This window comes from Lycium barbarum, chromosome 6, assembly GCF_019175385.1.
Source record: "Lycium barbarum isolate Lr01 chromosome 6, ASM1917538v2, whole genome shotgun sequence".
Lineage (NCBI taxonomy): Eukaryota > Viridiplantae > Streptophyta > Magnoliopsida > Solanales > Solanaceae > Lycium > Lycium barbarum.
The window spans coordinates 83,949,816-84,021,904 of record NC_083342.1 but is presented as its reverse complement, the minus strand read 5'-3'; the positions used below and the strand labels follow the sequence as shown (position 1 = coordinate 84,021,904).

Sequence of the window (72,089 nt, the reverse complement as noted above, 5' to 3'; positions counted from 1 at the left end):
TGAAATAATGCAAGCGACACAGATAACACAGGATAATCAGCACAGGAAATAACAGATAATAGCAGAAATCGGAGCAGATAACACAGGATAATCAAAGCACAGGAAATAACAGATAATAACAGAAATCGGAGCACAAGAAATTATATTGCAATAATGCGACTACTAATAAGAACGGATAACGAGACTATCTACTAGCCTTCTACCCTAATTTGGGTCCTCCAAACCCTCTTATCTAAGGTCATGTCCTCGGTAAGCTGTAGTTGCGCCATATCGTGTCTAATTACCTCTCCCCAATACTTCTTCGGCCTACCCCTACCTCGTCTGAAACCATCCATGGCCAACCTCTCACACCTCCGCACTGGGGCATCTGTGTCTCTCCTCTTCACATGCCCAAACCATCTCAATCTCGCTTCTCGCATCTTGTCTTCCACCGAGGCCACCCCTACCTTATCCCGAATATCCTCATTCCTAATCCTGTCACTCCTGGTGTGGCCACACATCCATCTCAACATTCTCATCTCGGCCACTTTCATCTTTTGAACGTGAGAGATCTTAACTGGCCAACACTCCGCCCCATACAGCATAGTCGGTCTAACCACCACTTTGTAAAACTTGCCCTTAAGTTTTGGTGGCACCTTCTTGTCACATAACACTCCGGAAGCAAGCCTCCACTTCATCCACCCTGCCCCAATACGATGTGTGACATTATCGTCAATCTCCCCGCTGCCTTGCACAATAGACCCAAGGTACTTGAAACTACTTTTCTTCTAGATGGCCTGGGTACCAAGCCTTACTTCCAAGTCAGCCTCCTGAGGTGCTTCACTGAACTTACACTCCAAGTACTCTGTCTTGGTCCTACTCAGCTTAAACCCTTTAGACTCCAGAGTATGTCTCCAACACTCCAGCTTAGCGTTAACTCCGCTACGAGTCTCGTCAATCAGGACTATGTCGTCTGCGAAAAGCATACACCATGGCACCTCACCTTGAATTTGCCGTGTCAATCCATCCATCACCAAGGCAAATAAAAACGGACTAAGAGCTGATCCTTGATGCAACCCCATCACAACTAGAAAGTGCTCTGAGTCTCCTCCTACTGTCCTCACCCTGGTTTTGGCTCCCTCATACATGTCCTTGATCACCCTAATGTACGCCACAGGTACACTTTTAGCCTCCAAGCATTTCCATAGGATCTGTCTTGGAACTTTATCATAAGCCTTTTCTAGGTCGATGAATACCATGTGTAAGTCCCTCTTCCTCTCCTTATACTGCTCCACCAACCTTCTCATAAGATGGATGGCTTCTGTAGTTGAACGTCCCGGCATGAATCCGAACTAGTTTTCTGAAATAGACACACCTCTCCTCACCCTCATCTCCACCACCCTTTCCCACACTTTCATAGTATGGCTTAGCAGCTTGATACCTCTATAATTGTTGCAACTCTGGATATCTCCCTTATTCTTGTATAGAGGGATCATTACACTCGCCCTCCATTCTTCGGGCATCAATGCCGTCTTAAAGATGACATTAAACAGCCTAGTCAGCCACTCCAAACCTGCCGGACCCGCGCTCTTCTAGAATTCCCCCGGAATCTCGTCAGGTCCAGTCGCTCTTCCCCTGCGCATTTACAGGAATTTGTTGGAACTTGGAAATGCCTTTCAATTTAACAGGAGACCCACCTGAGCAAGACTGAATCTGTATGTGTAGCACAGTATATCCATAGGTTTGCCCATTACATGTGCTGTAACTGCTAAGCAAGCAAGAACCTGGATTCTGATGCCACTATTTTGATATCATCATGCAGAAGTTGGAAAGAGGACAGGCAGCAAGTTGCAGGGAAGCAAAGATGCCCGAGAGGAAAAGACATTTTTAACATACATCTCAATTCTCAACTATATTGTGGTCAAAACAAGTGAAAAATATTGAATACAGAATTCGTACAATGCCAAACTCCAGCACATAAATCTGATGAAGCACATAATGAAGACGAAATACTAACTTGAGGAGTAACATATATGATGTTACTTTCCCCGGCTTAGACATCATTCTGTGGATTGTTTCAGCATTAGGCCACAAATCAAGAAATTAAATATCAAGATTCCACAAGAGAGCAAAAGCAAATGGTATTAGTACTACATATGACAACTACTATACCTGTTAAACAAAAGTTCTAGGATTCACAAAACTACATTTTGGACCTTTTTGTTAAAAATATTTTGATAATTTATTATATTGTTAAGTAACACTGACCACTATAGTTGAGCAAGCCAGACCAAAAATGCAGTGTGAGTTTAGTAATCTAAAGAATAATAGGGTGATCCACGCTGCAAGCATGGCCCTGACAAGGGAGTAAAAGCTTCTTCTTTTTTTCTTTTGTCAATATCATTCGACGAAGTCAAACAATTTTGTAGGTTGCACTCTTTAACATTTTCTCTTGGCTAGGCGAGCCACACGATTACTTGAAACATAAGGAGAGCCAACAAACTGATTCCACTTTTCTCTGCAGAAAATCCAAGAAAACTGATCGCCTATTTAAGCAACAAACAGTTACTAGAAAGTAAAGAGTCTTTCTAACATCTAAGACTATAACTAGTATAACTACCACATCCCTTTTTATAGTCATACATTCGCAAACTCAATCAACTCTAAGTTCAAATTTAATATAGTAAGACTCACAGGAGACAAGATGCCTGAAAGTAGATTGCTTCATCTCAAGTTAGAAACGAGAAAAGTAAAAAACTAAACATACCTTCTGATTACCAAGTGAATAAAGAGGCTGAACGCTTCTCATTCAACATAGCAAGGATTTTTATTGTCAATGTTGAATTAAGAGTAGAGATTCTCCATCTGAGCCTTATTTTCCTCCTGTAAGATCTGGCAAAGAATTAAAACGCTTCAGTTGCTCTCCTTATACCAGTATTCATGTCAGTGGTAAGAAGTAAATTAGAGAACAAAAGGGAAACCTTTATATTTTTAATGTACTGTCACTAAACACCTCCGTGTAGAAGAGCTGCACTCCTCGATGTCAACATGCTAAAGCTGTCTATTCATATTATATACAGAAAATAAAAGTTTCCTAATGTCAATCATCAATCAGGTTATTTACATCTTGTTTTACCTTACAACCATTGATATTTTTAAGTCGCAAGGGGGGATTGCTGGAAGAAGAAGAAAAAAAAGACAGGCAAGGTCGTGTTTAAGAAAATAGAAGTATTAGAAGCAAAAAAAACAGCTCAAAAAGAATAACTCAGTCTCAGTTTAAATGCTACAGCTGCAACACCATGTTTACAAAAGTTGGAGTTAAAACAGAAATTTCTTCAAGCATTGATGGGTTTAGGTAGAAAAAAGCAACATCAACCCAGGCCCCTACGACAAATATTATCTATGAATTAAAAAAAAAAATGACCAACAAAACAAAAATCAAGTTCAAGTTCATAAATGCATAAAGGATCTGCAGAGTTTTCTACAGTGCCAATGCTAAGAAATGAGGACTTTTAAGTCATTGTTGAAGTAAAAGTACCTCTAATATTATTCAAAAAAAGAAACAAACCCTACACCCAAAGAAATATACAAGGAAACACGACATACTCAAACATAATATGAGCAGCACCTTTAATTGAAACAAAATGAACTACAGATTTCATCATAGTACTAAACCAGAGGTATACATAGTAATTGGATTGAAACAAGTCATTTGATATACATCACCAACCCTAACATTCAACAAAAGACACAAATAAAACCCTAAGAAAGATAACACAAATAAAGCTTCTTCTCTAAGCCCTCTCTCCACGAATCCTCCTAGCAAGCTGAATGTCTTTCGGCATGATCGTAACCCTCTTAGCATGGATTGCACAGAGATTAGTATCTTCAAAGAGCCCAACGAGATAAGCCTCAGCAGCCTCTTGTAGAGCAGCAACAGCACTGCTCTGGAACCTCAGATCTGTCTTGAAATCCTGTGCAATTTCCCTGACCAGCCTCTGGAACGGAAGCTTCCTTATCAACAACTCAGTAGACTTCTGGTACTTCCTGATTTCTCTGAGAGCAACAGTTCCAGGCCTGAATCTGTGAGGCTTCTTCACTCCTCCAGTAGCCGGAGCTGACTTTCTGGCAGCCTTGGTGGCTAGCTGCTTCCTTGGTGCCTTTCCACCTGTCGATTTGCGGGCTGTTTGCTTAGTGCGAGCCATTTTGAATTTATGCTAATATGCAAAACAGATTGTAGACTAGGAAAAGCTTTTGAATTGGTGGATTTGAGACATGTGTAATGGGCTAGTTATATAAGAGTGAGGTAGCAGGCGGCAATCACATGAAAATTTGGGAGGGAGTTTGAAATTTTTGGGGGTGGAATTCCAAGTGAATAAAAGCCGTTGGATTAAGGAGATTTGGTATTGACGGTGTAGATCTCATAATGAATGTTTGCTAGGATACCTATCCGCATGCTACTTTATTAACAAATGGACATTTGCCACGTGGATTTTTGGGTAAAATTTTCACAAATAGCTACCTTTTAGCTGCTTCTAGCAAGCTATAACTACAAGTTCATTATTTACATTTCGTAGCTGGTTTTTCCTATATTTAGGTCCTGGACTGATCGCATAAATATAGCCAAAATACAGACTAAATACACGGAACTGTTGAGCAAATAATGCCTCTATTTAAGGAAAAAAAGTCTTTCAAAAAACTAAACAGAAATCTGTTTTTAATGTTCCATAAATCACGCAAATCTCATTCTCTTCTATATCTAATCACATATCTCATTCAACATCTAATCATTCACATAAAATTTGAATTCAAAAACCCTCTTCATATTTTTTCCCAAAATATAACTAAAAAAAAATCTCTTTTTAATGTTCCATAAATGACGCAAAGCTTGATTTGTTCATCAACTGAATTGCATAGTGACAAGTTGAGATTGTCCCCTGATGCTATGACCATCGGTTTTGTGTTCGTTATTAAAATTATTCAATGAAATTACATTATTAAAAATCAAAATGTTCTTTACAAAAAATATTAGTTATTGAGTGCAATAAGCTGATATTGAATATTATTTAGTAACTTTAATAAGATGGGAAAACTTGACTCCATAAAAAAAACTTTAATCCCTAAGGGTGACTTTTGATTCACTGTATTTTATCTGTATTATGATTGTATTTTTTAGTGTATTCTAATTGATCCGTAAGATTTGAATCGTAATGAATATATTTACAATATATTTCACTTGTATTTTGTATGTATTTTAGAAGTATTAAAATTATTTTTAAATTTTTGAAGTATATTGTACAGAACGATGGATTTTATGGTTCAATAATGAATTCAAGTGTACCATGAATATATAGAGAAAATGCATAGAACTCTTTCTGGTTCATCAATAAAATATAGTGAAAACATGTAGGAAATACAAACTTGATATTGAAATGCACTTTATAATTTTTTAGCAGTAACTATACAAGAAAAATATAAATGTAATAAAAACAGAATTCAAATCTACGATTAGACTATATAACAAGCGGGATCATTACCAAAATACATAAAACTTCTTCTAAAATCTTCATAAAAATAATGTCGCAACAGTGATGTTATACATAAAAAAAAAAGTTGGAGAAAAATAAAATAACTTAAAACATAAACTGTTCTGTCTACAAATCTACTCCTGAACATCTACTAAAATCACTGCATCATAATCAACGGTAGCCTTGACAGGGTATTGGTGGTTGCTCGTTATCAATAAATGCATTCAGGGTTGCCTTGTCGATTTGCGTCGTATCTCATACGGAGAAACTTTGCATCAATTTCAGCTGGAATGCGTCAAGATATACTGAAACTTTACATTAACAAAACATGAAAAAATAACAACATAACAAATTAACCACAATAAATAACAACACATTCAAGATATACTGAAAATATACTATAAATATAATGCAAATATATCAATGTCAAATGCACTGTGGTTGTCACTACAACAGTGTGTGACTGTGCTGTAAAAATACACTTCAAATACACTGAATATATACTACAAAATATACTTTGATAAAAAGTAAACACATATTCAAAATCGCATAAATTTACAAGTAACAAATTAGGTAGAAAAAATATATAACACACAATTAAAAACACAAACTAATTGAAATAATAAAAAATACGATAAAAATATACTTAAAATGTACGCAAAATACAGATCTGGTGAATTGAAAAAACAGGAATTAACTGAAGTTCAAAACACAAACTAATTGAAATAATAAAAAATACGACAAAAATATACTTCAAATGTATGCAAAATATAGATCTGGTGAATTGAAAAAACGGGAATTAACTGAAGTTCATCGAAAAATACGATAAAAATATACTTAAAATGCAAGGAAAATACATATCTGGTGAAGTGAAAATAGGGTCATTAATAAGAAAAAATACCTCTTGGAGAACATGAACATTTTTACTCTCGTCCAATAATAAAAACTTCATATCTGTATTCAAAAATTCCGATGGCCGGCGGCGGAGGGCATCTAGGAACAGTCATGGTGGTTAAATGATTTGGTCTTTAATATTTTCTGTTCAAATAGGCTGGTCTTTGTAATTGCTACAGATCTAACCATGCAATTGCTACAGATCTGATCGGAAAAGAGAAGACAACTAACGCCGGTCAGATCACGCCGGAGAAGGCGGTGGTCTAAAACGACATGAGAATGAATGATACATGGATCCCTCAAAACAAAGACAAAAAAACCTTTAAACTTCCACTGAATACAGGGAAAGATGAAATCTGTGGCTTAGTAAAGCCCAAAAAGAAACAAAGATGATGAAGGAGAACACAAAAATAACAGAGAATCTTACATATTTTAGGAAATAGAGTTGAATTTTGGCAGTAAAAGGTTGAAATTAATGAGTAGTTAATATAGAGTAAAAAAATGAAGTGAAAGAAATCAAAAACTGATTTGAAAAGCACGAAATTAGGGGAGATAGGAGTTAGAAACGTATATTTAGGAAAAGGGGAGAGAGAGAAAGTGTGCAGCTAAAAAATAGGGGTGTGGGGAGTGGTAAGTTAATTGGTAGAAAAGTGGGTAGCTATAAGTTGTAAAAATATAATATTATGGCTACTAAACTTAATTATTAAAAAGTATAGTTATGTTCCATAAATATGTAACATAGTAAGCTATGCCAAGTAAAATTTATGATTTTTTTTTCAAAGCTCCGACCCTTTTTGGCCTTGTATGTCTTGTTTTGGGCCAAGGCTACAAATGAAAGGCCAATATAGAATTCAACTTTTTCATTTATTCTCTTGTTTATCGGGAAAACGGTTAAATTGAATCTGTGTTCGTGATCAAGGACACGTGAATCAAAATGACCAGTAAATCAATATAATATACAAGTAAATCGAATGTAAACGAAATAAAGCAAAGTAAGGTTGAGAATAGTCTAAGCCTCGATTGTGCCCGGTGCTAGTTCCTCCGGCCAAGCTTGTGATTAACCACATAGTAAAATAATAAAGAACTTAAGAAATGAAGCAATTGCGTATCAGTGGTGTATATTCCTCTTGAATTTCGCGTCTTTACAATGAGAATGACAATCCCTATTTATACTAAGAGCTAGGGGCACACATTCCATGTATGACGCCCCTGCTCATAATGAGCATTAAGTGAGTAATAATAATGAGCAATAAAGAAGACCATTGAGCCTAATAACACCAGTATATAACGTTCAACTTGATCCGTAATGGTAGTCCGTTGAGCTCTCTTCCGGAGCTACTCCAACAGTCTTCCGGACCAAATGGCTCTTCCAGTGCAATGACAGTTTCCTCCGATGACACTCATCTTTGACTTATCCCTTAGCTACGTGACCCAACGATATAGCTCTTTGTTGTACGAGTTTAGCCCAATACATCTTTTTTTTTTTGTGAAGTGTGAATGTTAAAAGCCAGAAGTTTTTCAGATAAACTCTTTTCATTCATAAATTACACTACGTTTCATTCAATTAATCTTTCGATTGTGCTCTCTTTTTAGATAAGAATTTCATTTATTATTTTTTTGATTTTTTTCTCTCATTCTTTTGATGTTTATGTGCAATTTTACGACACTATATGATCTTCCACCATATTTTTTCTTCTATATCATTTTTTGAGCATTCATTTGATTGTGGTCGTATTAGAGTTGTGTTTGCTGAGATTGGCCGTCCAAAACCTTGTTGAGATTATCTGATAATTAGCTTATAATCATTAGTTAGCTTGTAATTAGTTAGAATAATGAGTGGTTAATTAGATAGTTGAAAGGTAGTGGTGGCAGTTTTGTAAATGATGAGTGAAAGGCTGTTAAGTTAGTTAGGTCAGCTTTATGCCAGTTGTGTATTTGTTTTCCTTCTTTATTTCACACGTGTATATATTTGCAACCTACCAGAAGAAATAAACTGATTTTTCATTTCCCAAATCAACTATAGTTCATTATTTCTCTCTCTAAGTTTCAACACTGTTTTCTTCTTCCTCCTTCTCAGAGCATGGTGAAGCTATTGCGTATTCATCAATGGAGGTCTCAAATACTCTATCTCAATTCTAACATGGTATCAGAGCCATAGAGGTTCGTGTTTTTCCGCATCAAAATCTTCATTTTCTCAGCTCATCTTTTAATCTCATATTTTTTCTCAATTCGTTGTTTCAATCTCCAAATTGAAGTAATTTGTTGTTTCTCCTTGTTCTGTTCTTCGACCATTCAATTTGTCTTTGTATCTCAACTGTGCGTTTCGTTTTAATCCTTCGATTGATCGATTCAGTGTTGTTCTTCGATTTTTTTGTCGCATTCTGGTTGACACAGTTGTTTGATAAATTGTTACTTTAGATCATTGATAACGTCCAAATACACTCCTCAAAGAGAAAGTGTACACGGTCGTATGCAATATATTTACCCAACTATGAGTCGGGGTCGATCCCACAGGGAACAATGTGCTAGGCGATTAAGAAAGTAAGAAATTTTTACTAACTAAGCTCTGCCAAACGATAAATGATATTTTGGGTTTTTGAGAAATTTATGACTAATGCGAAAATATATAAACTAACCTAGAAAGCAAGTACATTGATCAATGGCCACAAGCATGGATACAAAGGAAATTACACTCAAGTAACGATCCAATATATTTTATGATATTACAACTAAGAGCGGGTCTATGTTAATAGATAATGATTTCTAAAATCTCATTGAAAGTTTCTCAACCAAATCAATGAATTTCACTCTAAGCTTTCTCAAGCCTTAGAGTGTGATGTTAAACACAATCAATTCAACCTCAAGTTAACTATCCTATCTCTAGCTCAAGTTATTAGATGGGTTTAATGACCCAAATCCTTGCTATCAAACTCTTTTCCTAACTTTCACTTTCTTTCTCAAGCAAAGTAAAAGTGCTTAGGCACAAATAATGTTTGCAACCATTAGGAGATATTTAAGCATGAAGAGTTAATAGAAAAACAATAAACCCACTTCATTAGAAATAAAAATCATTCAATACATAAGCATAACAAGAGATTCAATCCAAACTTTAATCAAGAATATTTTCATAAACAAGATTCAAGTATTGAAATGAAATACTACACACTTAGATATACAATACAAAACAAGAGATTGAAGAAATGAATTAAAGGTTTAAGAAATGCTCAACCAAATCTTCAAATCTTCAACCCCAAAGTGTGGTGTAGATGAACCCTAGCCTCCAAGCTTGCAAAATGGCAAAAGATGAATAAAATTGCTCCCTTCTCTTTCTTTTGTAATTACCTCATTTTTTCAAGTTCCAAAAATGACAAAATATGCCCCAAATTTCAGTTTTTGCAGTTCTGCCCGTTTTTTGCAGTTCTGTCCCGTTTTTGCAAAACTGTCCACTTTTGACAGTTTTGCAAAACTGTGCAGTTTTTGTCCAATTTGGCCTCTTTTTGACTTGGTTTCTTCCGATCACTTCTAAATCACATAAACCTATAAAATGGAAGTAAACGACATTAAATGCACTATTTTTTCAATCAAAAAATAGCAACAATCTAAGATTAAAGAAGAAATAAGTTGGTAAAATACCAACTTATCAAACCCCCAAACTTAAACTATTGCTTGTCCTCAAGCAAATCAAATTATAATTTCCTTCAAAGGACTCCATTCAAAAGTGCACCAACATCATACCAAGTCAAAAAGGTCTACTTTAAGCACAAACACATGACTTTGATTGGTACCAACAATTAATCTAAAACATATGAATCACCAACTTCTTCTCAAAAACTAAATTTTCATTTCAAGTGCTCAAACACCAAGTTAATCAAAATAGCAATCACGTCATGACACTAAAGCTTCAAAATTTGCCTCATTATCACAAAACAATTTTCTTTTGTTCATTCATCTTAATTGGAAAATGGAACAAATTCACAACATAAATTCTCATGTGCCCTCACAATCAAGAGAGAATCCCAAACTCACAAAAAATGCAATTTGAAACACAAATGGGATATCAAATGGAAAGAATTAACTCTCTTCTCTCACAAAGATGTTCAATTGCACAAGTAGTACCATAAGCTTGCCCTTCATGTATTTCTCCGCTAATATAGACACACTTGGTTCAAAATCAATTAGGACTTAAAGGGTTGTAATGTAGGCTTTTGGTTAAGGTAGGGATATAATTTGGAAATGGTGACTCAAAAACCTCCCTAAGCACTACAATTTTCAACAATCAAAGTACACTTCCTTTGAAATTTTTCCACCCTTTTTTTTTTTTTTTTTTTTTCATTTTTCATTGCACCACTTAGTCTTCCCATTATTCACAACTCTTTATTCTTTCTTCAATTCCTTTTTTTTTTTTTTTTTTTTTTTTTTTTTTTTTTTTTTTTTACCTCTTCGCCTTAAAAGTAACTCCCACATAACAACTTTTTCCAACCATCACCCCCAAACTTAGGCTTTTAGCCTATATTTGCACTTTCAACGCACTTAAGGAGGTAGGGTACCAAAAGATGGATCAATGAAGAACAAAAGGTTAAAGTTTGTAACATGGTTGCCAAAGAAAAGGTTAAAGGCTCAAAAGGGGTTGACTAGGGAGAATATGCAAGGGTAGGATATTTAAGGCACAAAAGCGGTTCAATGAAGGCCTAACATCATTTTTCAAACCAAGTGTAGTCTAGGATTTCACCTTGAAACTCATTCCGGGCAAGTTCTAGACCACAAATAATGCAACAGAACTCACAAATAAACCTCATCACACATGGCACATGAAAACTCAAGTAGAATATGTATCCAAGAACAAATTGAAACAAATGAACTCAAAAAGTCACTCATAGCCAAAAGAGACTAATTAGTGAAAGTAAGAGCCAAAAATTGAATCTAAAAGTCACAACAAGAACCCTTACTTCAATCATTTTTTTCTTTTTCAAAAATCAAGAATTCATATGCCAAGATTTAAATATGTTGGTACCAAGTAAGCCAAAAGTTAGTCAAGAGGCAAAAAAAATCACATCCCAATACCATTTTTACTCCTAAACTACCTAACTAAGAATGAAAATAAATTAAGTAAAGTGACTAATCCACAACATGCCAAAAGAACGACATTTTCAGAAATTTGAGCAAGTTCCATTTGTAACAACGTCTATCCACAGCCACAACGACAGTCACAAAACAAGCCCGACAAGGTTACAAATAAAGCATAACCAAAATATAATGTGCTAGCTATCACATGTCACCCCCAACTACAAACAATGTAGTGTCCTCACTGCACATAATCAAACAAAACATAAAACAGTAAGGAAAGAGAAAAAAAAAAAAAAAATTTTTTTTTTTTTTTTTTTTTTGCTCACTGGCACGACCTGCGACCCGTCCTGCGATTTCGCAGGTATGACCTGCGAGTCGCAGGTACGACCTGCGAAAGTTTTTTTTTTTTTTTTTTTTTTTTTTTTTTTTGTCTCTGTCACACTATGCGACCAGACCTGCGATTTCGCAGGTATGACCTGCGTTTCGCAGGTATTACCTACGTTTCGCAGGTTATGCCACCAGATTTTTTTTTTTTTTTTTTAACTGATTTTAGGGGCTGTCCGGATATCCAACATGCTCAAAACAACTCCAAAAATTCTGAAACTTTGTAGATTAGTCAAAAACCATAAACTAAACTATTCTAAAAAATAAAATTTCAAAAACGATTTAAAACTTTTAAAACGATGGGTTACCTCCCACCAAGCGCTTGATTTAACGTCGCGGCACGACGGTTACCTTTACCACTTTTCCTTCCATTTGGAAGATATGAATTTGCGCCCCAACTTTGAATCAAGATCATGATGGCGCTCATGGGGCGGTGGCAGAAAAACGAGGCCAACTTTCGGGTATCGCATTTTGCACTTCTTGGCCCTTAAGTGAGGCATGCCATTTTGTCTTCTTGGCATAGCAAACTTCAAAATGAAAACGCTTTCTTCTTCATTTTCACAATTCTCCATAGGCTCGGTTAGTTCAACTTCCATATCATCAACCAAGCACAATGTTGAAAAATGGTTGGAATGTGGTCTAAGGCGCTCCATTTTCAAATTCACTTCATTTTTGACATCCTCACCCAAAAATGAACTAGAGTCTTCAAAAACCATTATATGAACTTTTTTATGCAACTCTAGTATCATTTCTTCAATTTCGGCATCTTGCATTATATTTGGATTGGTCGGTTGGCAATTTATCATTAGCTCTTGAAAATCAATGTTGACCACTTTTTCATTGGAAACTAACTTAAAACTACTATCCATGACTATTTGATGTTGAGTATTGCATACCTCAACTTTTGCATTCAATTCGGCTTTCAAGTCACGGATAGCAATTTCAAGTTCCTTCAACTCTTGCCTTTGCTCAACATGGATTTTTACAAATTCTTCCACCATCCTCGAAATGTCTTCTCGATGATCCCCATAGGCTCTAAGTTGTTGAGCTTGAGACATAAGCCAATCTTGGCTCACTATTTCCACTTTGTCAAGGCTTTCTTCAAGTTGAGAGTCATTCAAAGCTTGTAGAAATTCACTCTTGGAGACATTCATGTTTTGGTCACTTTCTTGCCTACTTTCAACATCCTCAAGTTGTTGAGCATTATGAATCTGAACCAATAATTTCATTTGATCCTCCAAGATGTGAATAGCTTTGTCATTGCAATTAATTGCTTGCCTCAAGTCATCAAGTGGTTGCCTCAAGTCCTTAACCGCTAAGTCCTGTTTTTCAACTTTTTCAAGGATGGTCTCTAACATGAGCATTATCCTCTCATTTTGAGCATTTGAGGCTTCTTCCATTTCCTTATCCCTACTATCATCAAAATCACAACTAGAATAGTCATAGTGGGGGTTCGGGGAAGGGAAGGACAAATAATCACAATTATCCCAATGACCATTTTGACCACCACATCTATCACATATACTCCACTCATAGGTTTGGGATTGTGCGCACAACCCGCCCCCGGAAGAATTCAAACAATTTTGCCATGAGTGTGGTCCTCCGCAATAAAGACAAGGGTCATCAAAGTATGCATAACTACCATCCGACCAATTATCATTATATGATGCCATTTTTTTTTTTTTTAAACTGAACAGTTTTTGCAAAAAAAATAAAAAAACTGGACAGTTTTTCAGAACTGGACAGTTTCTGCAGAAGCAAAAACTGGACAGTTTTTCAGAACTGGACAGTTTTGCAATTCTGCAAAACTGGTCAGTTTTTCAGAACTGGACAGTTTCTGCAGAAGCAAAAACTGGACAGTTTTTCAGAACTGGACAGTTTTGCAATTCTGCAAAACTGGTCAGTTTTTTTTTTTTTTTTTTTTTAAAGCAATGAAAGTTTGAACCAAAGCAAGTTAGCTTAAATCCCAAACTAACTCAAATACGCCAAATTGTTCCCCGGCAACGGCGCCATTTTTGATAACGTCCAAATACACTCCTCAAAGAGAAAGTGTACACGGTCGTATGCAATATATTTACCCAACTATGAGTCGGGGTCGATCCCACAGGGAACAATGTGCTAGGCGATTAAGAAAGTAAGGAATTTTTACTAACTAAGCTCTGCCAAACGATAAATGATATTTTGGGTTTTTGAGAAATTTATGACTAATGCGAAAATATATAAACTAACCTAGAAAGCAAGTACATTGATCAATGGCCACAAGCATGGATACAAAGGAAATTACACTCAAGTAACGATCCAATATATTTTATGATATTACAACTAAGAGCGGGTCTATGTTAATAGATAATGATTTCTAAAATCTCATTGAAAGTTTCTCAACCAAATCAATGAATTTCACTCTAAGCTTTCTCAAGCCTTAGAGTGTGATGTTAAACACAATCAATTCAACCTCAAGTTAACTATCCTATCTCTAGCTCAAGTTATTAGATGGGTTTAATGACCCAAATCCTTGCTATCAAACTCTTTTCCTAACTTTCACTTTCTTTCTCAAGCAAAGTAAAAGTGCTTAGGCACAAATAATGTTTGCAACCATTAGGAGATATTTAAGCATGAAGAGTTAATAGAAAAACAATAAACCCACTTCATTAGAAATAAAAATCATTCAATACATAAGCATAACAAGAGATTCAATCCAAACTTTAATCAAGAATATTTTCATAAACAAGATTCAAGTATTGAAATGAAATACTACACACTTAGATATACAATACAAAACAAGAGATTGAAGAAATGAATTAAAGGTTTAAGAAATGCTCAACCAAATCTTCAAATCTTCAACCCCAAAGTGTGGTGTAGATGAACCCTAGCCTCCAAGCTTGCAAAATGGCAAAAGATGAATAAAATTGCTCCCTTCTCTTTCTTTTGTAATTACCTCATTTTTTCAAGTTCCAAAAATGACAAAATATGCCCCAAATTTCAGTTTTTGCAGTTCTGCCCGTTTTTTGCAGTTCTGTCCCGTTTTTGCAAAACTGTCCACTTTTGACAGTTTTGCAAAACTGTGCAGTTTTTGTCCAATTTGGCCTCTTTTTGACTTGGTTTCTTCCGATCACTTCTAAATCACATAAACCTATAAAATGGAAGTAAACGACATTAAATGCACTATTTTTTCAATCAAAAAATAGCAACAATCTAAGATTAAAGAAGAAATAAGTTGGTAAAATACCAACTTATCAATCATCTTATCAAGTAGTGTGAGAAAATATCCTCAAATTCAAACCTTCAAAACCAATTCACCATGGCACCTAATCCAGAACAAGGAAACGCAAGTCAAAACCACAATCAGGAAACTATCGATTCAACCAATGCATTGTATATGCATCCATCAAAAATTGCAGGAAGCTCAATAATGCCAGTAGTGTTTGACGGTACTGGATATAGGTCTTGGAGGAGAGGAGTTCTTAGGGCACTTTCAGTGAAAAACAAACTAGGATTCATCAATGGAAAGGTAGAAAAGCCTGGTCTAGATTCACCTAACTTTGCACAATGGGAGAGATGTGATGATATGGTCACCTCATGGATCCTAAGTTCCTTGTCAAAGGACCTTGCAGATAGTTTGCAGTATGTCAACAATGCGAGAGAGCTATGGGAAGAGTTGGAGGATAGGTATGAACAAACTAACGGGGCTAAACTTTACTAACTCCAACGAGAAATCAATTAACTAACTCAAGGGAATCTTGACATCACTGGTTACTACACCAGAGTTAAGAAGCTGTGGGAAGAACTCAGTACTCTAGATACTAACTCACAGTGCACATGTTTGTGCACTTGTGGTGGAAAAGTCAAAATGCACAAGGCTGAGCAGGATAGGAGACTAATTCAGTTCCTTATGGGGCTGAATGAAGTGTATACAGTGATAAGAGGTAGCATTTTGATGATGAGTCCATTGCCTACCATGGCTCGGGCTTTTTCCATTCTGTCACAAGAGGAGAAACAAAGGGAAGTTAAGCCCCATAACCACCTCAACATAGGTTCCACTTCACTCCATGTCAATGCTGCAACCACCAGTACCAACTTCAAGACAAATTACAGTCCAAATCACAACTCTTACAATAACAACTCTTACAGAAGCTCTGGGGGTAATAGACCTCCAAATATATCAAATTTGTTTTGTGAGTATTGCAAGAAACCTGGATATACGAGGGATAAGTTCTACAAGCTACATGGCTTTCCTCATGATTTTAAGTTTACAAAGGGTACGAACTCAGCATCAGCATCAAATGTATATGGAACACCTGAAGAAGTGTTAGGAAGAAATCTTGAGGGCAGCAACAAACAAGTTCCTGGGAAATTCTTGACAAAGCAACAGTATGATCAGTTGCTTATGCTACTAGAACATGTACAAGTGCAAGGAGGAAACTCAACTGGAAATTCAGTAAGAGAGGTTGCAGACAACATCACTGGAGGAGCTGTGAACTTTGTAGGTATTCTAGCTTGCTATTCCTCAATTACTGAGATTGGTAATCTTTCATGTAAGTGTGTAAAACTGTCTGCTAACTCTTGGATCATAGACTCTGGTGCTTCACACCACATGACTTATAACAAAACTGTCCTCATCAATATCAAAACCTTACCTTACCCCTTCCTAGTTACACTACCAAAGGGATATAGGGTGCAAGTGACTGAAATTGGTGATGCACATCTTACTTCTACATTAACTTTGTACAAAGTCTATTTATCTCCAATTTCAAGTTTAATTTGATTTTTGTACACTGTTTGGCTTTACAACTCAAAGGGATTGTTAGTTTTAGCAGTTCTTCCTGTCTTATGCAGGGCCCTTCACTGAAGAGCCCTCTGAGGATTGGTAGAGCAAGAAATGGGATATATTTCTTTGTCCAAAGTGTCATAACAAATGCAGCCCTTATCCTGTTCCCACTAGACCACACAAATTTCTTGCAGATTCAACTTTTGCCAGTTATGATAGACAAACTCTACATTCCCTTTCATTTTTAACTATAAATTTGATTCACACCAGTAATAAGGGAACCAATCATGATGGGACAACATGTGTAAATTCCATTGGTTCAATCAATAAGAGAGTTTGTTATGATGATGTTGTTGTTTCAAACCCTTATAACAATCTTGCTTCTGATTTAAAATTTCATGACAATACTGCTTCTGCTTCTGTTTCTAGTTCTACTAAAACTCTCATGTCATGCATGTCCCATGGAGATAGTATTGATCACTTGTGACATAACAGACTAGGACATATGCCCTTTGTGAAGATGATGGGAATTCCCACCATACTAGTAAAGTTCTTATCCAAACAAACTTTCATGTGTACTGTTTGTCCCATAGCTAGGCAAGCAAGACTACCATTTCCACCTAAAACCACAAACTCTTCTAATGAAATCTTTGATTTAATTCACTTAGATCTGTGGGGACCATATCATGTGCCCACTCATGACAATTACAAATACTTTCTAACCATAGTTGATAACTTCAGTAGATCAACATGGACTCAACTACTCAGTTGCAAAAGTAACACCTTATAAACCTTGAAAGCTTTCATTACCTTAGTAGAAAATCAGTTTAGAACCACAGTCAAATCAATCAGAACTGACAATGGATCAGAATTCACCAATAATGAAACCACAATTTTCCTTCAAGAAAAAGGGATCATATATCAGAAAACATGCCCATACACACCACAACAAAATGGTGTGGTGGAGAGAAAACACAACCACCTACTAGATATTGCAAGAGCATTGTTATACTAGTCTAGACTTCTAATAAAGTAATGGGGAGAATGCATCTTGACATCAACCTACCTGATAAATAGACTTCCAAGTACTATACTTAAGAATAAAAGCCCTTTTGGAATCTTGTATCAGAAACAACCTACATATTCACAGCTCTGGTCATTTGGTTGCCTTTGCTTCCCTAACACTTTGAAAACTCATCTAGACAAGTTTGAACCAAGATCAACCCCTCACATCTTTGTTGGATATCCATTCAACACAAAAGGGAACAAGGTACTGGATCTGAATACTAAGAGGATACATATTTCTAGGGATGTGTCATTCTATGAGAACATTTTTCCTTTTGCAGTTTTTTTTCCTGATTCTAATTTTAGTAGTGTCCTGAGAAATGTAACACTCAACTCTGGTTTGTTTGATTCTACTCTAAATGATTTTAGCAAATACTATGGGTTGGATGATGCAGTTCCTGATGAAGTCACAAACACTAACACTATTACACCACTACACCAGTCCTCACCACCCCAAGCACATGACATTACTCACCCTGAACCACATAACAGTCCTGCAACTTCTAGTTTTGAACTATCTGAACAGGACACAGTACCACCATCCTTATATCATCCCACAACTCAACTTCAACCTCAGGACCCAGCCCCTAAGAGAACCAATAGGATTCATACCATACCAAACTTTCTAAGAGAATACAACCACTCCTTACCTGTATTACAACCTCAAACACCATCAACCAACTTGCACACAGATTCACTTGACACTAATCACCATATATCTCTTGCCAGTTTCACTTCTATTAGTCAGCAGTTAGTTAAACATGTTTCTCATGATTGTGAGCCTTGCTCATGTGAGAAGGCAATTATGGATCCTGCCTAGCAAGCAGCCACGACACTAGAATTTGAAGCACTATATGCTAATAACACTTGGGATTTAGTTCAGTTGCCTGTAGGAATAAGAGAAATAGGGTGATGGAACGATAGAAAGGTACAAGGTCAGATTAGTGGTAAAAGGATATACATAGAAAACTGGAGTAGATTATACTGAGACTTTCTCCCCAGTGGTCAAAATGACCACTGTTAGAACCTTGATTAGCTTAGCAGTAAATAAGGGGTGGAACCTTTATAAATTGGATGTGAATAATGCATTCTTGCATGAGGAGGTCTATATAGATGTCCCTCAAGGGCTGTTGGTCAACAAGGGTCTAGTTTGCAAGCTAAGAAAATCATTATATGGTTTGAAGCAGGCCAGCAGACAGTGGTATGACAAACTGGCACAAGCTTTGTGTTCAAGAGGATATTCATATTCAAACAGTGACTATTCCTTGTTCTTCAGGAAAAATGGATCTTTATTAGTTTTGTTGCAGCGTATGTTGATGATGTGATCCTGACTGGGACTGATCTAGGAGAGATTAATTCTTTGAAGTCATTACAGAGCTGATTTTACCAGGGTACTAGAGCTTCAGGATCCCAGTACAGAGCTGATTTTACCAGGACGGGGCTGCCCCCACCACGATGTGCTCGGTGTGGCAAGCCATACTCTGGGCAGTGTTACCTGGAAACAGGTGGTTGTTTTGCCTGCGGTCGAACTGACCATTTGGTGCGTGACTGCCCACTAAAGGATGAAGGAGGCCAAACTCAGCCAGCCGGATCAGCAATTGGTTCATCGTCGACCGTGCGCCCTCGTAGAAAGTGGTTAGAAACCCCCTACGAGTCATATAGGCCAAGACGGACTAAACTAACAGAAAAGGGGAAGCCATGACAACAGAAAGTTTTGAGGATGAAGGAGAAAAGTGCAGATGTCACAGGGTGAGACCGATATTGAGTCCACACTAGCTAAGGCAAGGAATCCCGGATATGGCGATATACAGGAACATGTCTAGTGAGGGGATTGACGCGGCAGACGCTACGAATGAGGAATTTCAGCTGTAAAGATCGCAAAGGGCAACCTAAGCTCCTAAGATGAATATGCTAAGTGACATGAGGCATCTACAAAGGAGACCTCCTCGAAATAATATACTACACTATGAGGCAAGTTTAACATTCGAGGACGAATGTTCTTAAGGGGGGGAGGATGTTATATCCCGCATTTTCGTGCAATCGAATAATTCAAGACAATCGCGGGAAGACGACAAGCAAGGCCACATTTTATTTTGTTTGGCACATGAGTTGCCTATGAAAAGTCTAGAAGTGGAAATATGGAGAAAGACGAAGGGCAAATTTGGAAGTCGGAAAAATGTTTCATAAATTATTAGAACTAGCCAAGAATACAAAGTGGGCTTGAAAAATGTTTCATAGACATTCATTATCCGGCTGTCTTCCTTGGCTAAATGCGCTCTCCGAAGCCACGGTTGATACTTGAACCGTAAGGATATCTCGAGCCATTCTTGAAAGTACCGGATAGCTTGCCTTGTATTTCTTCCACCATGCTAAGACGTCCACCTCATCCAGTTGGTTGATATCCACATTTGGCTGCATCAAATAAAAGTTATATTCATCAAAGTTTGCAGTAGAAGAAGAAGTTGGTTGTGAATGTAAAACTTTTAAACCCGACATGCCCTTTTTGCTACTCTGAGAAGTAGTAGGGCGTAGAGCAACGGGTGTAGCACGTTCTTCCAAACTAGAATAATGAGTAAAAACTCTTCTAAACTCATCATCAATAGCGAGATCGGCTTCAGCTAAAGATGGTTGAACTCCCTCTTCAATTTCTAAAAATGTATGAATTTGACTAACCAAATTTTTAGTATAAGACACTTTTAAACAAGGATTTAAAAGGGAACCCAATATAAATAAAGTTGGGATGGGAAAAAAATACTTCTTAAATTTGATTATCATTTCAAAAATAGCCACTTGATAATTGGGTTTATATTTATACTCTTGTAAAACTCTAGCTATTTCCGCTAAGTAGGCTAAAATTCCGGTTACCGTGGGATAGAATTGTCTAGAAAAAGCAAGAGTTGCATTATAAAATTTTTCTAAGAGTTCAATACATTCTTTAACATCTTCCCAATGCCTAAAGGTTAACCAATCCTCACTATCAGTATTATATTTGTTGTGAACTTGTTGTATGAGAATCCTATACTCATATGCTTGTTGTAGCATAATGTAAGTGTAGTTCCACCTAGTCTCAATTTCTACTTGAATTTTTCTAGGTCTAAGGTTATTTTCCACACAAGCATTCTTAAAATCTCTAATTCTTCCCCTATTAGCATTACAAAAAAGAAACGCAACAACATTTCTAACTTTTTGAACAGAATCATCAAATGCACAAGACCATCTTTAACAATTAAATTTAAAATGTGACAACTACATCTTACATGAAAAATATTTCTTAGAGGAGGGTTTATTTCTCTTTTTAAAAGACCAATTGCCTTTGTATTATTAGAAGCATTATCTAAAGCAATACAAAGTGTTTTTCTATAAATGTTAAAAAATCTCATTATAGTAGACATTGAATCGGCTAAAAATTTTCCATCGTGACGACCTTTTCCTTCGTCATATAAAAAAGCTATAATTCCTTTTTGCATAACCCAGTTGTCATCAACCCAATGACATGTAATAGCAAAAAAATCTAAATGGTTAATACTAAGACCCAAATCAGCGGTAAGACAAACATTACAATTTAAAGAATTAAATACATGGCGCAAATAAAATCTATATTTTTTAAACAAATCTATAACATCGGCTCTACAAGTACTTCTAGGAATACCCTCAAATAACGGGTTATAACAACGTTGAATGTAAGTAACAAACCCCAAACCCGAGGGAAAGGAAAATGGTAAACAATCATAAGCTACCATTTTAGCTATTTCTACGCGTTCTTTTTTCTTGTCATACTTAAAATTTCTACCGGTTCGTGGGTCTATCGTCATTTGAATCCCCCCTACATTTGAACCCGTTTGTTCTCCCCAAATATCCATATGTTTGGTTCTCATATGACCATTTAGTGTACCCGTTCCACCATTCTTACCAGTTCCTTGCTTAAAACTAAATACTTGTCCACATAGGGTACACGTAGCTATTTGGTTTTCCCTATTCTTAGTCATAAATTTCCAAACTTTAGCTGTTGGCTTACGAGTTCTAGGCGGTTTGTCTTGTGTATGTGATTGTGCAGGACATGTATCTCCTATGGGATTTTCGGGGGGTTGTGTTTCATCATCATCATCTAAGTCTTCATTAAAAGTGTCGGTAAAATGTTGTTGCATTGCCTCATGACCTAAAAGTGAATTATTTCCACCAACATCAATACCTAAATTAGGTGTTTCTTTCACAAATGTTTCCTCATTAAGCGCACCCCTAACAGTACGACTACTACTTCCGGCACCACGTCTTAATCTCTTTGACACTATTAAATAGAATTAATTTAAATCACAATCAAATAAATCACAAGAAAATAAATTACAACAAATTAAATTGCGTAAATTAAATTGCGTAAATTAAATTGCAAAAAATAAATTGCTAGAATTAAATTGCGAAAAATAAAGATAGAGTTGGAACGAAGGTACCAAATTGCCGGATTAATTTCCAACAAAGTGAAGGTGGCTAGAATTGCAAATCCACCAAAGCTACTTCGGATTTTTGCAAAATCACCAACTCCACCAACAATATTATAATTGCAAAATTAATAATTGAAAGTTGAAACTATAATAAAACTTTGTGGCTAATTATTGCAAAGAAACTATAATTGAGAGATTGAAATTTGAGAGAAAGATGAAGAAGAGTGAATTGATGTGAATTAAAATGAAAATGAAGAAGGGTTTATATAGGGATGGGGGTGGGTTAAAGTGTTAAAAAAAAAATTTGGGGGCCAAAAATTAAAAAACTGACCGTTTGGCAACAACCATTTTTGCAAATGGACCGTTGCCAACGGTCCATTAAGGCCCAACGGCTCTTTCCTTTTTTTTTTTTTTTTTTTTTTTAATTTTCACTGGTTAAACCGATTTAACCGGTCCGGTTTCGGTTTTACCGGTTTCCAAAATATTGGAACCGGACCGGTAAACAATTACACGGTTAACCGGAACCTGTTAACCGGTTCTACCAGTTCCGGTTCCGGTTTAACCGGTCCGGTTACCGGTTAAAACCGGTTAGCCCGAACCGGTTGCCACCTTTACTGCTATTATTATTATCTGTGAGACAGATTGCTACTTGTGCACAGATCATAAAATACCTTTAAACAAGAAAGTTAGGCCAAAGACCATATTTTCAATTCTAAGTTTAATATATATACACCCTTGCTAGGGAAAACAGGAAAGAAAGAGTTCAAAATACGCATGAGGATACACATCAAAGCCTCAAGATCTACATTCTACATATATAATCTGGAAAGGGAATGAATACTTGATAGATCCTGGGAGCTATTTTTATGAATGTAACCTTTCTATTTCAGAGTAAAAGATCATTCATACATACATACAAAGGGTTGCATATCCAACACTAAATTGAAAAAATGACACAAAGGAAGAATAAAGAGATTCTGGTGTGAAAATTACAACAAAGATTGAATCATCAAAACCTCCTCCTAGCCCAGCAGCGTTTGGGAGGACGAGGGTCATTAGCAGGTTTAGGCATATGATGAAAGTCCACCATTATGATCCTTCTCTTTGCTTCCTTTTGCTCTGCAAACCTTTCCTCAAATTTCCTCTTGCTTGATTCAAATCTCTTCATATCACCGATGCTTTGTGTTTCTTTTTGCATTTGTCTCGCGACTGCAGAGCTTTGTGTTGTTTTCTGCACTATTGGTCTTGTGATTGCACCGCAGTTGCTCTGTTTCTGTGGTGAACAATCAGAATGAAGTTGTTTTTGAGGAGCGACTTGAACACGCTTGGTGGCCACATTCCTCTTCATCAACGGCGGGGGCACACTCTTCGTTAAACCACTCCTGCACTGTTTTCTTACTGCTAATTCCATGTCAGTCTCCGATCTTTCCTTCAACTCCCTGACGCTTTCCGTTGTTCCTATAATTGCATTCTGTTTCTGGCGTTGGTCAAGTTTTTTTAGAGGAGCAACTCGTACAGTCTTCTTGATAGCCACGTTAATCTTCATCGAGGGTTTCTGGTTTGTAGCAGTAGTAATCTTGTTCTTGCTTTCGGTATCGACCAGTTGTATTCCTTCGACACTCTTTTCTTTCACAGGCTCTTCTTCTTCTTCAACGTCGGTCACTTCATCAGAACGGTCGTCATCTTCTTCTTCATCAACAACACTGTCGTCATCTTCATCTGTATCACTAAGAATGAAGTAATCGCTGTCGCCTCCGATTCCGGGGTGCATTAAGATATTCAATATCTCGTTTTTGCGCTTCTCAAACTCAGTGGTCACTGATACTTTATTGCACCAACTGTGATAGCCGCTCCGATCAACTCAAAGATCTGCAGGTTTCTTCTTTATGGAGAAACCACTCATAAACATTGCTTCACAATCCTACATGCTTACAACCACTGTGATGAACTATTTCGTATTGCAAAAAAATAGTGATGGATGACTTAACATATGACAGTTTCACTCTTATATAGACATGAACTCTAGGAAATTTAGAAACTACTCGTATTCGTTTTCGTATTCCTTTTCCTACACAATGTAGGATTGTAGGAAATTTAAAAACTATTCTTTTTGTACCCAATTTAGGAGTCCGTGGAAATTTAGTAACTTTTTGCCTTTTCCTATATATTTTAGGAAATACGAATGTACGGAAATTTAGATTATTTTTCCCTTTTCCTACACAACGTAGGAATACAAGGAAATTAGAAACTATTTTCTCTTTTTCCTACCTAGTTCAGATAAGAAAAAGACTAATACGTTAAAATTTAATTAATTTAAAACTCCTAAATATTAAAAGAATACTAAATTGACAACTTAATTGACAATTTTGTCCAATATAAACTATATTTTTCAAGGGTGAAAAATTCAGCTCATGACCGCTCTTGATGATGCTAGTGTAAGAAACTATAGGCCTGTTTGGACATGATTTTAGACCAGTGATTTGAAATTAAAATTTTGTTTGAACGTAAAATCTGGAGGTCTTAAGTTGTATCTTTTCTCATAAACACGAGAGTCCCACAATTTCTGAATACTATCAAAATTTCTCCAACTCTTTTACAATCTTACCAAATGAGCAAATCATAGTTCAGAAATAAGATATCGGAATATCCTAAGGCGCTACATTAATAAATTACATATCTCCATACTCCTTTATAAATAAATGCTCGTGATAAAATACTATTACAAACTGTTAAATACATGTAATTTTACTAAGATCCACTTTTAAAAAACCAACAATAGTAGTAACTAGTTGTTCTTTAATATAATCTTTCCACATGGTACGAACAATCTCTTCACGTTGGCATGAGTCTTTTTTCTACAAAATATAAAATGATTAGTCTTTTTTTACAAAATACAAATTTATAGTTCAAGTTTTACATTTAAGAAAATTTGAAATCACGATTTGGAATTTCAAATCCTACTTTTTGGAGAATTTGTGATTTGAAATCATGATTTGAAGTTGAAATTAAAATTTTGTACAAATTTCATAAACAAGCGCTGATTTGATATTAAAATATGCAATCAGACTTCCAAATCCTATGACCAAAGGCTTACTATAACTTTAGATATACTAACGGTTGCTACCACATGCCCAATTGCCAATTATATGAGCAATTGTAACCTATATAACCAAGAAAATAAATGAATAGACAAAATCAATACATATTAACGTGACATGCCCTCTTCATCAAAATAAACAATAAAATTTAGAGTATGTGGAAACATCAATTTCTCGAATTCTCGAAATAAAATGTATATTCGTATAACTTACTATGATTTACTATTTTTATAATCATAAACAACATAAAATGCTTCAAATCGACTAGTTATTTACCCCTAAATTAGTGACGTAGAATAACAATTGAATTCAATTTAGAGGTTCTAGGGTATGTAGATTATAATGACCAAACAATGTGTTCTCTGTTGCGATATATACTATTAACCATGTGTTTGAATATAGTATTTATTATAGAACAATTATTTATTCATTGTTTATTAAACAGTTAAATAGATCATGTACTAGTATGTGTGTCCTTTACTTATATAACAGATGATTTAGTGTATAGAGTTTAGCTTATACAAGGAAGATTAAATCGTCGGTTCTTATAAGTATAAAATTTATGTTCACAATCTAAGATGGAAATTGAACAAAGCCATCGGTCTGATTGTAGCCCAAGATTAATATAATGTATCTTCATTATGGGAATGGTATAGTTCCGTCTTCTTGTGCTAGTACATTTTGTATGTATTGAACGGACCAAGTAGAGATAAGTGTTTTTGTACTGAACATGTAAAACAAATTCTCTAGTTCATTAAATGTACTTATGCTCTTAATCTTGATATAATTATTATGATCAATGTGATTTGTTCATTATTTTGATTTATTAAAAGGTACGACTCAATTGCGGGTCTATGTATTCTTGGTAAATTGGATAATGACAAATTACATTTGTGAAATAATAATTAGTTGATAGAATTTATGTCTCGACTTTGAGATTGATGATACCCCTTTATGAATGCTTATAAGTCTCATGTGAAAACCCTGCAGGTGGATTTTGTATCCGTCACATGATATAAGTTAAGCGAAAATATAAAGGAACCAATTAGTCAATGAATTAAATTGTCAGTAATTTAATTTAATTTAATTTATTGGTATCTGTAATCTTAACATGGGGAGTTAAATAAGTTTTAATGTATGATTTCGAAATTGAACTGAGGAGTGCAGTTACGATTTTTTAGTGGAATAATTCGTAATTTATTATGGTAGGATTAATTCAGATATTTCGAATTAATTCCATAATAGGAAGCCTCGTTAATTAAATTCTGTGGTCCCTGCTGTGCCCGAATAATAAAGAATTAAATGGAATATTATTTCTTGGTGGAAAATAAAGACCCAACAGATTTTGGAAAAAGGGGAAAACCCTAAAACCTATAGTTATAAAATAGGGGTCTTATTCCATAAGGAGGCTAAGGGTTTTAAAAATTTCTTCAACTTTTCCATAGAAATTCGCCCACACGAATTTCACAAATTCTGGTATTATTCGGGTTACACAGCAAAAGACTGTGGAACTGAAGGATGACGATCTCGTGGATAGTGTGTGTTCGTGGTTGAAGATTCGATTCTTGGTCGCGGTCACGCTTCAAGATATGAGTATCAATTTTATGTTTGATCAATATCTTTGATTATGTGTTTTCTATATTACATGCAAGTTCGATCCTGGCTATTCGCTTCCGCTGTTTATGCCTATATTCCATTAATTGGTAACAGAGCCTGCTTGCATCTAAATAGATAATCTAAATAGTATATATATGTTCGGTTATATGTATGAGTCGTGATTCACATGGTGTGAAACGAATCAATTTGCCCTCGAAGCTATTTCGCCGTAGCTGTTTTGGGCGAATTTGATGTTTGACAGGGGAATTCTGTAAAAGGTGTTTTTGTTGGCGTCGGGTTTTAAGTCACGAATGACATCCATTTTTAACGCTTCATGATTATGTAAAATTGGATCAAGGGTTCGAAAAGAGGACTAAGGTCGGCGGCGGCGTGGTTTAGGCATGGATTAACACCTAGGTCCTTGGGAAAATCCACTACTGTCTTTCCTAGTAATTCTTTTTTATATGACTTTGATACGATCCTACTTGGCACACCTGATTTCAAGACTTACATCCAAGGCCAAGATATGAAACTTCAAGCTCTACAAGCGGCATGGATGATAAGGATGGCGTTGAAGGCCTTTGGAGGCCCATACAAGCCCCACAATGAGGCCTATGATGTGTGGGAGGCGGCTTGGGCGAGGCTTGAAGAAGAACTACTAGAAAGGGGGCCAAATGCGCAAAGTGGCCAAACGTGCAAATAGGAGCATTTCTGCAAATTGGCTACATGTGCAAACTTGGACAAGGTCGGGAGTTGGCTATTTGTGCAAAGAAGGTTATGCTTGCAAGAAGGCCATGCATGCAAGGTTGATTAGAGGGCCATCTATGCAAGGAGGGGCGTGTTTGGCCATTGAATGCCAATTCTTGAATTGAAGACTACATTAAGAAGACTAGCCAAACAATGCCCTTACTTCATTAAGGGTAGCATTGTAATTGCCTATTAGTCTTCTTTACTTAGCTTGTATATATAGCTTGTCTTTCATTTCATTACTTAGATTTTGGATGATGAATTATGATACTCTAAATTGAGTGATAGATTGTTAGGTAGATTCTAGGGCTATTTTAGTCAATATGATAGTGGAATCCATTGTTGGTTTGTGAACCTTTTATGTCCATTGATATTCATGAAGAGATTGCCATTTGTGGATTCAAATTGAATCTCTTGCCTTGAGTGTCAAATAGTAGTGGTTCTTTTAGGATCAGATTCGATTGGAAGGGTCTAAGTTTAATATACTTAGGTTTGTCCATAAATTCGCCCTAATTGAGTCTTACTTTTATCCTATTTTCTCATCCCTTTTTCTTCGTATCCTTTATTTTTCCGCGTTTGAATTGATTTGGCTTCATTCCCAAATCGATTCGTATCAGGCTTAACTATGATTGGTCCAGCCTAAACTTTTTTTAAAAGGAAAGGGATGAAACAAAATAAAAACAAGGAGGGAATATGTAGGTTGACAGGTGGATCAAGTGAATTTTGCTCACTGGTATTCAATAAAGGGTATCCTTAAGCCTTGTGTTTCATATTTCCTTTTGGTTGATAGTGAGTATTATTTTGGGTTAGCATCATTACTTGAAATATTTGATGGACCTTGTCTCACAGAATTTTGTTTGATTAAGAGTTGGACCATGGTCTTAACAGGTTATAATTAGACGAGCAATTTTTTTCTTATTTTCTCGTTCATGTATATAATATTATATAAATTAAGAATTTTATGATTAATAAATAGTTTTTATTGAAATGATAGTGCAAGTATTCTCAGGAGCAAGTCGGATGATGAACCTCAACCTTTGAAGGTTCTTGAGGTGGTTGAGAGCTTCCCGAAGGAACAAACGAGCTCCAAAGTTGAAACCCAAGGCAAAGGAGATGACTGTGAACTTCAAGGTAAAATAGCTACTTTTAACACCACGAATGATGTGATTGATCATGTTATCGAAGTGAGTGTAAATAATAGCTTGTCCTTAATTGAGCTTAATGAATCTTTGCTTTGTGATGTGCCTAATGCTATAATGACAATTGACATTGTAATGGATGGTCCAACACTAGTTGATCCTATTGATGACTATTTTGACTCTTCTCTTGAGTTCAAGTTGTGTCCACCTAGTGTTAATACTCTTGATATGCATGTTAGTACATTGTCATGTGAATTGTTAGTGCATCCACTAGTTGATCCTAGCGATGACCGAATTGATTCTTCTAGCAAGATCAATTTGCGTCCAACTAGAGTGGTTACTTGTGTTGATCAATTTGTATGCTATGAAAATCCACTATTTGAGGAACCTTGTGATGTGTTTAATGACCCTCAATTTAGTGATGATGTTGATATAATTGATCATGTGAATAGTCATGTACCTAGTGGGAAGTTTGGTCATGCTGAGCAAATGGTTTCTTTTGGAGACTATAAGGTGATGTGTAACCCACTATGGAATGATGACACTCTTTCCCGTGATGGAGATCTTCCTTTGACGGATTGTGTTCCATTTGTGGGGAAGGAAAGTGTTACAAAGGAAGGTGATTCTTGTCTAGAAATTGGAAATTCTTCCTTTCATGTCCAACTTCATGGTATCCTATTGGATGGTCTTGTTATAGATTCTAGTAGTGAGGTTACACTTGAGGGTGACATAGAAGAGGAAGTTGTTTTACGTAATACCTTTCTTTACTACTTGTTTGCATTTGATGATGCTCATGTGTATGTTTTGGGTGCATCTTATGTGAAGAGAGACTCTTATAGGGTAAATGAGTGTGTCTCTGACCATACTAGGTGGGTAATCTACCCATTTGATCCGGGTGACACCTTGTGTGATTTGAGAGCACTATCTTGGGAGAGTCCTTATTGGAATAATGAGAGTGTCCTTGTTTGGACATTGTTCTACATGTCAAATAGAACCAATGTCGAGTTGCATACTTTGTATTTTGAATCCATTGGTTTTATTACTCTATCCTTATGTCATGAACCTTGGAGGAATCAACTTCTTGATACCTCATGTGTGCAAATGTTAATCATGATTGTCATAGACATGTGGTTGTACCACAAATTTGTTCATCCTTGGCATGAATATATGATTATTGCTTTGTGTGCTAACCCTCAATCCTTGAGGAGTATGTTTTCGTATGTCTTCCCTTGGGTTTTGCTAGGTTCAGATTCGAGGACGAATCCTTTTGAAGAAGGGGAGGATGATACGATCCTACTTGGCACACCTAATTTCAAGACTTACATCCAAGGCCAAGATATGAAACTTCAAGCTCTACAAGCGGCATGGATGATAAGGATGGCGTTGAAGGCCTTTGGAGGCCCATACAAGCCCCACAATGAGGCCTATGATGTGTGGGAGGCGGCTTGGGCGAGGCTTGGAGAAGAACTACTAGAAAGGGGGCCAAATGCGCAAAGTGGCCAAACGTGCAAATAGGGGCATTTCTGCAAATTGGCCACATGTGCAAACTTGGACAAGGTCGGGAGTTGGCTATTTGTGCAAAGAAGGTTATGCTTGCAAGAAGGCCATGCATGCAAGGTTGATTAGAGGGCCGCCATCTATGCAAGGAGGGGCGTGTTTGGCCATTGAATGCCAATTCTTGAATTGAAGACTACATTAAGAAGACTAGCCAAACAATGCCCTTACTTCATTAAGGGTAGCATTGTAATTGCCTATTAGTCTTCTTTACTTAGCTTGTATATATAGCTTGTCTTTCATTTCATTACTTAGATTTTGGATGATGAATTATGATACTCTAAATTGAGTGATAGATTGTTAGGTAGATTCTAGGGCTATTTTAGTCAATATGATAGTGGAATCCATTGTTGGTTTGTGAACCTTTTATGTCCATTGATATTCATGAAGAGATTGCCATTTGTGGATTCAAATTGAATCTCTTGCCTTGAGTGTCAAATAGTAGTGGTTCTTTTAGGATCAGATTCGATTGGAAGGGTCTAAGTTTAATATACTTAGGTTTGTCCATAAATTCGCCCTAATTGAGTCTTACTTTTATCCTATTTTCTCATCCCTTTTTCTTCGTATCCTTTATTTTTCCGCGTTTGAATTGATTTGGCTTCATTCCCAAATCGATTCGTATCAGGCTTAACTATGATTGGTCCAGCCTAAACTTTTTTTAAAAGGAAAGGGATGAAACAAAATAAAAACAAGGAGGGAATATGTAGGTTGACAGGTGGATCAAGTGAATTTTGCTCACTGGTATTCAATAAAGGGTATCCTTAAGCCTTGTGTTTCATATTTCCTTTTGGTTGATAGTGAGTATTATTTTGGGTTAGCATCATTACTTGAAATATTTGATGGACCTTGTCTCACAGAATTTTGTTTGATTAAGAGTTGGACCATGGTCTTAACAGGTTATAATTAGACGAGCAATTTTTTTTCTTATTTTCTCGTTCATGTATATAATATTATATAAATTAAGAATTTTATGATTAATAAATAGTTTTTATTGAAATGGTCTATTTATATGAATTCATTGAAAATTCTTAAAGGTTTATACATGTGAGATTATATCAATATATGGATTGAGATTTTTTTTTATTAATAAATAGGAACCATTTTAAGTGGTTTATTTATTTGATTCATTGAAACATTCTCAATGTATTGTGAAAATTATTCTTGAATAAGTGTATACTAGTTGTGGTGTTTTATCTATCGATACAAAATTTATCTTTTGTTACTAGTAGCACTTAATTAATTCATGAGAAGAGATATCGAGGTTTTCACCCGAAAGACAGAAACGTAATATCTTGATTCTCAGGTGTATTAATTGTGAGGACAATTTGTTGTAATTAGGTGTTGTGTGTCTTGCCCAGAAGAAGGGACACAATGTATGCCTTGAGCTCATGGGATAATTATAAAAGGAGAATAGAAACCTAAATCAAATTATTTAATCCTTAGCTATGCCTAAAACGGTTATTTTGACGAATTTGGTTAGTTGTGGAGAACAAGAATTTCATGAACTCTTATTGACTTGAAATTTGGTGTGTTCATTGGAAACGCCCAGTAAAAAATAATCTTTAAGGCTGTTTAGATGGGTTTTATGTTGTTCTTTCAAATTAAAACAAGTATGAAAAACTACTCTTTATGTCTGTTTTATTAATGTTAAATCTGGAACATGATTACACATGATGTTTAACATGAATTGATATGTGATAATTAAGGATATAGATCATATTTTTCCTTCTTGAATCGTCTGAATAAGTTATTTTTTGAATTTGGTCATAGATTTAGAGATCTGTAATTCTACGAACTCTAATTGATCTGAATTCTGTTTATCGGAAATAACCCACCAAGCAATAGTCACTGCGTTGCGGTGAATCATTTCATTTTTCGGTGATTTGGGATTGTTTAAATGGTGTTTTGGGCAATTTTTGTTTTATGAAAAATTAATTTTTTAGGAAAAATTACTTGGCTATGATCTAATGGTGATAGAGATTCTTCCTTATGGTTTTCATGACTAAATACTAGTGAAATAATAAATTTATGTGTTGACTTTAGGTCTTCCTCCCCATCGAATAAATTTATTATGGGTTGTCACTAGGTATATTCACTAGTTATTGATAACTTGTATTAACTCTCCATCTGAGTTACATGTTGGGTCAATGAAACTAGAGATAATAATAATGGTATTCACTTAGGTTAAATTAGTAGCATACTCTTCGTCTGAGTTAGCTCTGGTTTTAAATTTATAGAGTGAATATCTGGCATCACATATATATGTTGCATGAATTGTTCTTTTATATTGAAATTTGTTGTTCAAGATGCATGGATATCTATGTGGTGTGTTTTGAATTTTACATTCAATGATTACATAAACATGCTAATTTCTAGAAAGCAACACTGAGATTATGTAAACATATTTTAAAATTTTGTTCGTTGTTCTTGATTCATGTATATTAGTACGCTAATGATGATATGTGATAAGAACTACTGAACAAATGCATATGTTTTTTAATTCTGTTTTGGCTGGAAAAAAAAAATCTCTTTCCAAATTGGTCATGGTTTCGGAATTCTGATTTTTGACGAACTCCAATTGATTCGAAATTTGGTAGGTTCATCGGAAACGACCCACTGAGAAATACTCACGAGTTTTGCTCGTGAACTTGGCCCTTTTTGGCCATCCGAGGTCGTTTAGATGATTTTTTTTGATCGTTTTGCTGTTTACTAGAAATTTTTTGTTAAATAAAAATTTCATTTCTTCAAACAGTGGTGGTAGGGTTCATTTTCTATTGTCTTCATTGTATATAACAGTGATATAATGAGTTTATATGTTGACATAGGTCTTCTTCCCCATCGGATAGATTCATTATGGTAAAAATTACTGTGCTTCAGTCCCTAGTTAATTGATAGCTTGTCTTGACTCTCCAACTGAGTTACACATTGGTTCAATGGAACTAGGGTTTATTAAAAGTGATATTTACCTAACTTAAATTAGTAGTTTACTCTCCATCTGAGTTGGTCCTGTTTAATTTATGGGGTGAATTATCTGGCATGACTCATATAGTTTGCATGAATAGTTAAGTTTCCTTATCGAATCTAGCTATTCAGTATGCATGGTTGTATGTGTGATGTGTGTTTTGAATTTTATTATTCTTACTACATAACTAATGATCCATTTAATGATTATATCTCAAATTCTCAATAGACTTTATCCGGCCCACTTATTACTAGTCAAGAATTTCATCTGATAGGGATAAGACGTTAATTAAAGAATGCATTATATGTAACTCCTATTAGAAAGAATTTATTTTCAGTTTCTAACCAAACAAGAGATGGATAATTAGTTTATTTTTCTTGTAACTCTTGTGTTATTGAGTTTGATAAACATTTTATCTCTTGTGGTACATTGATGCGTGGACACTTTAAATTAATATCTCTTCTGAACTGAATAATGTTAATATGTCCCATAAGAGACTTTTTTTTCTTTCGGGAATTGAATGAGCTTATCTGTTAGCACTTGTATCTAGGTCATTTTAATCTGGATAGGATTTCGAAGTTGGTCAAAGGATGAACTTTTAATGTTCATTGAAAGTGGAGGCACTGCCAACTTGTGAGTCCTACTTAGAAGGCAAAATGACTAATAGACCTTTTCTCTTAAAAGGAATAAAGTTAATGATAAGTTAAGCCAATCCATTCTGATTTGTGTGGTATAATGAACTCCAAGGCAAGAGGTGATTTTGAGTATTCTATGACATTCATAGAAGATTACTCATGATATGAATATATTTATTTGATGCTCTGTAGGTCCGAATGCTTTGAAAATTTCAATGTATTTAAGGAGAAAATGAAAAGCGTCAAGGAAAATACATTAAGTCACTGCGATTTGATCGTAGTGGCGAGTACCTCTTTGTAGAGTTTATTAGTTACTTATTAGATAGAGGGATTGCATTTTCAATTGTCTACACCAAGTATTCTACAATAGATAGGTGTGGAAGAGAAAAGAAATATGACTCTTTTGAAGGTGGTAAGATTAATGATTGACTTATTTATATTTGCTTTTTCGTTTTGGATTATGTCTTAGAAACTGCGAATTACATTCTTAATTTAATTCCCTCTAAGTTAGTACCTTTAATACCCATAGAATAGTGGATTGGATGTAAGCCAAATCTGCAACATGTTCGGATATGAGGTTGTCTAGCACATGTGTTCAAAGGGAAAACAGATAAGTGGGAATCAAGAACGGATGTACGCATGTTTATTAGATATCCAAAGGGAATGAAAGGAGGTTTATTTACTGTCTTAAAAGAAAATAAAGTAATTGTTAATACATTTGCTAGATTTTTAGAAAAGGACTATTTAATAAACCAAGTTCCTGGATGTAAACTTGTTTTATAGGAACTGAGCAAAGAAATAGCAAATGAGTCATCTAAAATTCAGAAGTTCAAGAACATCTAACCGACAAGTTAGGGTTGACGTTCCATTGCATTTAAGTAGTGGGAGAAACGTTAATCGGCGTAAGGAAATTCACTACCTATAAGTAGTGGGAGTGATGTTGAGCAAATAACACTATATGAAGTCGTTAATATTTCAATACCGAAAGGCTATAAAGATAATATTAAGACTCAGGAATATGATAGTGTGACTATAATAGTAGTAGTACTTAGTCGTAGTGGGAGAACATAATCAAGATCGGTTCGGTGTATACTCTTGGGAGAGTCTCATGATAGGATCCTGAAAAGAGATACATTTTTTTGGGAGAGTTTCATGATAGGATCCCTGAAGATCTTAGTACAGAACCGGTCAGTTACGACGAAGCACTACTAAGACTTTTGGTAGTCATGCAAAAAGAATACATATGAAAGTTGTCGATGCATGGTTAAAAGTCTAAGTGGGAGATTGTTGGGGTATATACCATTAACCATGCGTTTAGATATGATATATTCTAACAGTTGTCATGGTTAAAAGTCTAAGTGGGAGATTGTTGGGATATATACTATTAACCATGTGTTTGGATATAGTATTTATTATAGAACAATTATTTTATTCATTGTTTATTAAAAAGTTAAATAGATCATGTACTAGTATGTTTGTCCTTTACTTATATAGTAGATGATTTAGTGTATAGAGTTTAGCTTATACAAGGAAGATTAAATCGTCGGTTCTTATAAGTATAAAATTTATGTTCACAATCTAAGATGGAAATTGAACAAAGCCATCGGTCTGATTGTAGCCCAAGATTAATATAATGTATCTTCATTATGGGAATGGTATAGTTCCGTCTTCTTGTGCTAGTACATTTTGTATGTATTGAACAGACCAAGTAGAGATAAGTGTTTTTGTACTGAACATGTAAAACAAATTCTCTAGTTCATTAAATGTACTTATGCTCTTAATCTTGATATAATTATTATGATCAATGTGATTTGTTCATTATTTTGATTTATTAAAAGGTACGACTCAATTGCGGGTCTATGTATTCCTGGTAAATTGGATAATTATAAATTACATTTGTGAAATAATAATTAATTGATAGAATCTATGTCTCGACTTTGAGATTGATGATATAAGTCTCATGTGAAAACCCTGCAGGTGGATTTTGTATCCGTCACATGATATAAGTTAAGCGAAAATAAAAAGGATCCAATTAGTCAATGAATTAAATTGTCAGTAATTTAATTTAATTTATTGGTATCTGTAATCTTAACATGGGGAGTTAAATAAGTTTTAATGTATGATTTCGAAATTGAACTGAGGAGTGCAGTTATGATTTTTTAGTGGAATAATTCGTAATTTATTATGGTAGGATTAATTCAGATATTTCGAATTAATTCCATAATAGGAAGCCTCGTTAATTAAATTATGTGGTCCCTGCTGTGCCCGAATAATAAAGAATTAAATGGAATATTATTTCTTGGTGGAAAATAAAGACCCAACAGATTTTGGAAAAAGGGGAAAACCCTAAAACCTATAGTTATAAAATAGGGGTCTTATTCCATAAGGAGGCTAAGGGTTTTAAAAGTTTCTTCAACTTTTCCATAGAAATTCGCCCACACGAATTTCACAAATTCTGGTATTATTCGAGTTACACAGCAGAAGACTGTGGAACTGAAGGATGACGATCTCGTGGATGGTGTGTGTTCATGGTTGAAGATTCGATTCTTGGTCGCGGTCACGCTTCAAGAGATAAGTATCAATTTTATGTTTGATCAATATCTTTGATTATGTGTTTTCTATATTACATGCAAGTTCGATCCTGGCTATTTGTTTCCGCTGTTTATGCCTATATTCCATTAATTGGTAACAGAGCCTGCTTGCATCTAAATAGATAATCTAAATAATATATATATATATATATATATATATGTTCGGTTATATGTATGAGTCGTGATTCACATGGTGTGAAACGAATCAATTTGCCCTCGAAGCTATTTTGCCGTAACTGTTTTGGGCGGATTTGATGTTTGACAAGGGAATTCTAAACGCATGGTTAATGGTATATACCCCAACATTTTCAATGCTAAATAACTTGCTAATGAATATAAATTTATAGAGTAACCTTAAGAAACATCTTCCGTGTAGCACCCCTCATAACAATTATTTATTTTCAGGATTGAACCGTTCCATTCGTGGTTCTGAAACTGCGAAGATAATCCTGAATTTTCCGAGAATAGTTACATATGAAGCTTCTCTTGATGGGATGCTACCACATTCCCGGTCTTGCTGCTCCGAAGCTAGACAGACCTACATCGATGGTAATAATAGTTTTATCGAGAATGTTCAAGTGTTGGGTCTGGTGTTGCCTTTGTTGAGTAATGCATGGCCGGATTTAGACCACCACATGTCCTTTTTGTATTCATCCATCTGTCAAATCCGTATTTTAACTCATACACTATAAATAATTATAATCCAAAATAGAGAAAGGATGGTAAGAAGATATGACTTGGTATTAAACTTACAAATATAATTCGATCTAGAAGGAAAAAAATGATATGCAAATCATATAGATACGAAGTATCGACAATCATCATCGTCCATCACTATTAAATATCTCTAACCACAATTATCATTCACTACTACCATTAATTACCACTATCATCCACCACAACTATCAACTACCACCATTAACTACTAACTACTACTCACAACACCTCCATTAGCCAACATCATTCCCAATCGTCATCCATAACGACCACTGGTAACCATTACTACCACCAACCACCATACAATTTCTTAAAAATATTGTGTTGATATAATATTATAATAATATAATATATGATTAAATTTTATATTTATTAATTTTCAAATAATAACTAGTTTTATACATTTAGATGTTAACTATCTTAAATATTTAATATTCAAGTCTTAATACAATATCTTAATATTCAAATATGTATTAAGATTCAAACATCTAAGTTTTAATGCAAATCTTTCAAACTCAGACGTCTTTACTTTTGATAAAAACAAATGAAATCTACTTTTATGTAGGTGTAACATGTATAGTTTACTCTATCTTCATCCATATTGTTTTCAGAAAAAAATTATCCAATCTATTATAAAATATATTACTTTATCTGTACCACTTTATGTGATATTTTTTTATATTCAAGAGTTAAACGAGAAATTTTTTGACCGCGATTTATTTATATGCACTTTAAATATGTTAAATTATTAATGTTACTTATAGTCCCTTTTATATAGTTTCTAAATGAGTAAATTATGCTTCAAAAAACTTAAAAGATTGTATATCCAAATCAACGATAACATAAAAAAGTTTGACGTTCGAAATCCGAACAGTGTCAACATAAATTGAGACTGATTGAGTAATAACATTGTGAAAATTTATATCTTGTGATAAAACTGGCTTACCAATTTTCACAGAACGTGTTATACTTTTGAGTTGAGGAGGAAGAACTGAAGTTATTTCTAAAGTCAAGATTTTGGTCAAAATAAAAAAATAAAAAAAACTTGATAAAAATTGCCAGATGCCTTGTGAGTTAACACAAGTCGAACGATGAAAAAAAAAAAACACAACTAGAAGGGGTGGAGCGAGGCGGATTTCAAACATTGGAATAAAGCAAATTGTAATAGACCTATTTGACGTCCGTGTTTCCCCTTTGGTGATTCTCCTCGCATCTTCCCCTTCAATTCTATCATAATCACGCAATTTCCTTGTTTTGTAAATAAAAAATTGCTTAATTTTCTTTATATTAAGATAATCTTCAGTATTATTGAAGCGTTGATTTTCAGTTTGCAAGCTGGCTATGGACTACGAACCCTATGACAGCAGTGGTTAGTGTTTTCAAGATTCCATCTTTCTTTGTTTAATTAGGGTTTGCATTGTCAACTTTGTCTCCTAACTTGGCAACTGGGTTTTGCTTAATTTCTTTTGAGCTGTATAGTATGCTGGTTAAGTTTTACATGATTCTTGCTCTTGTTAATATGTTTGCAGTGACAAGTTTATACTGAAATTATCAAAACTTGCTTGCAAAACTGTTAAATTGTTATAGAAAAGCAGTTGAATTATTATGTTGTATGCACCTTTGGAAAGTTGAAGCTGTTGGAATGATTGCAGGAACAGATGATGATCTTCCTCCATCACATCAAAATAGGATTCCAAGAGGGGGTGGCCGCATGAATGGAAATGGGAGATCTGCTGTCATGGCTTCTCTACCCTACCAAAGGATGTATGGTGACACTGACATGGAGGCCCAAATTCACCAGCTTGAGCAAGAAGCATACAGTTCGGTTCTAAGAGCCTTTAAAGCTCAAGCTGATGCCATTACTTGGGTACCTTTTGCTCAATACTCATGAAATCTAATATGTGCATTTCTTTTATCAGGTTTAAATGACTGCTCAATGAATATATTTTATTCAGGAGAAAGAAAGTTTGATAACGGAGCTACGAAAAGAGTTAAGATTGTCCAATGAAGAACATAGAGAACTTCTTGGTAGAGTTAATGCTGATGATGTCATCCGAAGAATAAGGTTAGCTCCTCGTTGCTTTGTCCTTCTTGTTTTTTTTTTTTTTTTAGTGAATTTCCGGTATTCTAGAGTTTGTCAATGTTGTAAAGGCTAGCTTTTGATTCTTGCTTATAGGGAGTGGAGGCAATCAGGGGCTCACCAACCTGGTATGCTTGGCACTGGTCAAGCTATTCACGACCCATTACCCAGTCCTTCTGTCTCAGCTTCACGGAAGAAACAGAAGATAGCTCCATCTTTACCATCACAGTCCTTTGCTGGACCATCTCCTACGTTTCACCCACCTGCTCTGGCTTCTGCAAACCAGCCATCTTCATCTGCTGCCAAGAGAGGGCCTATGATGGGGCCTAAGGGCAAAAAAAGTAAATCGGTATGTCTGATGTTTATGCTTTATTCTATGCAGTCCACCATTGCATGATTTAACTATTCTCTTGTTCTGAGTATTTTCCTGTTACACATCTATTCACAGGGCCAGATGATGCCTGGTGCATCTTCAATGAAAATGCAGTACCCGTCCTCCGGTCCATTTGGAAGAGGCCAACTCGATAATCGGGCTTCTGAACCTGCTAAAACAGCATTATTTGATCCATTGATCGGAAGGAAAGTAAGGACTAGATGGCCTGATGACAACAATTTTTATGAGGCAGTCATTACTGACTATAACAAAGTTGAGGTACTCCTGATTTTATTGCTTGCAGCTTTACTTTTCTTTTTCTTTTCGCGGTTGAATGCGGAAATTTTGTGATACACATTTTCAGGGTAGACATGCTCTTGTTTATGACATGGGTACTACAAACGAGACGTGGGAATGGGTCAACCTTTCAGAGGTAATGGATGCTATGTTCTGATGGCATGCAGCTTTTGATTACCTTTTTTGCTGCCCTGCTGGAAAAATCTTTTTCTTATTGGTTTATGAGGGTGGTTGTACCAAGAAAAATAGCTGTTATACCATTCTGAACTCTGTATGCTTTATTCCTTGGCTTGTGATGTGGCCAAGCATTCTCTAAAGTATTCACTAGAAGTTTGCATGTATTAAGGAACCAGTAGCAAATAAATTCAAGGGAACTTTGGAACTAAAGTTCAGGATAATTCTGAATTTCCAATCTGAACCATTTCCCTCGGGAAAGGCCTGGGGAGAGGGCAAAAACCTGTGTAAAGGTGACTTCACCATATTTTTCTCTTGAAGGTATTACTTCCCTGTTGTTAGTGTGCAGCTATGTTTTATGTGGAACATCTAAATGCTAGTATATATCTATAACTTTGATACATACCAAGTCCAGTATTTTACTGCATGTGCCTTTAATGATATTTTATAAATGAAGTTCACACCCTGTCTTTTGGGATGGTCCATTGTCCAAGTCTTCTGGAATATGAACTTACAGAAAGATTCCACCATATACAAGAAGTGGAGAAAAAGGCTCTAGTATATCTAGTTAGAAGTAGAGAAACTAAGAACATTTTGCCTATATCTAATATTTGACTTCTGTATGAGTGGTCTTATATATAATATGTGGTGTATTTGACCTCAAGATTGATGACTATCTAGATTGTTTGGTAGTTCAAGACTTCGGGTCCTTATATTAAGTTTCTGTAATTCTCTCTAAGGTGTGATCTTGTGAAATTTCCTTTTCGGCATCCATATTCGTCAGTTCAAGTCCTTGTATTTGCTGCTTCTTCAATAAATGATTGTTGGAGTTGCACTAATTGAATAGGAAAACTTTAATTTGGTGTTGATGTTGGCTGAATGACTTGCTCTGTATATTGCCAAAGTATATCACAACATATCACTTTTTGAGTCTGGAAATAAAATGTGACATTCATGGGTGGAGATTTGTTTGCAAGAACCTTTTCAAACTTATCATGCAGGCTGTTATTAGTATGATATCCATCTCATGTTTAGAAGAACCATAAAAATGCCTCTTTGACACATGCCCGGTGTGGCGGTGTCCAGTGTTAACTGTTGCCTGATAAGAGTGATAACCGTCGCTGTATCTAGCTCATTATTCATGTTTACTATTAGTCTTAGTTGCATCATTTGGCTATGTCTCTGTATCTAGCTCATTATTCATGTTTACTATTAGTCTTAGTTGCATCATTTGGTTATCAGTTGTCTTCTTTTTAGTTTTCTTGAAATGGTCAGACTCATATATCTCTTCTCTGACAGATTTCTCCAGAAGATATTCAGTGGGAGGGTGAAGATCCAGGAATTTTTCGTCATGGAAATTTTGGTGGATCAGGCCGTGGGGTGAATAGGCCTGTAGGGCGTGATAGCGGTTCAGGTGCAGGGAGGGGAAGGGGGTTGGCTAAACCTCAGACCAGAAAAGGCTTTCCACCGTCACAGAATGGAGGAAAGAAGGGATCTGATGATATCCAGTTACTTCACACGGAAACACTGATTAAAGAGGTTAGCTGCAGTAGTTTAATATCTATTGCGTAAGATGTTACACTTTCTATATTTGTTCATAGACTGGCAAATGTTGTCAGGTGGAGAGGGTCTTTGGCGCCAGTCATCCAGATCCTTTGGAGGTTGAGAAGGCAAAGAAAGTGCTAAAGGTTAGAGGACACTCATTTGTTCGGTAATGCTTACTGTTCGCTCATTTGTGTCAAAGGAAATTTAGTATATTACTATGCAGGAGCATGAGCAAGCACTTCTGGAGGCAATCTCAAGGCTCGGAGAGATCTCTGATGGAGAGAGTGGTATGACTATGCCAAAATATTCCTGCATTTTCTTTTCATTTTATCGTCATGATTAATGCGTTCATTTCGTTTGGAGGATTTAACTCGATGATCCTTCTCAACTTAATTAAAAAAAGCTCCATGATCCTTTTCAAAGCTGAGTTCCTGTTAAGTCCTAGAAGTTTACTTGTTTGGCTTTGGCTTATTTCAATTTGAGGTCAAATTTATCTCCAAAAGTATTATGTTACCTCCCCTGATCTAAATCCAAGGCGTTCTGGAGAAATATCTTTGCAAGATAGAAAATGAAAAAGAAATTTTATAGCTTGGTAGACCTTTTTTTGGATAACTGTGGTGTCCAGGTAAGTTTGCGCACACCTCAACTAATTCCACGGGCACCTACTACCTCCTGCCAGCACAGGCACCGTGTAACTTTATCCACCAAGGCTTGGACATATGGAAAGAAATAACCTAGCATTTTTGTCTCCGCTGGGAATTGAACCTTAGACCTCATGGTTCTCAACCACTTCATCGACTCACTGGGCCAAACCCTTGGTAGACCTTCCCCAATGCTTCTTCTTTTTACGTCTCTTTTACTTTATGTAGATTCTGGAATGATTTTTTTCCTGATTCCTTTAATACCATAACGTGAGCTGGACTTTTTACTTTTGGTAGGATAAGTTGCGTAAAATAGATACGCTGAGTGATGATGCCAAACAAGCATAAGTTGAAGGACTTAAGACAAGATCGTTGTTTAGGAATATCAGTATACTTCAAAGATTTGGGACATTTAATGCCATTCCCTTTTTTTTTCTGAGAAAAGGTAACATAGATTTGTGTTGAAGCCATATCTACAAGTCAAAACAAAAGTGTCTCCTAGTCTAGATTGTCAAGTGCTCATGCTGTTGTCATTTTGTTGCGACTAAATGGATTGCTTCTTGCTTATGTTCTTGTGTCCTTTATCCCTCAATACCCCTGGCTTGTTGTACAGTTTCCCATTTGAATGATGTGGGACAAGTTCCTTGCTGGCAGTAATGGCATAATTTATATCAAAGTATTCCTATGCTTCTAAATTGTGTTCTTGGAGTGAATGAAAGTGATATACCCTGCAAGACTTGTACATTTTCTACCCTGCACGACATACTTGCACATTTTATTTTTCTATGATACTTTATATTTTCTTGTTGTTTCTTGCGACACTTTTTCTTTAGAAAAATAAGCTACACTTTAAGTTGTTTTTAACCATCATAGGAAGTTTAGCTAATCATATTCGTTGATAGAAAGTTTATCCATCCCTTTGACATGTATGTCATTGGGAAATGATATCTAACGTCCTATCAGTTTGATTTGCTCCCCTATATAGAGAAGATAAACGGATACATGTTTTAAAAACAAATACGTATCTGACTCTGATAAATTTATATTTCATGTTGTGGTAGAAGTCACTAAGTTCAAGTTACCGCTGCTATAATGTTACATATTGACATAGAAACACGTATATATATATTTTTGATAACCGTAGTGACCGGGCCAGCTTGTGCACCCTGCAACTAATTCCACGAAGTACCTACTACCTACTACCTCCTACTAGCACAAATACTGGGTAACTTTGTCCACTAAGGCTAAGGGTTGGATGGAAGGGATGAAATCACCTAGTGTTTTTTGCCTCGTTTGGAATTTGAACCTGAGACCTCATGGTTCTCAACCCACTTCATTGACACACGCCCTTGGGGGCTAGAGATATATTGATTCTAATCAAATAAATGACATGGCAAAGAACTTGTACACAAAAGTATAAAATCGAGATACTACTGATCATTTATGATGTGACAAGAATAATAGATATGTGAAACAGTTAAAGTTAAAGCCCAATGCATTAGATGATAGTACTGTGGTTCTGTTGAATATATCATAACAGGAAGAAGCATAACACCCACAGGCCAGGAAGTAAGCAAAATGTTCTGGTAGACAGGATTTATTACGTAAATGGGTTTTTGGAATATGAGAAGTGCAAAATGAGTACAAGGAAGGGTATCACTGTACCATGTGGAATGCATGGATGAGGAATGGTCCACGTTCAATTTTTTTGTTGTTCCTAGCTTTTCTTAGTGAAGCATATAAGCATGCGAGTGTTGTGTTTCCACCAAGGTTACATGGTAAATAGTCTGCAACCACTACTAGAGTGGATCCTGGGGTCCATCTGGAGTTTGAGCAATTCTTATGTAACAATAGAAGTGCTAATTCTGAATGCAACTGATCTTGTCATAATAAGAATACTACTAATAAACATTACAAGCAGTGCATTGGGAATAAAGAAGGAAGACTACTGTGTTTTGATGTCATAGCATCTGCTTTTTATTGACTTCAAGGCACTTGGATTCACCTCCTAGTGGTCCCCATACTTTTGTTCCCTATTGATCTTTGTTTTTGCTGCAGATGAACATTTCATGCAAGCAATGAACCGGGAATGACGGGGATACCATGATGGTACTGAGTGGTATATAGAAGCTGTGGAGCAAAAAGGGCATACATGTATTCTAGATGGGTTGCCATATGTTACGAAACAACAGAATGATTGTAGGCCTGTTGTATAATGCCGCGTTCAAGGAACGCTTTGCTAACATTATATTATTGTAGTCCAGTTTTTGTCTGCGTAGGCTTATTTGTAGTTGGATTATTGTTTCATGTAGTGGCAGTTTAGTGCTCTTGTAAAATTAAACGGTAGCAATTTAACGTGTGATCATGTAAAAAGAAGGTTCTATTGACGCACTGGTGCTGGAACTGTGAAAATGAACAGCTTAATTATTCTTTAGTCAATTCATTTCATTGCTAATTTAGACTTAAAGTGGCCATTGTTGTAATGGTGTATTTGCCTTTTCGAGGATGTTTGAGTTGAAATAGAAATTATCTTGTACTTGAATAGTCTAAGAGCCTGTTTGGATTGGCTTATAAGTTGCTTATAAACTGTTTTCAGCTTTTTTGAGTGTTTGACTAGTCAGCTTAAAGTCATTTTGTGCTTAAAATAAGCTCAAAAAAATAATTGAGCCCATTTGACTTAGCTTATCTAAAGCAGTTTATAAGCTGTTTTCAGCTTATAAGTCAAAAAAAATAAGTTGGACTACCTCAACTTATTTTTTTTAGCTTATAAGATGTTTGTGCTCTAAGACTAGTTATAAAGGAATTTTTGAAGCTTGAGAAGACAGTGGCCTTCTTTATCATTAGAAGGAGGATAAAGATTTTGAGAAAATGTTTATGAAAACAAGGATGATCAGCTGAACCCAAAAAAAGAAAGAAAAAAAAAGGTTAAAATACAAAAAAAACCAGCTAATTTTTGGTTCACTTGGTTTTTGGTGAAGACATTTTTTTATAGGGAAAAGGGTCAAAAGTACCCCTCTACTCGAGAAAAGGGTTAAAAATATCCTTTATTACGAATTTAGGTTAAAAATACCCTTTCCTTCATTAAAGTTTTCAAATGTACCTCCGTCTTAATGAAAATTCTCAAATTCTCGGGATAATCCGATTTTATTTTTTAAATCCGCTCTATTTAAGCTCAATCCAACTAAATAAAAAAATTATACATCACTTGCAGCTGAGACATAACATTGATAGTGCAGCAACACTCTACATGAATAGTTCACAATAATAGTAACTATAATCTGCTTCATTAGAATCCTGGAACTCAGTATACAAAATAAAACTTTTCTGAGAATTCTTCACAGTAACTTTTGAGAATAATTAGCTTCTTTAGTTATCCCTATGGCACAACCTTTCTGATACCTTTTTTTAATAGATCTAAAATGTGAACAAAATTAGAAGAAAAGAAATTTTTTTTACCCATAACATCTATGTCCAACAAAAAAAAAAAAAAACTTGCTTATATATCCCTGCAACTTCACTCAGGTTGTTAAGATACGAAACAATTCACAAATTGATAAAGAGGGGTTTCGCCCTTTTCAACCCAATGATTGTACAAAGCTATTTATATGTATGTTTTTGAACTTGTTATAAAAAATGTATGTTGTTGAACTTGAAGGATGTGTTGTTCGTGGACAGTGGTGAAGAGAAGTTAGAATAAGTTTGAGAGAATCTGGGGGAATAAGGGATCGTATAGGTTTTTTATTTAGTTGAATCGGGTTCAAATGGAGCGGGTTTAAAAAATGAAATAAGGTTGTTTTGGGAGATTTGAACATTTCTGTTAAGACAGTGACATATTTAAAAACTTTAAATATTTTTTACCCAAATTCATAACAGATAATATTTTTAGCCTTTTTTTCAAAGCAGAGGGGTATTTTTGACCATTTCCCCTTTTTTATACTCCTGTTGTGGGTGTCGGGGGAAACTCCAAGTCGTCTTTGGATCTCCAACTTGGGGAGAAAAGGACTATCCTTAGTTGTGTTTGGTATGACAGAAAATATCTCTTATAAAATAAATCATTTTGTATTCCGTTGACAGAAAATACAGGGTTAGGAGGTATTCTTTTTACCAAGTAAAGGAATATGACTTCTCTCTCACTTGTGGAGGGAATTTTCTTCACAGTTATGGCAATATTATCATAGTTTTAGGTAACATTATTATCAATTTTTAATATTAATTAGGATTTTAATCCCCATTAAATCTTGACCCTTCCACTTGGTAAAGTCCATAAATACATGAGGAGGTGAAGGGAGAAGGGAATAGAATATGAAGTTTCGAGAAGCAGGTATTTATAGAAGAATATTTTCTTACCACTGGTGATGTTAAGAAAGAGCATATTCAGTTATTTACCTAGGACAGACTACATAGAAATGAGAATACTTGGCAGGTCAAAATGTAAAGAAAGAGGCAATCGCTCTGGCATTTTCTAAGGTCATTCATATAAGCCTAATGCAAAGCATGGTAACATACTATAAAAAGTTGTTGCACCTAAGGATCACTATACCTTAAAAATGTGCTCAATGTACTATAAGGGCACATATTCATATGTTTCTGTACCTTTTTTTATTAAGTCTCATTCATCAACAGTGTAAATATTTTACACAATTTGGTTATGATAAGCATTAATCAGTAATCTTAAGAAAATAAAAGTAACATTTCATTAAAATTTAAACTACATGATAGTGTAAACAATTTTATAATATCGATATAATATAATTTGAGAGTTTAAATTTTGTACACTAATATTATATTAGCTTTTTACACCAAGTTACCTGCAATAACATATAATTATTTAAGATAAGCATAATCTAGTAACTTAAAATAGAGTAAAGAACCAGCAATAACATGCTAAAACCATATAGATAATGTAAAAAAAAAAATACACTGCATCAAATATTTTTTAAGGTACATGGATTTATATGCTCACAGACACCTAACTCAGAAAGGGATTTTCTTCCTAGAAAAGTTAGTCCTCTCCATTTATTTTTACTTGTTCATTATATTAAAGATTTAATTTTTAATTTTACTTGTCCACTTTAGTATATCATGAGATTTTTTTTCTTATTTTACCCTCAACATTAATTATTTATTTCTCAAATTATTTTCAAGTTCATTAAGGCTATACAACAATTATGGACATTATAGTAAATTGCGCATTTAATTTTTATTTCTTAAAGAGGGTGTAAAGTCCATTTTGGACAAATACGGAGGAAGTACTTGTCAAACGTGAGTCAAAATGATAAAATGAAAATAAGGTATCTCGGGACAGCAAGCAAGGACACGTTATTTTTGGAACATCCCAAGTGTGTGTGTGTCTGTGTTTGTGTGTAATACAGCGATTAAAGAAAGTAAAAAAAAAAAAAAAGTAAAATTAAATATCTTAACAATTAAGCAAATTAGCGAATGGTTTGTTTGACTTTGATGTTTGTGCTTTAAGACGTCATAAATCCACTTTTAAGAAGAATATTGCGGTCCAATACAAAATGCTTGTTTGCATAGAATAGTGCTATAAAACAAATCTTAACTGTTCATCCCAACTATTTCTGTCAGTTGGCTAGACAAATCTTAATTTTGATAAGAAAAAAAGTACATGAAATTTGCAAGAATTTAATTTGTGAAGGATTACACTAAGTAATTTTGATTGCTATAGCCAATATTCCCCCTCTTCCTTTTACTTGGCCCATGTTAACTTGACACTCTTTTTGAGAAACTATTTATTAAGGGTTTATTTTAATAAATTACCCTTATTAATTGTGTTTTGAAAATTTAAGTTTGACTATTAGTACTTTATGTATTTATTTAAATAAGAATAATATTGAAAGAAATTTAATAAATCTCTCTTGATTTGCTAAAATGGACAAGTAAAAAGGAACATGTAGTAGTAGATAAGTATTTAATTTGTAGTTATTTAGGTTTTTGTTTTTAAGGATTTGAGTCCTAGACGTTAATCCAAAATATCTAATTTTGCTAACTGGATTAGTGTATACTCATCCAGAGGTCTTTGCAGTATGCCAGACATATATACTCGAAAAATAATAACTATGATGTGCTATAATTATCATATTTGGTTAGGATACGATTTTAAAATTACGAATTAAATTCCATTATATTTAATAAAAGTGGGTATGTTGTTGTATCTAAGCTTTAACGAACTTTGCCACTCATCATACTGATTTTTGTTTGTTAAAAATAGTCTGGTGTATATATCAGCAGATTTATAATGACAAATAAGGTATTCGATAAACTTAACTTTTTTCAAAGATTGTAAACATTAATTGGGATCAAAGTAGGTCTTGATCGATCTTTTTGATATCAGAATAGGAATTAAAGGATGCGAAAAATAAGTTTTTCTTTAAGGAAGTCAACATAATTCTAAGGTTCCAAGAAAAAGAATATCCTCTACTGATGCTAACAATGTCACTTTTCAACAATATCTACACATATCTTTCTCTTGAGTCAAGGGTCTTTCGAAACAGTATTCCTACCTTTCAAGGTGGGAGTAAGGTTTGCCGCAGAGGCGGACCAAGCCTATTAGAAGAGGGTCACGTGCCACCGTAAACCTCGGGACAAACTTTATATATATATATATATATATATATATATATATATAATTCTAAGGTTCCAAGAAAAAGAATATCCTCTACTGATGCTAACAATGTCACTTTTCAACAATATCTACACATATCTTTCTCTTGAGTCAAGGGTCTTTCGAAACAGTATTCCTACCTTTCAAGGTGGGAGTAAGGTTTGCCGCAGAGGCGGACCAAGCCTATTAGAAGAGGATCACGTGCCACCGTAAACCTCGGGACAAACTTTATATATATATATATATATACGTTGAAAAGAGTATATATATTTAAAAGGACCCCCAAGATATATTTACCGGATTGGTACAATTGGTTGTTGTGCCCCTGCGCTTGAGCGCAATCTGAGATCGAACCTGGATTGCCTTATCATTTTATTACTTTTATTTTTGTGGAGCTTGACGGCCTCTTTACAATTACAATAAGCCTAATACTTTTCTTTTTGGCTTTTCTTTAAAGGAGAACTTTCATAAATACAAGATATATAAGAGTTAATTATATAATCTACAACTAATATAGATATTACAAATTGTGCGACTTAAAGCTAAAAATAAGGAGATTATTGTTATGAATAAAAATCTAAAAATATGGAGATTCCCTATATTAGTTATAACATAATTAAATGCATATAAAAACACAATAAGTGCTTACCTAAAAATGCTCCAGCACAATCTACTAGCAAGCTAGTTCATGAATTTTAACCAAAAAAAAAAAAACTAATTCATGAACAAGTATATTATTGTAGTATCTGTTATATATATTATTCTATCTATATATCGTATATTGTTACTCTATATGTTATTGTAGAGTACAATTAGTTGTCACGTATATTCATATATTAGGTATATTGTAATATTATACTATATCTAATACACAAACTTACATATACTAATTTCTATGATTATATCCACTAATATTTTGTTATCATCTTTTTAGTTAAATTTACCAATTTGAATATACCATATATTCATGTACTTTTGTTATACAATATACCATATATTCTACGATGATATATTCCTGTACTATTGTTATACAATATACCATATATTTTCGTGTACTTTTCGTAATATTAATATATTCAAATAATTTATTTTGTCACAAAAAAAAAAATTGTATCAATCATCAAGTGAAAATAAAAAAAGAAGAATAAAGAGGAGGAAACGAAAGAAAAAGAAATCTTTTTAAAACTATAGATGGAATATGGGATTTAAAATTGATTTTATTTTTTTTATTTGAAAAATTACATTGTCTCTCCTGCCTTTTTCAAAGATTTTTTTTTTTTTGGTTTGCTGGGTGGGGAGGGAAGGGGATGGTTTTGAAAGTAAAAAGTGAATATGCATTAATGGTAGTAACTCTTAAAATTAAGTATCATTGATATTTTAGGAATGTAAAAAGTTGTAATTTTGCAATTAAAAAATTAAAATTTTGAATAAATTATATTTATGTAATATTTTGAAAGTAGTTGTAATCTTTTTAATTACCATTTGAAAAAAATGTATTTGTGTGACTTTCCCTTCTTTAAAATCTTATGTCCCCACACCTCTTCTGATTAAATCCTCCCCACAAAAAACCCCAAAAGCAAATTTTGTTCCCCACGTTAACAGGAGAGAATTAGTCTTCTCTCTTCCGTTCTTTCAATCTCACAAATGAGGAATTCATTTTACATTCTAAACCCACTGTCGATAATTTTTCTACGACCGAATTCAAGCCAATAATCGGACTTATTGGTCATTTGTCCTCTCTTTAACTATGCTTCGATGAAAATGAGCCTATATTTTGGCAGTATTTTCATATCACAATTCATAAGGTAATATTAGATTATTTTCAATTTCGTTGAACTAAACACCTCTTTATTTATAGGTCACAAGTTCGAACCGGGAAAACAGTTACTAATGCTTGCATTAGGGTAGGCTGTCTACATCACACTCCTTAGGGTGCGGCCATTCCCCGATCCTGCTAACACCGGAAGCTTTGTGCACCCGGCTGCCCTAAACGCATGTTGATCTCAAAATTATATTTTCGCGAATTGGTAAGTAGTCTTTCTATTGGTCATTGGTGCCCCCTCCATGCTAAAATTCTGGGTCCGCCTTTGAATCTGCGTACACTTTATCCTACCCAAACCCCATATTGTGGAATTTCACTGGGTATGTTGTTATATCTTTCCTCAACAAATTTTGCTACTCATCATACTGATTCCTTAACAAATTTTGCTACTCATCATACTGATTTTTATTTGTTGAAAATAGTCCTGGTGTATATAGCAGATTTATAATGACAAATAAACTCTTACCCACCCTAATATGTGTCAGTCGGTCGAAATTAGCTCAGAGTTTGGGGAATGGGGTATTTGGTGACGAGGAAGAAAATTAAAATCATATGATGCAATAAACTACTATTGACAATATCATTATAAGTTAAAGTTCAATATTATCATAAAGCATCATGCATCATTTGGTTCTTTTCTTTTTCGCCTAAAACTGAACATACTAATGTTGAACTTCAACTCTTCCAGTGAGAAATGAGAATACGAACATAGTTGAAAATGTCTACTCCATTATGAGAACATACGAGTATATTGAAATAAAATGAGAGAAACACACATTATTTCCATAAATAAATGAACGAATGTACAAGAAAGCCTGTATACGGTAAAAATCGGACTTACGCTAGACCGGTGAGACCGGGAATCGAGGGAAGAAAGAAAAAAGCACGAACATGAAGACTTTATTTCGAACCGGAGGTATCACACTAGAAGTGGTTGATCAGAAGAAAGCGAAGGAAATCGTTTGGTCCGGTTTCTCCATAGCTGAGTTGATCGTGGCCGTTAGTCCGGTTGATCGTGGCCATTGGTCCGTGTGATCGTGGCCGTTGGTCCGGGCGATTAGTTACACAATTGTCACGCGTCAAGACCGTTCTGCTACATTGTACTGCCAATCGTACGGGCGTCAGACCGTACGACCCAACCTTATCCTTTTAGGGTTTTCTTTATTCAAAAGGGTTTTATGTTGTATAAGGCTCATAAGGCAAAACTATAAATAGGAGACATTTCCCTACTTTCAAGGGTTAGCTTTTTCAGATCTAGAACATTGTAACAGCAGAATATATAAAATCTCTCTCTCTGATATTGGTCCGGATTTGTGTGTTCTTCTTTAGCTTTATTTACTCATTCAATACTTAAATATTATTTAATACATATATTCAGTGTAAATCACCGATTTCGATTCACTTGCTCACGGCAGATCCATATATATTTTCTTCCAACCAAATAGATTAAAGCTCATCCACATATCCTATACCTCACTTACAAATTCAATTGATTACCTAAATTCGGGGTAAACAGTTTGGCGCCCACCGTGGGCTAGGATAATAGTGGTCTTTGATCTTGGTTTCTATCTCTTACCCGTCAGAATCGAAAAAAGCTTTTGTTCGTCTCTGTGAAAACGGACCAAATGGCAAACAGTGGACAATCTGGTCACATCAACAACAACGAGATTGTGGCCGAAAATGAAGACAGTGGACCACGAGGATTACCAGCAAATCCCGTCGACCCAAACCCCGTTAATTCGAGGGAGGGCCTCAACCGGCAAAACACTGTAAATCAGGAGAATGCCGCCCCGCCGGCCACCGATCCTTTAAATACTCACAATTCAATTACTTTGTCCCGGACACAAGGCCGGAAAGTGTCGGATACCCCGGATGATAATATTGACTTACGTTTAATTTTTGAAATGTTGCAGGAACAGAGGGCAGCTATTGCCGAACAACGAGTCGCAATAGCCCAGTTGCAAAGCAAAAATGATAAAACGACCCCGGAGAGGACGAAATGTATTGCTGAACCTAGAAGGGACGAGACGCGGATGGCCGAGAGTAATGGGTCCGGAGCTGGTTCATCTATCGAAGTCCTGAGAATGCTTGAAACATTGGCGAAACGGGTAGACTCGACTGAGAAAATCGAAGTCCTCCGAGTGCGGCTCCGAAGTTGATCCCCCAGAGGTTCAAAATGCCGGATATCCAGAAATATGATGACACAACGGACCCTTAGGAACACGTGACTTTATACATCTGTGCCATAAAAGGCAATGATGTTGAAGAGGATGAAATTAAATCCGTGTTGCTGAAAAAGTTTGGCGAAACTCTGTCAAAGGAAGCGTTGACTTAGTACGACCATCTGCCCGAGCATTCAATCACTTCTTTCAAAATGCTCGCCGATGCGTTCATAAAAGCTCATGCCGGTGCCAAAAAGGTACAGGCTCGTAAGGCGGATATTTCCGTATAGCCCAAAGGGATGATGAGTTATTGCCATATTTCCGTATGGCGAAACTTGGGCGGATGTCCATAACAGATACGAGTCGAAGATTCGGGTAGAGGATGACCAACTCGAGCTTCCCCCGGGGCCCGTGAATATGAACAAAAGCTCAGAGAGATCCCGAAAATATTACGAGCCGGAGTCCAGGCCATCGAGGGACAGGTATCAACCATACTCTCATTCGGAAAAGCCAAGCTTCAAGTTGGAAAAATCAAGGGTTGGCCCGAGTCAATTCTCCGGTCGGGGTGATAGACGGGCCGAGCGCCCGTCGAACAGCCGAGGTCTCTCATTTAGGAGCGATGCCGGAAGCTCGGCCGGCAACAAAGACTTGCCGAGGATATCGGAATACAACTTCAACATCAACACTTTGGACCTCGTCTCGGCTATTGGCCGTATCACAGATGCGAGATGGCCGAGACCACTAAGATCAGACCCGGGCCAACGAGACCCGAGCGTGATGTGTGAATATCATGGAACCCATGGACACAGAACTGAGGATTGTCGCCAGCTAAGAGAGGAGGTGGCTCGGTTACTGAAGAATGGCCATCTCCGAGAATTGTTAAGTGAACGAGCTAAAGGTCACTACAAGGAAAGGAAGTCTCATAAACGAGCCGAACCAGTAGAACCTCAGCATATAATCAACATGATAATCGGGGGTACCGGTACCCCACGAGAGCCGGTGATGAAACGGACGAAGGTTCTATTGTGCGTGAGAAGCACAACCGGGATTACTTACCCGAAAGTTCCATCTCTTTCAGCAACGAGGATGCAGAAGGCATCACTCAACCGCACAATAATGCATTGGTAATCTCTATACTTATTTTTAAATCACAAGTTAAACGTATTTTGATTGACCCAGGTAGCTCGGCCAACATCATCCGGTAGAGAGTGGTCGAATAGCTAAGGCTACTCGATCAGATCGTACCGGTAGCTCAGGTGCTCAGCGGGTTCAACATGGCGAGCGAAACCACGAAGGGGGAGATCTCTTTGCCAGTCAACATTGATGGAACTATCCAGCAAACGGTGTTCTATGTAATCGAAGGAGATATGAAGTATAATGCATTGCTAGGTAGACCTTGGATACATAGCATGAGGGCCGTGCCGTCGACATTACATCAGCTGCCGAAATTCCCGACCCCGGAGGGGATAAAAATTATCCGAGGTGAACAGCCCGCTACAAGGGAGATGTTCGCGGTCGAGAAAGCGACACCTCTGCCCAAAAAATCAGATCAAAAGGAAGAAGATTCAACCCGGGGCAAGGACACCAAATAGCAACTAAAGCACACGGGGTTGGATCCGGGATATGAAGAAGATGATTTCGGTGTACCTAGATCATTCGTCTTGCCGGATGACTCGGATAAACCAAGTCAACAGTAGAGGAGTTGGAGCAAATCATCTTGTTCGAATATCTACCGGACAGAAAGGTATACCTGAGCACGGAGTTAACCTCGGAGCTCAGGAACAAGTTAATTAAATTTCTTCGAGCTAATACCGATTTCTTCGTATAGTCCCATATAGATATGACAGGTGTGCCACCGGAAGTAACAACTCACAAGCTCAATTTAGGCGGGAGGTTTCCCCCGGTGAAGCAGAAGAGGAGGCCCATGGCAGAGGCAAAACACGCCTTCGTAAAGGATGAGGTAACGAAGCTTTTAAAAATAGGCTCTATCCGGGAGGCAAAGTATCCGGACTGACTAGCTAACGTAGTAGTGGTGCCGAAAAAAAGTAATAAATTTCGAATGTGCGTTGATTATAAGGATCTAAACAAAGCATGCCCGAAGGATTCATTTCCGTTTCCTTACATCGATAGAATGATCGATGCGACAGCCGGGCATGAGATGTTAAGTTTTCTCGATGCTTACTCCGGGTATCACCAAATCCGGATGCACCCGGAGGATCAAGAGAAAACATCCTTTATTACCCGGTATGGGACTTACTGTTACAATGTCATGCCTTTTAGATTAAAAAATGTCGGTGCAACTTACCAACGCCTAGTTAATAGAATGTTCGAAGAACAAAGAGGAAAAACAATAGAAGTTTATATTGACGACATGGTGGTCAAGTCCCTGGAAACAGAGGACCATTTAAAGCATTTGCAGGAAACCTTCGATGTACTCCACAAGTACAACATGAAGCTTAACTCGGAAAAAGGTGTCCGGTCTGGTAAAATTTTTGGGTTTCATGGTGTCAAACCGGGGGATTGAAATCAACCCGGATAAGATCAAAGCCATTGAGGATATCGAGGTAGTGAATAACGTCAAAGGAGTGCAGAGGCTCACCGAAAATAAACACAATGGGTTTAACTTGGGATTGGCGCAACAAGTACATCGACTACTTGCGAGATGGAAAGCTCCGAGTGACCCAAAAGAATCACGGTCGCTAAGGACGAAAGCTATGCGTTTCTGCTTGGTAGACGACCAATTGTATCGATGGTCTTTCTTCGGACCCCTGGCCAAGTATTTGGGTCCCGAAGAAACGAAGTATGTGATGAGAGAAATGCACGAGGGGACCTGCGGCAACCACTCTGGTGCTGAAGCCATGGTCCGAAAAATTATCAGAGCCGGTTACTACTGGAACCGGATAGAGAAAGATTCGAATAATTTTGTCCGAAAATGTGACGGGTGTCAAAGACATGCCCCGATGATTCATCAGCCCAGGGAGTTGCTGCATTCGGTGGTGTCACCTTGGCCCTTCATGAAGTGGGGGATGGACATTGTTGGTCCATTGCCATGGGCACTAGGTAAAGCCCGTTTTATTTTGTTTATGACTGACTATTTCTCCAAATAGGTTGAAGCGCAGGCCTTCGAAAAAATTAGAGAGAAGGAAGTTATTGACTTCATATGGGACCACATTATTTGTCGTTTCGGCATCCCGGCTGAGATAACTTGTGATAATGGTCCTCAGTTCGTGGGCGGAAAAGTCAATGATTTCCTCGAAGGGTAGAAGATCAAGAAAATCGTATCAACTCCATAACACCCGTGTGCGAACAGACAGGCAGAATCCACGAATAAAACAATAATTCAAAATCTGAGGAAAAGACTTGAAGCGTCAAAGCATCACTGGAGGGAAGTACTACCGGAGGTATTGTGGGCTTACAGAACCACATCAAAATCAAGCACGGGAGAAACACCTTTCTCGTTGGTCTACGGGGCCAAAGCCCTCATTCCCGTAGAAGCTGGTGAACCGAGTCTCCGGTTCAGGTACACCACCGAGGAGTCAAACGAGGACGCCATGGCCGTAAAACTCGATCTCACGGATGAATTTCGCGAAAACACGTTGGTCCGTATTGCAGCCCAGAAGCAGAAAATGGAAACGCACTACAATCGGAGGGCCAATTTTCGACATTTCCAAGTTGGGGACTTGGTGCTTCGGAAAGTTACCTTGAACACCAAGAATCCCAACGAAGGAAAACTGGGTCCGAACTGGGAAGGACCGTACAAGATAACCGAGGTAACGGGCAAAGGATCGTATCAGCTGGAATCCATGGACGGGCAACGGTTACGCAATAACTGGAATGTGGCTCATTTGAAGAGATACTACTGCTAAGGTATGGACACCTCGTGTTTATCTATTAACCTTTTTCTTTTTTGCAGGAAGTCAAGTACCGGATAAAGTTAGGATCTAGGTCTGAAAACACGTGTTGCACTCTTTTCCTTAGTACGGTTTTGTCCCAAAATGGGTTTTCCGACAAGGTTTTTAATGAGGCAACAAGTACGTGTTACTTGACAAAGACAAGAACAAACGCTCGGAAACTCGGGGCCACACCCTACGAGTGGAGACTTGATAGTGCTTACCCAATCTTGCAGCTCAGATAAGCACTAGGGGACTACTATACCCACATCGAGGTTTATCCCGGTTAATCAAAAACGGAGGAGCTCAACAAACCAAAACCGGACCTTTTGTCTTAGGTTCCGATGTAAGGACCAAACGATCAGAATGAATCGTGTCCACTTAGTATTTGCTACGGCAAAACCAAAACCGGACCTTCTATATTAGGTTTCGATGTAAGGACCAAACAATCAGAATGAATCGTGTCCATTTAGTATTTGCTGCGGCAAAAGTAGAAAGAAACTGAAAAAATTCTCATATCATGTACGTACAAGTACTTGCGATACAAAGATTATCGAAAGTTCAGATTATTGCATTTCGGATATGTCTTCTTGTTAAAACACCCTACCCCGGTGATTACCGCCGTATTTCGGCATCGCTTTATTCATATACCTTACTCCGGGCACTACAGTCGAAATTTGACAAAGGCAACAAGGTCGCAATGAACCGAGCCAAAATCTTTAACACCCTCGAATGGGGACTGCTACATCAGAATTTGCTAAGGCTCGGATTCAGGTGTCCGAACCTAATCTATGATAAGTGAATAGCCGAAAAAATATCGGCCCTAAAAATGCCTAACGTGATTCGGAGACGTCTGAATTCACAAAGCATAATAAATAAGTCCCACGGGAAAACCACTCGATCAAGTTCCTAGACAAAATGTACCGGACGAAGAGAAAAGCCAATATTCAGGCACAGTCCAGAAAAAAAATAACTCCGAGTCTCTGCTTGTCCTTAAAACGGACTGACAATTCAGGCAAAAGTAATAACAAGCATTCAAGAAAAAGAATAAAGAAAATAAAAAAAATGCATGCTCCATTTATATAAGGTTTGTACACCGAAAACCCCTACGAAGTCGAAAAACAAAAGTCAAGCGAAAAAGGCAAAAAACAAAATAAAGGCTAAATACAGGCCCTGGTCTATCCGGTATGGCTGGATCCGCAGTGTTCGGACACTGTTCGCTCAGAATCTTCGGAGTCAGTATCGAGGGCTCTCTTAGCTTCTCCCTCGACCCTTTTAGCTTCGAGTATCACGGCGGGGAGATCCGCAAAGCCATGCTCGGCTTGCTCAAGGGTGACCCTCCGAGACTTCTACCATTCATACTCCACAGTAATCGTGGTATGAGCCTCGGCAGCCTCCACACTCCTAAGGGCTTTTGCCAAATCGGCCTCAGCCTGGGCCAGCTTGGCCATTAGTTCATCCCGCTCTTCATCAAAGACTTTTTGGATCTGAGTGGCCGACTCGAGCTCGGCTTTGACAAGGTCATTAGCCTCGGCCGTCTCTTCGAGTTCGGTTTTCAGCTCATCACATATCTGGGCTCTGTCCTCGAATTTTTGCTCGAACACCCTCATCCTCTCCTTGTACTTAGCACTCTCAGATTCAAGCAGCCGACGCCTCTCGGCCATGTTCACGGCATCAGACTTGACCGAGTCAAGCTGCCTCCAGAGTTGAGAGATAGTGGTCTCGAGCTCACCAAGCCTCGAAGAAAAACGAGTGTTGTCTTGGCTAAGATCGACCTTGTCCGCTTCTAAAAGCCGGTTCTTCTCGACCATCTCGGCAAACTCATTATTTAACCGAAGGTTTTCGGCCTTCGCCGCGTCGAGCTCGGGTTGAAGGTTGGAAAGGGCAACAGCTTGGTTCAATTCATCCTCCTTCACTCGCAAAAGGTGCTGAAACTTCTCCATTTCTCGACCCTGGGCATCCAGGTGGCCCTTAAGATAGTCAACCTCTTGCTGAGCGCGGACGAAGGCTTCGTTAACAAGCACCACACTCTGTAAAAGAAACAAGTTAAAACTCGGGTAAACGAGAAGCTAAAACTCCCGTTGAATTATGCAAGGATAGGCTGATAAACTTACTCGATTGCCCGCGTGCATACCCTCGTTAATGACTCTGACAGGGGACTCCGTTCATCTTCCGTTTGTCCGAGTCCGAGACGAGGGGCCTCAGGTAGCTTGCTACTCCCACCGGACGAGACAAAAAGCTGCAGTCCTCGGGGATGGTAATCACGGCCGATCTTGTCCTCCAAGGTTCCACACTAGGGGCCGGAAAGATGCGCACTAGGCTATCCCTAGCACCAGTCTCGGTGGACCGGCTAGCCGCCCTCGTGACTCGAGGGATAGGGAGATGTCCAAAGCTGACAGCTTCCCCGGTAGCAGAAGGAGTATCCGAGAACATGTCGTCAAAATTATCCGACCTTGAAGCTGGAGTTGGAGAACTCGGAGCGGCCTCAGCAGCCTCGGTAGAGGCAAGGATCTCGGAAGTTGCAGCAGTCTCATAGCCGGGCAGTGGACCAACATCCATTGGAACTTCGGTCTCGGGGACCGGCTCAGCCCCTCTGATCGGCTTCGGCAGCTGGGGCATGTCTGGACCTTCTGGTCCTTTGCAGGGGGGTTTCCTCAGATGAAGCATCACCTGAAATATCAACAAATTCAATCGACCTTAGAGGAGTCGGGTAATGAACTTCTTCCCCACCTGTGTGCAATGCCGGTACCGACAGTCCTTCCCCGGCTGAAGGAAGTGATGAAATGGTTGTGTCCTCCTCCGGAATAGAAGCAACGGAAGGGGTCACACCGATCCTCCGAACGAGAAAATCGGGCTCTGTTTCGTCTCTTAGAGTCCGAACAACGCTCCTCGCCCTCTTTTTCGGTTTCTGCCCTTTGTCCGAGGGCTTTTTTTTCTTTTTGGCGGCAGCAATAATACGGGATGTACCCGCTGAATCAAATTCGGGTGCCGACGCAGCGGGTGCGGCCGCTGGCTCCGGTCTTGGGTCCACTGAGCCCATGGGTAAACCTGAATGCCGAAGGTGTTATAAAAAGGAAAGGTAGAGAATGCAATGAATACCGATCGAAGCAAAGTATTATCGTGCTTTTGAGCGACCCATCGGCCACGTGACAGGAGTCCCCATGTCCGCGCTTTATGGGTGTGTTGGCTAAAGAGAGCACCAACACACTCGTTCATGTTCCGGACAGCCGGAGGTATCCATGCCACGGCTGGTATAAAGGAGGGGATAAATCGTGAGAATGTGAAAGAGCTAGTATTTGACAAAGCATTCAAAAGTAGCTATTAAAAGAACTGAGACACTTACGATTATCATTCCACCTATCCGGAAAGGGCATATATTTGGCCAGAATAATATCCGCGGTCCTCACCCGGACGTAGCGCTCTAGCCAATCCCGGTCTCTATCTTCGTCCATCTTCGAAAAGATCAGGTTCCGGCTTCGCTTGGCGAGCTTTATTACCCCCCCCCCCCCGAACAACCTCGGGGAATATAATCGGATGAAGTGAGCCAGCGTAAACTCCTTTTTCAAGTTGTTGGCCAACAGCCGGAGGCAGGCCACAGTCGTACAGACAATCAGACCAATCAGGGCCAGGGTTACATTATATGTCCGGCACATATCTAAAATAACCGGGTCAATTGGGGGGTCGAGCTTGAGTGTAAAAGGATAGGTGTAAACGTATAAGAAGCCCTCCCGATGATCGGTGATTGATTCATCAGGTCCGGGGGCAAACACTTGTACCGGACGGTAATCCCATCAGCAATCGGCCCAGACTTGATCAAGTTTGTCCTCGGTAACGGACGACGGGTACCGTCTCACATCGAACCCTCTATCAGAAACTAGAGAAGGCTTCTCAACTTCAAAATCCTTGTTATAGTTGGGTTTGGACGGTACAATGTCCAAAGCAGTGGGCTCAAAGGTGATTTTCCCCTTGGGTTGAGAAGGTGGCTCGGTTCCTTGCGAAAAAACCGAGGGAACATCATGTGAAGTGGTTTCGGTATTGGCAGACATTTAGAAGTTATGGAAAAGGAGATTGGCGAATTCGAAAAGGGAGAAGTTAAAAAGTAGGAGTAAAGGAGCAGTCGAAAAAATTCAAAATGGTAAAGTGAGAAGAAACAAAGCAGCACTTTCGAAATAAAAACAGCAGATGAAGAAGTTGGCAGAGTTGGTTTTCTTTCACACAATATAAGCAATGAATCAAGGGGATAAAACGGTTGAATCAGTAAGAGAATATGAGATGGAAGAGAAGTAAAATGAAGTGAAGAAAAGTGAAGTAAAATGGAACAGTGAAGAGAAGTGAAGAAGTAAAATGGAGAAGTGAAGGATTTGAAGGCTTTATATAGGCATGGGAACCAAGGCGGTTACAGATCCCAGCTAACCGGGGGATGCCACGTGTCCCACGATTGATGAGAAGTGATTTGAAACGACGTACGTTACGGCGGTTGTTAGAGCTGGCCACTCGGGATGAGACATGTGGCTGATGACAGAGGGATGTGACGCAACTGTTCCCGCCAAAATGAAAAGATAATAACGAGCTTATGGAACCACCGGTTTCGTGACTCATCCACTTCCCGTTACTCCGGTAAAACTACGGTCCGGAAAGTGTGGGGACTATCTGTATACGGTAAAAATCGGACTTACGCTAGACCGGTGAGACCGGGAATCGAGGGAAGAAAGAAACAAGCACGAGCATGAAGACTTTCTTTCGGACCGGAGGTATCGCACTAGAAGTGGTTGATCAGAAGAAAGCGAAGGAAATCGTTTGGTCCGGTTTCTCCATAGCCGAATTGATCGTGGCCGTTAGTCCGGTTGATCGTGGCCGTTGGTCCGTGTGATCGTGGCCGTTGGTCCGGGCGATCAGTTACACAATTGTCACGCGTCAAGACCGTTCTACCACATTGTACTGCCAATCGTACGGGTGTCAGACCGTACGACCCAACCTTATCCTTTTAGGGTTTTCTTTATTCAAAAGGGTTTTATATTGTATAAGGCCCATAAGACAAAACTATAAATAGGAGACATTTCCCTACTTTCAAATCACCGATTTCGATTCACTTGCTCACGACAAATCCATATATATTTTTTTCCAACCAAATAGATTAAAGTTCATCCACATATCCTATACCTCACTTACAAATTCAATTGATTACCTAAATTTGGGGTAAACAAAGCCTACTTCCACTTTTTTCATCTGTTGCGACGGCCTACCTTTGTTTTCTTTTTATTTTACTTATTTTTTGAGTTTCTATTATACACCGAGCAAAAAAATATTTTTACACCATTACGTCACGGTTACTTAGTACCCTGCCATAATAAATCAACAGCTCCGTACAGCATGTTAATTTTTTTTTCTTTTCTATCTTTTATATTTTTAAATTAGGGTGTGTTCGATATGGAGGGAAATATTGTCCGAAAAATATTTTTCAATTTTCTCATGTTCGGTTAGATAAAATTTTTGAAAAATGTTTCTTTTAAAAAAATAAGTTTTATAAAAATGAGAAAAATAACTTTCATAATAGAAGTAGAGAAAACAAGTCCCTTAAGTGGTATTTCATATTAATTGTTTTCTCCCCTCTCGAACTCACCCCTACCCCCTAGCCGGTCCACCCCCACACCCCATTGCACCACCCACCCACGCCCTCCACCCTACCACCCCCCACCGCACCCCCACCACACACCCCATACCACCACCCCTCCACCAAATTTTCTATTTGATATTTTATTTTACTTTTATAAAAAATGAGTAATTTCTTTTTACCCCCTATCCCACCTCTCCAAATTTTCTATTTCATATTTTTTATTTTACATTTACGAAAAAAATGGAAAAAAATTTCTATTACCCCTGGAATTTGCTATTTCATATTTTTTTATTTTACGTTTATAAAAAATAAAAAGAATTTCTATATAAAATAGAAAATTCGGAGGGTGGATGGGTGAGTGGTGGAGGATGGGTAGTGGGGTGGTGTAGGTATATTCATAAAAATGACTTTCACTAACCAACAGAAATGAAAAAATAAGTAAAAAATTCACTTATTTTGTAAGAACAGTGTTCTTCCTCCGTACCGAACACACCCTTAATCTTTGGTTAAAAACAATGACCAATGGCATGGGAAGATTAGCATAAACTAATTGAGAAAAGACATTCACTGTAACAAGGAAAAGGTACAAATGCCAATAACATGTTACAGAAGCAAAAGATGTAAACTAATCCTAAAATATAATCCGAAAATCAAAACCTAACACTACAAATACAAAATGTGAGATATACAATGCAAAATGAGACTAAACTAACATCAGTAGTTTGATTCATGATAATTTTACCTCCTTGACCGTTTCTTTGGCCGTTTGGAAGAATCATCCTTTTCATTATTTTCCCTTGCACGCTTTTCCTGCACAACTTCTCTACCACCTCTCTTTGGTGGTCGACCTACGCTCCTCTTCGACGGACTACCTTCCTCCTTGCCTCCGCCGCCGCTTCGCCTCACCGGAGCTTCTCTCCGTTCATCAACCTTTTTCTTTTGCTGCTCTCTTTTGTTACCTTTAACAACAGCATCCTCCGTGGGATTATTCTTTAGCGCCTCCACCAACGTTCCTTTCGTAGGAGAATTCTTCTTTATTCTCTTCAAGAAGTCGGCTGCAGCTCCTCGCTTTTTAGCTTCTTCTTTCTTCTTCTCCGGTTTCGCTTCTTCCTTTTTGTCCACGTTGCCATTTGTTTGCTTAGTATTTGTGCTTTGGTTGTTGATGGATTGTGAAGCATTACTATTCGGACGGCCTTTACTGCTCCTCCTCATACTTCTTACCCCAGTCACAGGCTTTTCTTTCATACCAAGCTTGATTGAACTGTCTTCTTCATTCGACGAGGACTTTATGGGTGGCTTCGGAGGTTTATTATCAGCTTGTTTTTCTGGCTTGTCATTACCAGAAGCTGCTGCTTTAGCTGAAATGGAGCTCCTCTTGCGGCAGACTACTATAGGAACTGTTGACTTGTGTTTTGCAAGCAAAGAATCGGATCTCTCCAATTCCGGCTTGGGTTGGATCGCTAAGGGTGGTCCGAGTCCAGACCTAGGTCTGGGTGTCGGATCCTTTGATTGGGTTCTGGTCTTCTTTAATTCTTCCATGACAACGCCACGAAGTTCATTAGCTGCAGTTGACTCTGGGGATGACTTGGGGAAGTAGACGATAGCATTGTTGAAGATGAGTAACAGGTCCAAGTAGAATTTGCCGGAGCAAGAGCAATACGACCCGTCGTCTATCCGGGCTTGAACCGTTTCAAGATCCATATGTTGTCGGATCATACTCTTGTACTTGTCCGTTTTCTGCATGGAATTATCAGCTACAACTTTAATTTATTTATTTATAAAGAACACGCAAATGGAATTAATGAAAAGATGATAGGGCACGTCGGTTAGTTGGGAGGAGAAGAAAAGGGAGGAAACCAAAGATTTAATTCTTTTTTCCTCTAAAGATCGCAGTTTTCCCACTGCAGTGGGGTCGGGTTGAGCCAATAATTAAAAATTGGCAAAAAGAATACGCGTTCGCTCCAGTAAATTGCATTTCATCTCTTGAAAGAGAGAGAAGATTTGTGTTCCAACCTCCTGCTGATGCACGTCGCATTATTTTCCCAACACAAACCGTAATAAAATGTCTAAAATAACCTCATCTTTTAAATCATCTCTTCGCGATATTTTGTTGCTACAACTGTTCTGTCGCTGGTTTCAGTAACGTCTTGAATATATTTTTCTCTACTAGATAAATATTTGCAAGTGAATAATTTGAGATGTCGTTTAATTAAAATTTCATGAGCGGTTTAAAATGCCTAAACTTTACCAAAGTGATCTCAGTATTGCAACTAAACATACTATATTACTTATTTTTTAACTTATGGTAAATCAGGGTGTGAAAATCAATCCTGGACCATGCCATTCACGTAAATGAACCGTGGTAACACTTAAAAGCAGAATGATTATAATGGGAAAAATAGGTAAACTAATTGAATTCATTCAAGGAAGAGATCAAGGTAATTTAGACAATACCTCTTATGATTAATGCTATTAAATAATTTTTATTCTTGAGTGTGTCAAAAAATTAAACGACAAATAAAAAAGCTAGAGCAGATATGAAAAGAAGGGAGATTTAGTTTATACGTAGTTTATTGTGATGTTATTTTAATAATATAATTTTTTATATAACAAATAAGTTAAAAATAACACAAAATATTTGCAATACTATTTAAGTGGGTAGGATATCATTTCCAAGGGAACAAAAGGAAGAGTATGCATTGGGCTTCTCAATACCATCTTAAAGGGCCCTTATAATATTCATGGGCCGACCCACGGTATTCACCTGTTCCATAAAGAGATCCTTTTTTTCTTAATTTTAAAGGGCTCCTAAGATTAAATTCTAGTGGCTCCAACGTACTGAGGCAAGAAGCAAACAAGGCATTCTCGTTAGTAGGACCCGCTCTCCTTCCAAATTCACCAACTTGTTTGTAGATGGGACCAATCACCTTACGCTAATTTTTTTCATAAAGTACAAATCTCGGCATCCATGAAACTTCAAATTTCTACTTCTCCCCCTATTTACCTACCAACTTTTACTGAGAAGGTTTTCTTACTTTAGCCTCCCAGGAGTATTATTTATAAAATAATGAGGTTTACGTTTTAGTTCATTAACCGGGCAAAAAAGTTTGCACAATTGAATAACTTAAAAACCACATACATCGAAACGGTGGGTAAATAATATAAGAAAAGATACCCTCTTCGTTTTAGTCTACGTGATGCTAATTTTTAATTAGTTTATTTAAAAAATAATCACATATATTTATATTTAAAAAATAACTTTACACTTGTCACTTTACTTGTAATGAGAATTATTTTATTTTTGGGTAAGATGATGAGAATTTTTTATAGTTACATAAATATTACCATGATATGTTCAAGACTACAAATTCCAAAAGTTCTACGACCACAGAAGTGTTATGACATGTTTTTTTACCACAAATTCAAAAAATCTTAATTTTTTTAAATCCATTTACTCCAAATTAATATCACATAAATTGAATAAAATAGATTAGTAGATATTAAATTGAGAAACCTTATTTAATGTTTATCATTTGTGTCAGGGTTATTTTTGTTTCACAAATTAGTGGACCCAAGTTTATATTTCGGGCCCACAAACTTTGCATTCATCAATTTGTGGAAGAAAAAAAAAAGTCTCACACAGATGAGACCATGTGAGACACAAAATAAATTGTTCCAAATTAGTAATTTGCCAAATGACAAGTTTTATTTAGGTAGCCTATTCAAACTAGTTAGGAAGGCTGCAAAATAATAATTCCTCTTTTGCATGGGAGCAGTTAGATCAATTTCAGGAACTCGTATTCTTTTATGAGTAGGAATAATCAACAATTTTGCTCGACTGTCACATGTAGACAACATATGAAAGACGAGTCCAATTATTGATTTTCCTATGCATGCAAATTAAGTATATCAATCTAAAACACGGAAGTGGTAAAAAAAAATTAAGAGGAATTAGGCAACAAACATGTGAAGACCACATACACGTCATATATTGAAGCCACTAATCCGTTTTGTTTTATCCACTTTTCTCTTTTACTATGAGAGTACTATCTGTATCTGTTTTTCCATTTCCTTTTCATCAATTTTTGCATGTAATTTATTTGATGATAGTAAATAAATTGCCCATTTTGCCAATCTCTTTTTTAAAAAAATAAATAGAAAAAGTGGTCCAAAGGATGAAAAATTGATGAGCAAATAGTTGTAGGCCAACCAATTTAAAAAAAACGCGATGTAGAGAATTATTACCTGGCTATCTAGCCGGCGCTTGAACACAGAGCCGCGCTTATTCGACCTGATTATATGTAAAAACTCAATTAACGGCTCTGATTTGGCCGCTTTGATCCCGACGGCCGGAGAACCACCCATCTCAGCCGCATCTCCGCCGCCACGCTGGCGTTTTCTCTTCGTTAAAGTGGCCGTGCTCTGCACGTCACTGTTTTCCTTGGACCCGCTCGCCGAGTCGGGTCGGGTTTTCTTTTCCTCCTCATGTCTATCTGAACTACTATCGTTATACGAGTCCTCTGCACTCACCGGTTTAACAACTTGCTGAACCGGTTTATCTTCGACCGGCTCCGGTTCGTTTTTAACACCGGTTTCTCTGTTCTCCGTGGAATTTGACTCGTTAAACGACCGGTTTTCCCTGTCCGAGTCCGACTTTCCGATGGAACTGGCCGGCTTGACATGGGCACCGCTGTTTTTGTCGTTTTGCGATCTCTCTTCCTTCAAATCCTCCAGATCTGGTTTCAAACTCTCCTCTTTCAAACTCTCTTCTCTCTCTTCCTCCATCTTCTTCACTTTCAACTGCAACGACCTGTTCATATCATCACATCACACATCAATAATCTCAGATCCAAATACTCAAATTTTTCCACGTATAAAATTTACAGAAAACAATTAAAAAAAAAGGAGATTTTTACTGGATCGAAAGATCGTAGCGTTGAAGCTCTTGTTTAAGCTCAGCAACACGGAGTTTTCTCAAGTCCTCAATCCAAGGAATCGCTACATCTCCATTAGCATCAACATCATCCTCTTTTTCATCATCATAACTGTTGATGAAGCGGCGCCGGAGTTCACGGTATTTATCCTTACAAATTTGAGGGGTCAATTGAGCGGGTAAAGAGCTACGTGTTTGGAGTTCCATAGCTACAGATTCCCAGTCTTTGAAACCATGTCGTTTCACAGCAAACGCTAACAATAGTTCTTCCCATGTACTCCATGTCTTCTTCGTTTCCATTCTATGTTCCTTTACACATAGATGATGCGCACACATACATACACATACATATGATGGTTATGATTTTAATCCCACTCTAATGAAATAAATTAGCTAGGGTTTGATTAGGTATTCTGCTTTTATTTGGATTAGTTTCGTTCTTCTTCGTGTAGATTAATTTTTTTTAATCTTTTTTGGTCTGTGTCCGTTTTATAGCGAGTCTGTGTTTTTTGTTTACGGGTTTTTGAATGGGTATGCGAATTGAGGACTTTGGGCATTTATAGGTGTAGTAGCCATGGGCCTGATCTGAAGCACAAGATATTGATCTCTCCAATTGACTCTTTTACCCTTAGGTTTTAGTCGAATTCCTTGTTTGACATTACTTCAAATTGTTTCGCAAGCGCTAGGCACGTGCGAGTTGTGGAATTGGTTTTACTACTTTCGCGCTTTATTTATCGTGTAAGTAAATTTTAATAAAATAATTCTTAAATGTTTTTCCTTTATTCTTTGGTCAAGGGAAAAACAGTACTAGTTGTGCTTTTAAATGTGCTGGATAGTGGGATGCTTCCACAATTTTAATGATTCTAATTAGAGGTGGTAATTTGAGTCCATATTTAAAAAATTAGCTCATTTAACTCACATTTTAGTGAGATGGATCACTCATATTTTAGGTGGGTAAATATGAGCTTCAAGTATTTTTTTTAACCCATAAAAATAGGGGAAAGGACACAAATGGCCGCTGGGCCATAAATAATCCCACGCGCTGGCCCATCTATTCCCAAACCCAAAAATTAGCCCATAAACTATTTTCATCTGTAACAAGTCTTTAGTCGCCACTAAAAGTTCAAGCGCTTTTAAAAAAACAGACTTGTTGTGGCGACTTTTAAGGGCTGCTACAGAAAATCAGGCTTTTTAGTGGCAATTAAAAAAATCGTCACTAAAGGTTAAACATCCCAAAATATATATAATATGTGTATATTTAGTAAGAAATATCCCAAAAAACTCTGAGACGATTTCTGTAAATAATATGTATCATTTGTGTATAAAAATATGTATCAGTACCTATCTCTAGTGTATAGAAACTGTATAAAATATGAATCACTAAGGTATGTATCATTTTTGTATATAATATGTATCATTTGTGTATATAATGTGTATTATAGAATAGAAAATTGTATTGTTTTTGTATATAATATGTATCATTTTTATATAGAAAGTGTATTTATAATTCCAACATGTGTATATAAACTTATCAGTCTTGTATAGAAAGTGTATCATACGATAAAAAATGTATTATAGAAACCGTATCATTGTGGTGTATAATGTTACACCTCGGAAATTTTTTCGTTGATGCACAGTGAATAGACTAACGAAGAGTACGGAATATACAGTATTTCAATGAGTGAGGAATGACATTTGATGACCCTAATTAAGATTTCAAAGACATTCGTAGTAAGAGGAGAAAGTTTGCCAAGAGAGGGCAAGGCATGCGACGTGTATCGGAAAGAATTTACGAGCAGCAAGTTAATAATGATTAAATAGCGTTTTGGAGAAGAATTATAACGTCCCTTAGATTGTTAATGAGGTGATAAACAAGTGTCAAGAAGGTTCCATAAGGATTGGAGATCACACCAAGTGACGAGAACAAGATCAGTGAAAAGGTGAATTATACGGTCCGTATAATGTTATACGGTCCATATAATGGTCCGTAAAATTGTCACAGTGAAGTCCCTCATTGGTGAGATTATACGGTCACTTATACGGACCGTATAAAGTTATACGACCCGTATAATATGTCGTATAATGGTCACAGAGGCAAGATGTTGAAGGGGTGATTTTACGGTCACTTATACGGACCGTATAATGTGCCATATAATGGGCACAGAATCGAGTGGTTAAAGGGGCGATTCACGGTCACTTATACGGACCGTATAAGTGTCCGTATAATTTCCCGACAGATCAGATTTTCACGATATTAAAAAGGGACCAAGTCATTATTTCATTTCATTTTTCATCCAACACTTCAAGAACTCTCTAGAAACCCTCTCCACTCTTCATCTACAAGAACACGAGAGAAATTTATGATTAACTTCATCAAACTAAGCAAACCAAGTGTAAGAAACTCATTAAAGATCATCCAAGTCAAGAAATCTCATTGGAGATGAACTAGGGTTTTGGCTCAAGTGAAGTATTTCCACCCAAAGCTTATTTCTACAACATCTAAGGTAAGTTTTATGATCCTTCCATGCTATTTAAGGTATTGAGAAGTTGAAACACTTGGATTGTAGAAGGAGATAGAAAATGGGTCATGAATGTGGGAATAGTGTCATTTTTGAGTAATAGCTTGGGTTGAGTAATAATTCTTGATATGTTATGAATATAATCATGTTATAAATGATATTGAGTATATAGGATAGACATTGTATATGAGCAAAGGCAATAGTGTGCTATGACCATGGATATGGATGACTTGAAGTGAATTGAGGAATATGGATGATGTAGTTAAATGAAGACTATTGTTATTATATTGTGAATGCTGTATTGATGTTTGGAGTTGATATATGATATGGAGAAAGTCATATAAATAAAGGAGATGCTGTCCAATTTTCTCTAGCTTTAGTCATGTATGCTAGCTATCGATCTTTCTAATAATAGCATAACTCTAATGAAGGTAGAAACGTGAGCATTGAAGGAGAACGTGCAAGTGATAGAATAGTTGAACGGAAAGGTATGTAAGGCTAACTCTTCTTTCATATGGCATGGTTCTTTGGCCAAATATCTAAATCTTCTATAAGTCTATGATGTCCTCCAAATGATGCTATCTTCAAAAGTTGCTAAGCTTATCATTCTCAATATGTTACGATTGTACTAAATTCCTCATATGATGAGTAATCCTATAAGGATAGATGTAATGAACGACGATAATAGTGATAACGATAATGATGACAACGATAATGGTGATGATGATAATGATGACGATGACGATGATAATAGTGATAACGCTAAAGATGTTTATGGGCTTTTACGTATATGTGCTTAAGTATGGCTATTATGAAACCCCGAGCTTATATGGCCGAGTAGAATATAAGTATATATATATATATATATATATATATATATATATATATATGTGATACGCTCACACCACTGCAATTGGGTACGGATAACCCTGAAGCCTTGGTAAGGCCAGGTATGTGTAACCCTGAGCCTTGGTTGGCCAGGTATGTATGATAATCGAACCTAGCCATGGCCGGGTACGTGAAACACCGAACCTTCGTGGTCGGTATGCTATGTAAATGCTATGTATATGATATGGGTATATGTATGATCTAGATATGAGTATGAATATGAATATGATACGAATACGAATAAGAACATGTATACGAATACGACTATGGATACGAAATGTAAACGAGTACGGATACAGATATGGATGTATGTACACAATTACGCGTTAGAAATGGAAAGTCCCTATGAGAAGCAAGTAAGCGCTTATGACGATGATACTACTATCTCTCATCCTATGCTATTTCTATGTTGTCTATTATGCTTTACACACTCAGTACATTCTTCGTACTGACGTCCTTTTGTTTGTGGACGCTGCGTTATGCCTGCAGGTGGCCAGGGAGACAAACTTGATCCATAGCCTTATTACACAGGGACTACATAGCGGAGCTCCATTTCCTTCAGAGCTAAAGCTTTTGGTACTTATTCTTTTGTGTATATATTTATGGGCATAGCGGGGTCCTGTCCCGCCTAGATGATATGACATACTCTCCTTAGAGGCTCGTAGACATGTGTATATGGTTAGATGTGTTTGGCCTTGTCGACCTATATTTTAGATGTCATTTTGTTAGCCTCGTCGGCTTATGTACATTGCTATGGGCATTGCTATTAATGGTGATATGTATATGTATGTATTGTTGCCCAATGGAAATAGTATGATTGATGGATAGAAAGTATGATTTAATATGTGGCTCACCCAGATGTAAATGTAAAGGTATGTTAAGAGGTGCCCGGGTGGGCTAGCACCGGGCGCCCGTCGCGGCTCTCCGGTTGGATCGTGACATATAATATGTATCACTATTGTATATGTAAAAACAAAAAAAAGTTCATATCATTATTGTATAATATGTGTATAATAAATATATAATTATCGTATAATTTTTGTATGATTAATTTCAGCATATGTATATAAATTGTATCATTCTTATATATAAAGTGTATAATTAATTCCAACATATGTATATAAACTGCATCATTCTTGTATATAAAGAGTATAATTAATTCCAGCATATGTATATAAACAAACTGTATCATTCTTGTATACAAAGTGTATATATAATTCCAACATATGTATATAAAAATCTATCATTCCTGTATATACTTACTAAATATACACATATTATACATATTTTGAGATATTTCTTACTAAATATACACATATTATACATGTTTTGGGATATTTAACCTTTAGTGGCGACTTTTTTAATTGCCACTGAA

At 36.8% G+C, this 72,089-nt stretch overlaps 3 protein-coding genes across 4 annotated transcripts; 1 reads left to right on the top strand and 2 right to left on the bottom strand.

Annotated features, from left to right (window-relative positions):
* Window positions 1-3,582: 3,582 nt before the first annotated feature.
* LOC132644452 (histone H3.2) lies at window positions 3,583-4,257 on the bottom strand. Its single transcript, XM_060361047.1, has one exon. It carries the CDS (start codon window positions 4,182-4,184, stop codon window positions 3,774-3,776), a length of 411 nt encoding a protein of 136 aa, XP_060217030.1. The 5' UTR covers window positions 4,185-4,257; the 3' UTR covers window positions 3,583-3,773.
* A 33,977-nt stretch (window positions 4,258-38,234) lies between these two features.
* On the top strand, window positions 38,235-44,703 carry LOC132644448 (protein EMSY-LIKE 3-like). 2 transcript variants are annotated; one of them, XM_060361041.1, is made up of 11 exons: window positions 38,235-38,351; window positions 38,482-38,523; window positions 38,807-39,021; window positions 39,110-39,219; window positions 39,331-39,583; window positions 39,683-39,886; window positions 39,972-40,040; window positions 41,378-41,617; window positions 41,698-41,766; window positions 41,847-41,910; window positions 44,323-44,703. In XM_060361041.1, the coding sequence occupies exons 2-11, from the start codon at window positions 38,496-38,498 to the stop codon at window positions 44,355-44,357; spliced, it is 1,287 nt and encodes a 428-aa protein (XP_060217024.1). In that variant the 5' UTR covers window positions 38,235-38,351; window positions 38,482-38,495; the 3' UTR covers window positions 44,358-44,703. The 2 variants fall into 2 exon arrangements, with proteins under 2 accessions (XP_060217024.1, XP_060217025.1); XM_060361042.1 differs by having other exon boundaries at window positions 38,236-38,523; window positions 42,562-44,393.
* An 18,194-nt stretch (window positions 44,704-62,897) lies between these two features.
* LOC132644447 (uncharacterized) lies at window positions 62,898-67,834 on the bottom strand. The gene is made up of 3 exons (XM_060361040.1): window positions 67,291-67,834; window positions 66,620-67,184; window positions 62,898-64,111 (listed from the first exon to the last, which is right to left on the bottom strand). The coding sequence occupies exons 1-3, from the start codon at window positions 67,641-67,643 to the stop codon at window positions 63,113-63,115; spliced, it is 1,917 nt and encodes a 638-aa protein (XP_060217023.1). The 5' UTR covers window positions 67,644-67,834; the 3' UTR covers window positions 62,898-63,112.
* Window positions 67,835-72,089: the final 4,255 nt, after the last annotated feature.

Bases quoted from the DNA above. Each gene is read 5' to 3' on its own strand.
- LOC132644452 (XM_060361047.1), bottom strand. From the start codon at position 4,184: ATGGCTCGCACTAAGCAAACAGCCCGCAAATCGACAGGTGGAAAGGCA.
- LOC132644448 (XM_060361041.1), top strand. From the start codon at position 38,496: ATGGACTACGAACCCTATGACAGCAGTG. The intron at 39,220-39,330 runs GTTAGCTCCTCG...TCTTGCTTATAG, and splicing joins GATGTCATCCGAAGAATAAG to GGAGTGGAGGCAATCAGGGG. The intron at 41,767-41,846 runs GTTAGAGGACAC...ATTACTATGCAG, and splicing joins AGGCAAAGAAAGTGCTAAAG to GAGCATGAGCAAGCACTTCT.
- LOC132644447 (XM_060361040.1), bottom strand. From the start codon at position 67,643: ATGTGTGCGCATCATCTATGTGTAAAGGAACATAGAATGGAAACGAAG. The intron at 67,185-67,290 runs GTAAAAATCTCC...TGATATGAACAG, and splicing joins CGCTACGATCTTTCGATCCA to GTCGTTGCAGTTGAAAGTGA. The intron at 64,112-66,619 runs GTAATAATTCTC...AATTCCATGCAG, and splicing joins AGCGCCGGCTAGATAGCCAG to AAAACGGACAAGTACAAGAG.